General features: G+C 44.4%; 7 protein-coding genes across 13 annotated transcripts in view; 5 read left to right on the forward strand and 2 right to left on the reverse strand.

The window, feature by feature from the left end:
• Positions 1-1,507: 1,507 nt before the first annotated feature.
• rgs9b (regulator of G protein signaling 9b) lies at positions 1,508-15,225 on the reverse strand. Its single transcript, XM_084669312.1, has 19 exons — positions 14,699-15,225; positions 13,605-13,701; positions 12,744-12,794; positions 12,540-12,646; positions 12,415-12,466; positions 12,268-12,326; positions 12,078-12,154; positions 11,817-11,898; positions 10,359-10,421; positions 9,395-9,424; positions 8,541-8,602; positions 6,861-6,974; positions 6,497-6,612; positions 6,305-6,392; positions 3,575-3,713; positions 3,293-3,375; positions 2,835-2,958; positions 1,754-2,136; positions 1,508-1,667 (listed from the first exon to the last, which is right to left on the reverse strand). Exons 1-19 carry the CDS (start codon positions 14,762-14,764, stop codon positions 1,508-1,510), a joined length of 1,953 nt encoding a protein of 650 aa, XP_084525438.1. The 5' UTR covers positions 14,765-15,225.
• Positions 15,226-24,900: 9,675 nt separating this feature from the next.
• LOC146260504 (guanine nucleotide-binding protein subunit alpha-13-like) lies at positions 24,901-30,729 on the forward strand. Its single transcript, XM_084669313.1, has 5 exons — positions 24,901-25,235; positions 25,743-25,969; positions 27,807-27,857; positions 27,986-28,186; positions 28,393-30,729. The coding sequence occupies exons 1-5, from the start codon at positions 24,953-24,955 to the stop codon at positions 28,762-28,764; spliced, it is 1,134 nt and encodes a 377-aa protein (XP_084525439.1). The 5' UTR covers positions 24,901-24,952; the 3' UTR covers positions 28,765-30,729.
• Positions 30,730-33,453: 2,724 nt separating this feature from the next.
• LOC146260505 (uncharacterized) lies at positions 33,454-37,167 on the forward strand. Of its 2 annotated transcripts, none has more exons than XM_084669938.1 (5): positions 33,454-33,739; positions 34,282-35,625; positions 35,737-35,850; positions 35,944-36,060; positions 36,157-37,167. In XM_084669938.1, the coding sequence occupies exons 1-5, from the start codon at positions 33,721-33,723 to the stop codon at positions 36,183-36,185; spliced, it is 1,623 nt and encodes a 540-aa protein (XP_084526064.1). In that variant the 5' UTR covers positions 33,454-33,720; the 3' UTR covers positions 36,186-37,167. The 2 variants fall into 2 exon arrangements, with proteins under 2 accessions (XP_084526064.1, XP_084526065.1); XM_084669939.1 differs by having other exon boundaries at positions 35,740-35,850.
• Positions 37,168-38,077: 910 nt separating this feature from the next.
• On the reverse strand, positions 38,078-45,449 carry bicral (BICRA like chromatin remodeling complex associated protein). Of its 3 annotated transcripts, none has more exons than XM_084669934.1 (13): positions 45,050-45,449; positions 42,728-42,776; positions 42,490-42,535; positions 42,239-42,287; positions 41,908-41,973; positions 40,626-41,807; positions 40,425-40,494; positions 40,249-40,298; positions 40,096-40,145; positions 39,791-39,933; positions 39,601-39,695; positions 39,415-39,517; positions 38,078-39,312 (listed from the first exon to the last, which is right to left on the reverse strand). In XM_084669934.1, exons 3-13 carry the CDS (start codon positions 42,528-42,530, stop codon positions 38,849-38,851), a joined length of 2,313 nt encoding a protein of 770 aa, XP_084526060.1. In that variant the 5' UTR covers positions 42,531-42,535; positions 42,728-42,776; positions 45,050-45,449; the 3' UTR covers positions 38,078-38,848. The 3 variants fall into 3 exon arrangements, with proteins under 3 accessions (XP_084526060.1, XP_084526063.1, XP_084526062.1); XM_084669937.1 differs by lacking the exon at positions 45,050-45,449 and adding an exon at positions 44,799-45,035; XM_084669936.1 differs by lacking the exon at positions 45,050-45,449 and adding an exon at positions 43,357-45,024.
• A 439-nt stretch (positions 45,450-45,888) lies between these two features.
• tbcc (tubulin folding cofactor C) lies at positions 45,889-47,232 on the forward strand. Its single transcript, XM_084669940.1, has one exon. It carries the CDS (start codon positions 46,004-46,006, stop codon positions 47,045-47,047), a length of 1,044 nt encoding a protein of 347 aa, XP_084526066.1. The 5' UTR covers positions 45,889-46,003; the 3' UTR covers positions 47,048-47,232.
• A 795-nt stretch (positions 47,233-48,027) lies between these two features.
• Positions 48,028-53,811, forward strand: prph2a (peripherin 2a (retinal degeneration, slow)). Its single transcript, XM_084670141.1, has 3 exons — positions 48,028-48,811; positions 50,636-50,882; positions 52,758-53,811. Exons 1-3 carry the CDS (start codon positions 48,231-48,233, stop codon positions 52,962-52,964), a joined length of 1,035 nt encoding a protein of 344 aa, XP_084526267.1. The 5' UTR covers positions 48,028-48,230; the 3' UTR covers positions 52,965-53,811.
• A 7,864-nt stretch (positions 53,812-61,675) lies between these two features.
• qki2 (QKI, KH domain containing, RNA binding 2) overlaps positions 61,676-65,925 on the forward strand; it is a 10,560-nt gene continuing 6,310 nt past the window's right edge. The window contains exons 1-5 of one of the 4 annotated variants that reach the window (XM_084670298.1): positions 61,677-61,915; positions 61,997-62,406; positions 63,653-63,801; positions 64,609-64,725; positions 65,034-65,177. In XM_084670298.1, coding sequence (XP_084526424.1) covers positions 62,265-62,406; positions 63,653-63,801; positions 64,609-64,725; positions 65,034-65,177 — 552 coding nt within the window. In that variant the 5' untranslated portion in view covers positions 61,677-61,915; positions 61,997-62,264. Of the gene's footprint in view, positions 62,407-62,641; positions 62,769-63,652; positions 63,802-64,608; positions 64,726-65,033; positions 65,178-65,925 lie in introns of those variants that run through there. The other 3 variants (XM_084670299.1, XR_014729532.1, XM_084670300.1) reach the window with 3 other exon arrangements.

Raw genomic sequence — 65,925 nt, forward strand, 5'->3', positions numbered from 1 at the left:
TACAGCAGAGTGTGGTCTACAGCAGAGTGTGGTATATATTTAGTGAGTGTGGTCTACAGCAGAGTGTGGTCTACAGCAGAGTGTGGTATATATGTAGTGAGTGTGGTCTACAGCAGAGTGTGGTCTACAGCAGAGTGCGGTATATATGTAGTGAGTGTACTCTGATATTCTGAACCATCAGAAGGTGATTACACAGAACTTGGCTCACCACATTCAACCTTGTAGGTTTATGATGCAGTACCACTTCATCCTGGTCCTCTGATGTGCACCAGCCTCCACCTAGTGGTCACTTTCTGACAACAACACGCAGAAACTGCTGTGTGTGTTTGCACCATGATATTACCTCTGCTGCATAAGCCATACAAATCCAATTAATAGGACAAATATGGGATGAATTATCTTTTACAGTCATTTATAGTCATTTATTGAGGCACTTGCACAAACCATTGAATGTTGAAATAAACACAAATACAGTTACCATAGTTTTCTCATTGTTGCATCTGTAAACATAGTTAAGGTTTACACCTCATTGAAAATACACTACATAATATTATACATCCCATGGGAGTCTACAAGGCAGCTGTTAAATGTACAAAACAGCAGTAAAGCCCAATACAAAATGAAATCCTCAACCCATGCTGTCAATGTCCACAGACAGCACAGCAGACTTGATCACCATATAGCTAACACTTCACCTAACCCTAACACCTCACCTAACCCTAACACCTATCCACTTCTTCTATATTTGTATAATGGCTAAGAACCATTAGAGGGAGTGTGGGTCCATCTGATTATAGTAGCAGCACAGAGACACATCTCACAGAACTCCTGACATCAGAAAACTACAATTTCACTGTCTAAATATATGTATAAATAAATATATACATTCTTTATGCTCCGTAAAAATGAAAAGAAAAGAGACCCAGAGGCATGTGGATAGTTGAACGTTTGCACTGTTCTAGAACGTGGGTGTGGATGTTGACTGGGAAATGGGACTCTGCGAAGCCGCATCACTGTGATAAAGGGTCTACAGCTAGCTAGCTGTCCTTTGGGTTTCAAGGTCATGTCACTACACTGCATCATACGCTGCGAGTGCTTGTGTGTGTGTGTGTGTGTGTGTGTGTACAGGACACAAACAAAAGCACTCTGACGTGTGGGTTCAGTTCAGTCTGTGGATATTACAACTTGGTACCGATCACCATGAGAGAGGCTTGGCAGTGGCTTCAAAATACTATAATTGGATACCCACCTCAGTCAGCTAGTTAGATAAAGTAAACCCACCTCAGTCAGCTAGTTTAAACCACATTGAGCAGCTGGTGAACAGAAACATAAGTCACTGCTGACCTGCTGACCGGTCTAAACTCTTTAGGGGGTCATGTAGGACTCATTATCAGGCTACGATAGGGGTACATTCAGGATAATGGCTTGGGGCTAGACCAGGGCTCGATCAACAGACAGCCTCCAGATGTGTCTGGGTCTCTTCTGCCCCCTGGGGCTGTTTGGGATGTTACCCAGTGCCATCCTGGGGGGTGAGGCTTTCCCACGGACAGATGATCTCTTTGACTCCTCCTCCCCGGGAGGCTGGGCCACTCTCCTCGTCCTCGTCCTCAGAGTCGATGGGATAGATACGACACTCAGGGGGGATGTCCACCTTGATCTGGAAGAAGCTGCAACAGAGGTCACATACAGATGTGTTTATGGAGGTGCTGACAGTGGAGGGGATTGTCTGGGGCGGGACATCTCCCTGACTCACTTAGCAATCCGTCGGGGTGGGGCCTGGCTCGGCCGGGCTGTGCTGATTGGCTGGACACGGCTAGTCATCCCAGCGGGGGCGGGACATTTGGGAGACAGGCTGGCAAACACAGTGGATGGAGTGCAACCCCGTCGGAGCAAGCGGCCCAATGAAAGGGCCACTCGGGTTCGAGACAAGCCCCCGACCCCCCCAGGCCTGGCCTCGCCCTCGGCCTCGCCCTCGGCCTGCCGGCGTTCCGGCCCGGGGGTGCTGTCTATGGCCACACTGATTGGAGAGGGACAGGCAGGGGTGTGGGGGAGGAGGGGAGGGGTGCTGGCCGACGGAGGGTCACTCATGCCTGAGTACACGGCCAGGTGGGGGACGGGAGCAGTGAAGCGGCACAGCTGTAGGGGTCAAAGGTCAAATATCAGGGGGCAGCAGCAAGGATTGGAAGGTCCCGTCCATGTCTGATCTGATCAAACACAACTGGTCAAAGTAATCCAAAATGACACTCAACGGAACAATCCTACTCCTTTAGGCTTCTCTCCTTTACGGCCTACCCCGTCTTCCAGTGTGTCCCTCTGATTCCCTCCCTCCCCCCAGGGTCTTCATAAACAGACTGCAGTGAGGAGAGTGGTGAGAGACTGAGTTGTGAATGAATGAAAAGAATGTTGGATGGCACAGTAAAGATGACAGGACACAGACACATGAGGTGGCCTGACGTATTTATTACAGCAAAACAAAACACGCTTTAATGGAACTTGAGCAGTCTCTAAAAGTAAACGATCAAGCAGAGAACACAGAGACAGATGGCATGGTAGGTGGATGGAAAATGAAACACATACTGTCGATGACACACACCCCGTGATACATGACATGTCTGTTCAAACAAACACAACTCCACTGCTCTGCTCCCTGACATCTCTACAGACAGTCCTTACTTTTGCAGATATATCTACTGACATTGCCTTTCACAGCTGCTGTTCTGCCATGCACAAGCCCACCTGCCAAAGCGTGTGTCCTGGTGTGCATGTACAGTGTGTGCGTGTCCTTATTTCTTGGGGGGCACCTCCTTGCCCTTGTTGCTGAGTTTACTCATGACCTGTGTGATGTCCACGGGGCCGCTGGCGGCGAGCTTGGCCCTCTGCTCCTCCTCCTGCTGCCGGAGGACGATGGGGCTGATGCTGGGCCTGCGCTTCCGGGCGTTCTGCTCCAGCTGAACATCACTGGGGGGGGGGGGAGGGAAAGAGAGAGAGGGAGAGACAGAGACAGTGGGGAGGGGGGAGTGAGAGAAATACAATGATGGCCCCAAACTTGAATGTTTGATAACATTTACATTTAGTCATTTAGCAGGCGCTCTTATCCAGAGTGACCTAAAGGAAGTACAGGGACATTCCCCCTGAGGCAAGTAGGGTGAAGTGCCTTGCCCAAGGACACGTCATTTTGCACAGCCTGGAATCGAACCAGCAACCTTCTGATTACTAGCCCGGGCCCCTAAGCGCTCAGCCACCTGACTCCCTAACGGGGGTGGAGAGATCAGCCCTGTTGATGGAGACTCACCTGAACCTGTGTTGATCAGGGTTGATGGCTCTCTTCTGGGTGTCCTTAAACACTGGAGACTTCAGGTACCGGCCGTACGAGTCCTAGCAGGCCGACACACACACACCCCCACACACACACACACACACACCCACACAAACACACACACACACACACAGACACACCCCCACACAAACAGACATACATACAAGTTAATCCACTGAAAGCAAACAAACATTTCAGGGAAAGTAAACTGCTCCATAAAATCTTGAGTTATGTTGAATGGTTGACGGTGTGGCCCACCTTCTTCATCAGCATGAATATGTGTGTCTGAGCCGCGTCCAGAACGTATCTGTGGGGGTGCTTCAGACCTTTCACTGTGATATCCATCGTCTTCCCGTCAATGTTAATCCAGCGGGGGGCGCCACGAGCCAGGAAGGTCCTGAGGAGACAGAAGGTCCCACAAACACTCGATACTACACCACCGACCACGGGACACTTCGTCAATGTCACAAAATCGTTTTTAGAACAATGAAACACTTTATTCATGTAATAAAAACATTTAGATTTTGGGCCAGTTCATAAGAGACACATTTTGTGGTTAATGCATCTTTTGGAAAATGCGAAAACTCTACATGTTGACCATTCCCAGGAATATTTAAACTTACCAATTTCACAAGAGAGAAAGGGCCAGAGAGAAAATCATTTGAACAAACTAGCCGGCTTAACTTGTTTTCATCACCGTTGATGGGTGGACAAGTTGAACAGTTTGTCAATTGACATGTGAGCAGGAACTGTGTCCCAGCAGAGGAGCTCTGGACTCTTTCAGCTTCAGACACTGGAGGATATCTGCCTTTACATTACTGTCTGAGTCACCTTACTTTCTGCCTTTACATTACTGTCTGAGTCACCTTACATTCTGCCTTTACATTACTGTCTGAGTCACCTTACTTTCTGCCTTTACATTACTGTCTGAGTCACCTTACTTTCTGCCTTTACATTACTGTCTGAGTCACCTTACATTCTGCCTTTACATTACTGTCTGAGTCACCTTACTTTCTGCCTTTACATTACTGTTTGAGTCACCTTACATTCTGCCTTTACATTACTGTCTGAGTCACCTTACATTCTGCCTTTACATTACTGTCTGAGTCACCTTACTTTCTGCCTTTACATTACTGTCTGAGTCACCTTACATTCTGCCTTTACATTACTGTCTGAGTCACCTTACTTTCTGCCTTTACATTACTGTCTGAGTCACCTTACATTCTGCCTTTACATTACTGTCTGAGTCACCTTACATTCTGCCTTTACATTACTGTCTGAGTCACCTTACATTCTGCCTTTACATTACTGTCTGAGTCACCTTACATTCTGCCTTTACATTACTGTCTGAGTCACCTTACATTCTGCCTTTACATTACTGTCTGAGTCACCTTACATTCTGCCTTTACATTACTGTCTGAGTCACCTTACTTTCTGCCTTTACATTACTGTCTGAGTCACCTTACTTTCTGCCTTTACATTACTGTCTGAGTCACCTTACATTCTGCCTTTACATTACTGTCTGAGTCACCTTACATTCTGCCTTTACATTACTGTCTGAGTCACCTTACATTCTGCCTTTACATTACTGTCTGAGTCACCTTACTTTCTGCCTTTACATTACTGTTTGAGTCACCTTACATTCTGCCTTTACATTACTGTCTGAGTCACCTTACTTTCTGCCTTTACATTACTGTTTGAGTCACCTTACATTCTGCCATTACATTACTGTCTGAGTTACCTTACTTTCTGCCTTTACATTACTGTCTAAGTCACCTTACATTCTGCCTTTACATTACTGTCTGAGTCACCTTACATTCTGCCTTTACATTACTGTCTGAGTCACCTTACATTCTGCCTTTACATTACTGTCTGAGTCACCTTACATTCTGCCTTTACATTACTGTCTGAGTCACCTTACATTCTGCCTTTACATTACTGTCTGAGTCACCTTACATTCTGCCTTTACATTACTGTCTGAGTCACCTTACATTCTGCCTTTACATTACTGTCTGAGTCACCTTACTTTCTGCCTTTACATTACTGTTTGAGTCACCTTACATTCTGCCTTTACATTACTGTCTGAGTCACCTTACTTTCTGCCTTTACATTACTGTCTGAGTCACCTTACATTCTGCCTTTACATTACTGTCTGAGTCACCTTACTTTCTGCCTTTACATTACTGTCTAAGTCACCTTACATTCTGCCTTTAAATTACTGTCTGAGTCACCTTACTTTCTGCCTTTACATTACTGTCTGAGTCACCTTACATTCTGCCTTTACATTACTGTCTGAGTCACCTTACATTCTGCCTTTACATTACTGTCTGAGTCACCTAACCTGACATTCTGCCTTTACATTACTGTCTGAGTCACCTAACCTTACATTCTGCTTTTACATTACTGTCTGAGTCACCTAACCTTACATTCTGCTTTTACATTACTGTCTGAGTCACCTTACATTCTGCCTTTACATTACTGTCTGAGTCACCTTACATTCTGCCTTTACATTACTGTCTGAGTCACCTTACTTTCTGCCTTTACATTACTGTTTGAATCACCTTGCATTCTGCCTTTACATTACTGTCTGAGTCACCTTACTTTCTGCCTTTACATTACTGTCTGAGTCACCTTACATTCTGCCTTTACATTACTGTCTGAGTCACCTTACATTCTGCCTTTACATTACTGTCTGAGTCACCTTACATTCTGCCTTTACATTACTGTCTGAGTCACATTACATTCTGCCTTTACATTACTGTCTGAGTCACCTTACATTCTGCCTTTACATTACTGTCTGAGTCACCTTACATTCTGCCTTTACATTACTGTCTGAGTCACCTTACATTCTCCCTTTACATTACTGTCTGAGTCACCTTACTTTTTGCCAGTGACAATGACAATAATTTCAGTCTGTCAGTGGACTACACGTCCCACTAACAGACAAGGCATCACCAGACAGGTCCTGGACCTCCAAGGTCTTCTTACTTGTAGATGTGCTGGGCTTTCTCCTGCATGGTGTCAGCCGTGCCCCACTTCAGGTCCTCACAGGCTTCCCAGAAGGCCAGGTTCTCACCTGGACACAGGGATGGGTTACCCCTGATAGCCAATTACTCCTGGCCAGACCGGAGGAGAACCTCCCCGTAGTGGCCTGGTGTTGGGTTAGCCTAGCTGGCTTACCGCTGAACTCCTTCTTGAGGAACAGTCTGAAGTCAGCACGGCCCCGAGGGTCAGAGAGCAGCTCCCCAAAACTGAAGGTCCACCTCTCCACTCGCATCTTAGTGGGAATCTCCACACTGAGACACACAAACACAGAGGCACACAAACAGACGCACAGACACACACACACAGATGCATACAGACATACATACAGACATACACAGGCACACACAGGCCATGCACACACACACAGCAAATATAGACACACACAAACACACAGACGCACATTCACATTAATACACACTCTTTGCTTTTTCTCCTCAGATCTCAAACCTGTAGCAGATACAACAACAGTGTGATGAGTGTTTGCTAGTGTCTCATGTACTTAGCCATGTTCAACGCCCAGAGGGTGACATCATCAGTGATCCAGGGGCTGCTCGGGAGACAGCTGCTAAGAAACGGGTCGTGGTGCTTGTATGTGACGGAGTACTTCACCAGCCTAGAGGGAGATCCAAAGTCATCGTCATACATGCTCACAGATGAACACACTCCATCCACAAGACACAACAGTGTGAAGGAGCAGACCCACACATAGACGCACACTGTCCCAAACACTCAAACCTGTCACACACACACAGCTTGTAGTTGTCCATCGAGGCCGATGATGACGTCCACCTCTCATTTCACCGGTGGATTCACTGGTGACTGTACAGTCGTTTTCTGGATCCACAGATTTTGTCACATGTGGGACATGTGTATGTGCTAGTAATGGTACTGGCAACCTTGGCTGTGTTTCCTCTACGCCTTCTTTCCCGCCTGTCCTGTCTCCTGGCTGTCCTGTCCTCCTCCAGTGCTTCTGTCCCGTCCCGGCACACCTGGCGCCAGGTGTTACGGTCAGCAGCCAAGCCCTCCAGGTCCCCAGGTCTGACTTTACACCTCTTCAGTGCTGTTTTTATCTGATCTTTATAGCGCTTCTTCTGCCCCCCCAGCAGAGCGTTGGCCTTGGGCGAGCTGGCCATACAGCACTTTGTGAGGCAGCCGATTGAGGGGCATCCTTATAACGTGCCCCAGCCATCGTAGCTGATGGTGGGTGATGGTGGACTCAATGCTCTTACAGCCTGCTCTCCTGAGGATCTCAGTGTGTGGCACTCGGTCACGCCAAGTGATTCCTAGCATGCGCTGGAGACAGCGGATGTGAAAATGCTCCAGGAACTTCACATGACGGCTGTAAGTGACCCAGGCTTCGCAACTGTAGAGGAGGGTGGTGATGCAAACGGCTTGATACACAGAGATTTTTGTCTGGAGATATAAGTTCTTGTTTTGAAAGACCCGGCGCCTGAGTCTCCCAAAGGCAGCTGATGCTTGTTGGATTCTGTTCTGGACCTCATCGTCGATGTTATTGTCCTCAGAGAGAATGCTCCCCAGATATTTAAATGATGGTGCGACAGACAGATGCTTATCAGTGATGCTGAAGATGGGTGAAGTGGAAGGGATGTTGTTGCTCCACTGACAGACTACCTCTGTTTTGGTGATGTTGATAGTCAGCCCCATCCTGCTGTAAGCCTTCACAGCTGCATCCAGGACAGCCTGGAGGTCTTGTGGACTGTGAGCCACAAGAGCGCAGTCATCTGCATACTGCAGCTCAAGGACCCTCAGTCTGTGCAGCTTGGTGGTTGCTTGTAGCCTTCTGATGTTAAAAAGATTACCATGTAGTCTGTAAACTACTGTCACCCCGCTGTTGTCCTCAACTTCTTTATGGAAAAGTTGGGTGACGCAAAGGAGGAAGATGTTGAAGAGCACTGGTGCTAGTACACACCCCTGCCGGACCCCTGTGCACACAGGGAAGGAGGCAGACTCTTGTCCTGCTATTGTCACCCTAGCATTCATACCATCATGAAACTGACGGAGGATGTTAACAAACTTGCTAGGGCATCCAAACCGGAGCAAGATGTCCCACAGTAGGTCTCTCTGCACAGTGTCGAAGGCTTTGGCCTTCACACAGACACACACACACACAAGCACTCCATCCACAAGACACTCCAGTGTGAAGGAGCAGTGGACGTACGCTCCGATGGACACAGAGGACTTCACCCTGGGCCTCATGATTGACTGCTGGGTGAAGATCATCTGAAGGACACAGGGAGACGTCATCAGACACTCACCAGGAAGAAGACAACAAAAGGTTTGAAATTACAGTTTTTTCGTATGGTTAAGGCACTATCTTTGAAACTCGGTTATTTTTGCTAACCTCTACACGTTCACCACAAAACCTTACAACAAACCAGAAAAACATTACACAAAACCAAATATTGGAAAAATCTCTCTGTAAAAACATAATGCTTTGGCTTCAATACAGCGTAAATTCCCGACATAACACACTATCCAAATGAGGGAAACCCCAATTTTTCGTACATTAAAATATTCAAACACTCCTCAAACAACAACATGGTCTGGCAACTGAGATTCTTTTTTAACCATTTCCCCTTATTTGTATCAGGGGAAATATAAATATAAATAGTGTGTGGAAAAACGCATTCATACTTTACACATTTGAATCACTGTGTGTATACAGTACTACATGTATGACAAAATCTTATGATAAACTGCTGTGGTGCCATTCTGTTGGTGCTTTGTGCGCCTATTCAAATGATGGTTTGTGTGGACTGTACCGATGCAAAGACGCTTTGCAAGAATTGCTTGCTTTTCCAAGAGATATATTGTCAAATGTTTTGCGGATTTGGTGTAAGTTGATGTGGTAATTGTGTTGAGTTTAGCAAAAATAGTGTATGGTTCCAAAGATAGTGGCTGAGCAATAAAAATAAAAGATTTAAATGTAAAAGGAAGTGAATTCATTGAATGATGTGCCCTCAATTCAGAGGGATTTGAACAATAATAGTATTTTATTGGATCTTGACTTACAATTCTTCTGTAGACATCAGATGTTTTTTTCTGGAAAACAAAACAATGTTGTTTTTAGAAAGCTTCATAGCAGAGACCAAGGTTGATTATTTAAGGTTTAAGATTACTTGGCATTTTGTGTTCCTTTCTGTGTGCTTGTGTGCCTGTGTTTGTGCAGGCACATACGTGTGTTGGTTTATGCGTGTGTGAGTGTGTTGGTTATGATGTGTAATATATGTCACCGGTTCATATTCAAAGCACACAGTAGCACCTGCACGATGATATCAAACCTCTGAACGCACGGGAGAACTTTCCAAAGACTTACAACGGACACAGGCGTTCACACACGTCATGCAGGCGTCTCGCTGGTGATGTGCACACGTATTTTAACGACATGTGCACAACATGTTTATACGCACACCAAATTTTCTATCAAACTGTAAGATGTAGTTGGCTATTCATTCTGCGCTTTCTACAACTCGCCAGAGTAGCCCATGCGTAATTCACCCGTATCAGGTACAAGGTGAACGCACTGTGTGCAGCTACGCAGACTCTCATTACACCCCATAGTTGGTTTGTGTGCGTGTGTTTGTGGGTGTGTGTGCGTGTGTTTGTTGGTTTGTGTGTGTGTATGTTGGTTTGTATCCAATCTTTAAAGCTGAGTCTGTAAGCACATGAAGATCCTTGTAGAAAACCTGCAGAGATAAAAATATGAACAAATATACAATGAATACTCATTCACACCTGCAGATAGCAGTGAACCAATGATTGATCAGGCTTGAAAGACAGGGCTTATACATGAGGATGCTTGGTGGTTGGCTGATTACGAGGACAGGCAGGAGGACAGAGAGGGCTGTGTCAGTAGACAAAAACAAGCCTCTTATCAAATCTAATCTGACTGACGACAGCCCTTGTGCATGTCCTTGGTACAGCTGCAGACACAGAAGGCCACTCTGACAGCCTCAGCCCCTGGCTCACCTGTTACCTCCTCTGTGTTGGGATCTATCAGACGGTCCAGTCCATACTCCATGGCACTGACTGTACCTGGCTGGAAACACGCACACACAGAGAGACAGAGAGAGAGAGACAGAGACAGAGAGAGACAGAGAGAGAGAGAGAGAGAGAGAGAGAGAGAGGGAGAGGGAGAGGGAGAGGGAGAGGGAGAGAAAGAGAGAGACAGAGAGAGAGAGAGAGAGAGAGAGAGAGAGAGAGAGAGAGAGAGAGAGAGAGAGAGAGGGGGGAGAGAGAGGGAGAGAAAGAGAGAGAGAGACAGAGAGAGAGAGAGAGAGAGAGAGACAGAGAGAGAGAGAGAGAGAGAGAGAGAGAGAGAGAGAGAGAGAGAGAGAGAGAGAGAGAGAGAGAGAGAGAGAGACAGAGAGAGGGAGAGAGAGAGAGAGAGAGAGACAGAGAGACAGAGAGAGACAGAGAGAGATAGAGAGAGAGAGATAGAGAGAGAGTGAGAGAGAGAGAGAGAGAGAGAGAGAGAGAGAGAGAGAGAGAGAGAGAGAGAGAGAGAGAGAGAGAGGATCTCTGTGTCAGTTGACTGTCACTTTCTCCCAGTGAACATCCTACCCCTTCCCATACATTTCCTTTCTACAGTATATGCAGGCTACCACATGTACTATCGTAGATCAGAAAGATTCCAGACTGCTGTTTGTGCATGGTGTTTGAGGCATCCAGGTGTGTTCTCAGACACTACTGAAATATTAACCAGCTCTGCCCTTTCCTCGTCACTGGCCAGAGGGCTAATGAGGCCCCATGGGGGGCAGTAATGGGGTGTGGTGGGGGAGTGAGGAGGCCCCATGGGGGGCAGTAATGAGGTGTGGTGGGGGAGTGAGGAGGCACCATGGGGGGCAGTAATGAGGTGTGGTGGGGGAGTGAGGAGGCCCCATGGGGGGCAGTAATGGGGTGTGGTGGGGGAGTGAGGAGGCCCCATGGGGGGCAGTAATGAGGTGTGGTGGGGGAGTGAGGAGGCACCATGGGGGGCAGTAATGGGGTGTGGTGGGGGAGTGAGGAGGCCCCATGGGGGGCAGTAATGAGGTGTGGTGGGGGAGTGAGGAGGCACCATGGGGGGCAGTAATGAGGTGTGGTGGGGGAGTGAGGAGGCACCATGGGGGGCAGTAATGAGGTGTGGTGGGGGAGTGAGGAGGCCCGATGGGGGGCAGTAATGGGGTGTGGTGGGGGAGTGAGGAGGCCCCATGGGAGGCAGTAATGAGGTGTGGTGGGGGAGTGAGGAGGCCCGATGGGGGGCAGTAATGAGGCGTAGAAGGGGAGTTCATGGGGTGCTGTAGGACAGGAGACTCTCACCAGTTTCCTCTATCCAATAGGATCGGGATAAGGATTGCCTATCCGTTCCATTTTAGCATGTGCTGTTATCATCCAACTGTTTTTGTTGACTGCTACTCTGAATGTGGGGGACTGTGGCTCTACATGTGTTCCTTACCGGAGGCCTGTGGACCACCCAGTACGCTCTCTCCTGACAGTCAAACACCACACGGTCCGGCTTCTTCCTCTCCTTTCCAGCTCTGGACAAACACACACAAACATACACAGACAGACACACAAACATACACACACACATACACAAATGCATACATTCACACACAAATACATACACAAAAACACAGATACATCATACAGAATATGGCATCGTTCTATTAGTGACATAGGAGCAAGATTGTTGTCAAGGAGGAGACAGACTGACCTGTACTGTTCTTTTGCCTGCATCACAATGAAGTCCCATTTATGGTTCATCCACTTGTGAAGGGTGTTGTACTTCTCCTGAAGGTAAAAAGCAACAGGAAAATTGTTATGTTCAATCTTGAAACAGGATTTCAGTGTACTGCAGCCAGCCATGCGCGTGTTCAGGGGTGTAAACATCTCTCATCTCTCACCTGCTCATGCAACTCCAGGATACCCTTCTTGCGTATGTTTCTCTTTGCCAGATAGATTGCTTGAAAACAACAGCATTTGCTTTATGTAACATGGTGACTCAACATGTGAACATTAGCCAGCAGCAAAGCGTTGTCTGAACCACCCACCATAATCTGTGTCTTCAACAGACCACTGCTGGGCAGGCCAGAAGTATGGGGTCTGAGAAAAGACAACATTTTGTTTACTGACATGTTACGTAAAGGAATGTGCGTGTGTGTGAGCGTGTGTGTACCTGAAACCGGTAGAGAGAGGTGTCTGGTTTGAGAATCAGGCGTTTATGATCCTGGAGTGGATATATGAATCCATATGAAACCATCATAGTTCCCAAGGTGCAAGCCTCTAAGTTGATGGAAAGACAAGCAGAGCGATAAGGGAAAGTGCCCTGAGATTTCACAACAGTTATGGGGCATTTGAAAGAGACAGGTGATGGTCTTACCTTGGGTTTCCACAGTGAAGCGGTTAGCTAGCCATGCCACTATATCCTCACCTGGTAGAAGGAAATACTTGAAGATCATTTAGATTTGATATAGCAATGCATGTGTGTGTGATGTGCATGTATTCATAAGAAATGTTCTGTCAACATGTACCTGTACCTGCCAGGTTCCTTAGAGTGGGGAGGGACGGGGAGGGGAGGGGAGGGGAGGGGAGGGGAGGGGAGGGGAGGGGAGGGGAGGGGAGGGGAGGGGAGGGGAGGGGAGGGGAGGGGAGGGGAGGGGAGGGGAGGGGAGGGGAGGGGAGGGATTACAGCCTCATCCAGATGAGGCTTTATTTATAGAGTGATCAGAGATTAGCATGATTAGCAGGAGTCTGTCCAGAACACTCCATGATCCCCAAGCATCTACCTTGCTGCCTCCTGAATAAAGTACCACCATAGTGAGTCAGATTCCAGACCCAGACCCAGACTCCAGACGGGAGTGTTTGATTTGAATCATGTCATGTCTGTAGGCAGATCAGGACCAGATCAGCGCTTTCCTTTGGAAGGAATATACTTTTTTCTTTACTGTGGCTCTCTTTTCATCCCTCCACTTTCCCTATCACCCTTTCCCGCTCGTTCTCCACTTCTTAATCTCTCTCTCTTACTTTGTTCTCTGACACTGAGACCATCAAGGTTGTCATGGAGAATCTTAAACCGTTGGGGTGAAAAAATATGTTGGAGAGCTCTGAAATTCTTAAGTGCGGCTAGTAACCAAGCCCAGATACTGTATATGTACAATCCTGTAAGACTGTGTGTCTGTGTGTGTGTGTGTGTGTGTGTGTGTGTGTGTGTGTGTGTGTGTGTGCGTGTGTCCTTCCTTACCAGTCATAGCGTGGGGTATAGTAGTGATGACCAGTCTCTGAGGCTGAGACTTCACTCCTGCCTGTGGATCCTGCATCTCCAGCATCACCGCCTCCAGCTAATATGAGCAGACCACCATAACAACCAGTCACCAGAACAACAGGTCACCGTTTCAGCGGTAAAAAGTGATACTTATTACGCAAGGATAGGATTAAGATGAAAACCGTCAGGAGTTAGGTCAACACCTACACTTCACCCCATACTTTGACCCTGCCTTCACGGTGATGGAGGAGGAACGTTCAGGAATGCTGAACTGCTCGTCTATCTTCTTCATCACCAATCTCAGTTGTGTGTCTTAGCTCTGTTACTCTGTGGCTGTTTGAAGTGGCTTTGTGTCATGTGAACATCTAGCGCTTTGAAGCTGGTCTAGGGAGGACCTCAGAGCAGCAGCTTCAACTGGACCAAAGGGAATTTCATGAACCCTCCTGAAATGATTGAGGGTGGTTCAATAATTTCTTGAACCACAGTTGTACCAACTCCTGGCAACACAACATTGCACCTTCAAAGCAAAGCTGCAGGAGGCTTTGTCTATATGCTTGTGGTGCAGCTATATCCTCTGGTGTGAGGGTTAGCATTGAAGGTAATTATGAATGTGCCACACTTATCCAAGCTAATGATTATTGCACTAAAACTATGACTGAGTAATCCAAGTAACAGAGCCCCACTCAATCATGCAGGAAGGCATTCCCTGCCATTTACATGACTGGCATTTCCAGTGTTGTTTTGTTTTCTTACAGTGAGCCAATGAACTTTGCACTTGCATTTGAGGTAACACAGCAAAGATATCTTTGTGTCTTGCCAACTTTCATGTTTTGATAAAATACACTTTACTTTCAGAAAGATTTATCAATACATTTAGGCTATAGATCTGGATTCGAGATAAAATCATTATGAATGAGTACAGATTAATATCATAACGTGGTTTATATGGCATGTTATAAAACATGAGTCGACAAAGAAACGTGTGTTTGAAACGTTTAGAAAATAAATCGATGTCCTCAGATGAATAAGCAGTAGGATGTGACAGCCTCAACATTTTTATATGGATAACCTACCTTCTTTAGACATGCCATCCGCGGACGAAATCTCTGTCCATGATCCCGTACATTTCTGATTGTCATTGTGGTGGCTTTCCACCCCACTTACAGAATACAAGAGGTATAGTCGGTAATTTATCGTGGATGCTGATGAAATTACAACAAACAGGTCCTATTCTAATCGATGCCAAACCGCGCTCCTCAATAAGGATAGAGAGGAGGACAACCCTCCAACCACAGCAGTTATATTCTGGCAGATTAACCTCTACTGTTACGCATTTACGCAACCTGGCAGCAAGATGGCGACATTTTGATCATTGGGGTGTGCTTGCCTTCGGCGAGCACAAACCATTGTTATCTCACATATATATTATTTATTATTTATTGTTTCTTTTCGCCCCCCTTAGGATGCCTCAATATTTGGACTACATAGACAACGGCGATGTCAAAAGGTTCGTCTCGGTAGCGATTGCGTTGGTTGTATTGGGATTTATGTTCCATTGCACGGTTTAAGTAGAAATTACGTTTTTGTGGCAAAAAGTGAAGCTAACGGTGGCTAACTTGCTAGCCACAGTCACTGACGCCACTAACGTCACCAACGTCACGAAAACTCGCGTGACTATCTCTAGCAGAACATTAGTTTCCCATCTGTTAACTTGGGGGATACTAATCTGCAAGGCAGCTGCAGAAACGCCACAAGCAAAGAGGCCAGGGTGATATTTAATCATTTTACTTTGTGGTGTGAAACATAATTGTGAAATGTAATGTACAATATTAGCTGATATTATTAAGTAAGTAGGCCCACATCTACTTTCGGAAACGGTAGTCTACTATTTCACTGAAGCATTAGCATCATGACATTAGCCTCTGTTGCTTGGGCAACACATACTACAGTGGTCATGATGCATCTGTTTTCAATCGTTAAAATAAACATTCCTCACAAACACGTTTTTGTTATAGGATTTATTTTGACATTAATAAACGATTTGTTGGTGAAATGACCATTACCTGTGGTTTCAAATCAGTGTGGCGGCTCACTGCAACGCTGTAGCCTACCCGAGACACTAATGAGTAGCTAACAAAAACATCTCTTTAGAGATGTTTAGAAAGTCAAACGGCGACGGAACATGTTTGGCTTTCCCCTTACTCAAAAGTTTTTCAATAGGTGAAAGTATCTGACTACTAACCTGAACTTCATTGCCACAGCCTAAACTTTGTCAATGTCAAAACTTTGTCTGTTCATGAAAATAATTAATGTCAGCCTGCTTCAGCCTTGCTTAGCTGTAGGATGTACATTTTACTGGGTCTTGCTGCGCTGCTTGATTTATTGAAATTATTATGAAATGTTATGTTTTACTAGCCATTTGCCTTCTTAAGCAAATCACAGTATTTCCCACCCCTCATGGTGTAACTGAGACGACCGTAAATAGCCTAATTCATCTTTCAAGTAATAAGCCCCCGTTGAAGTGTTGAGCAGGAAATTAGCTGGTCTGTAGAGATCTTGGGTTGGTGGTTTTACTGATGCAGAATTCGCTCAAATAAAATCGATAGACGTAACAAGTGGCACATAACGTGAAGTAGGCCTAACATTGCATTTTATTTTGTTTGAGTTTTAATAACTTGTCCAGTGCATCGGGGCAAGTAGCACTAGCCTAAATTGATCTTCCAGACTTGCCGTAAAAAAAAAATGTACTCTTCCCGGACAAGCCTTAGCTACATGGCTAGACTGTTGATCCAGATCAGAATCCATCATATGTTGGACACTCAAAATCAGCGAATCTTGCAGCCAAATCAAGTAGCCTATATTTATAGGCCTTTATATGGCTACAAACTTCTGCTCGGTTTCTAGCTGGCTACTTGTTACCAAGTTACAACTTTGTTGCAGGGGCATTCTTTGTCTACATTGCGAGCTAACAGTGTCCGGTAATTATGTCGCTATAAATAATGATGTTAAACCGAGACCACTAAGCCCTCAAAGAAAATGTAAGGTCAAAGAAACAAAAGAAAGGTTTGAGGTTACTCTGAAAATTATTAATAAAATAGGCTTCTAATATTAAACTGCTAAATCCTTCTCTAACTAGGCTCCTCTATGATGCATAATGAAACTTAACGTTTTTTAAGTAATCAATAAGCCTACGCTTGCCCTCATTACTCAAATGATGCCGTTCAGGGCGTTCAAATTACATAATAGGGCGATGATAGGAGGATAATAGGACATAATAGGGCAACCAACAAGTTGTTTATATCTGATTACAATTTAATAAGTTATCTAGCGCTGCATCTTCATGAGCTACATTTGGCCTCCTTCTCTTCCAACCAACCAGTATCACCTCTCCTCCATCTGAGTGATGCATGTCATTTTTACAAACTTATTATCAAGGGAACACAATGGTCAGAACTGTAGTCATACACTTAAATGCTTTTTGAAATATGTAAACACCAGGAGTGTATGGAAAGCTGGGGCAGCCACAAGCACACCCTCACAATTTCCCCAGAAATTGTATGCTCTCTAGTTGTTTTTGTCATGACGAGTTGAAGCGTTATCTGGGCCTATCATTTGTAAATTGTGTCTATGGCTGCAACTGTGTCTCTGAGTCTCAATGACAGTAGTGTTTTTTTTTAGGTAATACGCGTTTACATTTGAGTAAGCTTACTCTTACCAGGAACGCTATTGTTAATAAATGTGCTTATTATATGGCAACGACAGTACGAGCGTTCGGATTGGCTAATGGGTAGTCATGCCAGCCGCGTATTGACCTCATCGCCGGTCCGCGGTCTGATACGGATTAATATTGCCGGCCTCTGACGTCATATTCAAAATGAGCGATATGAGGAGTCAGCTGAGTTTTACTATCCAGACGATACTGAAGACATCAACAGCGACGAAGAAATTGAACTGCGATTAGACACAGTGATATTATAATAGTATATACATTTAAGGACATAAAAAAAATATAACATACAACTGTATGCCATATTCTATTAATAATCGAGATCTCTAACGTCACGTCTAATCTCTGACGTCACGAGAATGGTTGGGCTCAATTTCAACCCGCCAAACTGCATTAAAAATTGAAGAAAACCGATCCATCATACCTATCCCTGTTCATCCTATGGCATATGCGTTTGAACCCATACGTAATTATCTACCCACAGGACCGCAGTTGTTCCATATGATGCAGAATATGTGGTTTGGTCGGAAGATATAAATATAGTTGATTATAGTCTGATCCCAGACTCTGCGCTACAGCTAGCAGGTTTCAAACTGCTGAAAGCGGATCGTGACCCTGTGCTCTCTGGCAAAACGAAAGTTGGTGGTATTTGTTTTTACATTAACAGTGGCTGGTGTGAAGATGTGACAGTGATTCTGCAGCACTGTTCTCCTGATATGGAATCATTTTTTATTAACTGTAAACCTTTTTACTCACCACGTGAGTTTGCTTCATTCATACTGGTCGGCGTCTACATGCCCCCTCAGGCTAGCGCCAACGAGGCTCAACGTGTGCTCGCCAACCAGATATTGTGCGTGGAGCATGAAAATACGGATTCCTTGGTTATTGTGCTGGGCGACTTTACAGTAACAAAGGCAATCTCACTCAAGAACTCCCCAAATACAGACAATTCATCAAATGCCCTACCAGAGAAGGGAACACTTTGGATCACTGCTACTCTACAATCAGTAAAGCATACCATGCGGTTCCCCGAGCAGCACTGGGTCACTCAGTCCACGCCATGGTTCACCTGATTCCTGCATACAGGCAGAAGCTTAAGCGCTGCAAACCTGCTGTGCGGACATCGACACAGTGGACCAGTGAGGCTATGGAGGAACTGTGGGCGTTCTTGGACTCTACTGACTGGGATATGTTCATGACTGCCTCCAATAGTCTGGATGCGCTCACGGAGGCTGTGACATCATACATCAGCTTCTGTGAGGACTGCTATATACCAACACGCACCAGGGTGAGCTACAACAACGACAAACCTTGGTTTACAGCTAAACTCAGAAGGCTGAGGCTGGACAAAGAGGCCGCGTTTAGGAGTGGGGACAAGGACAGATTCAAGGAGTCGAAGAACAGGTTTAGCAAGGCGGTGAGAGAGGCTAAACGACTGTACTCAGAGAGGCTGAAGCGCCAGTTCTCTGCTAACAACTCTGCTTCTGTCTGGAGAAGGCTCAGGCAGATCACCAACTACATCCCAGAACCCCCCACTCCACTAACGACTCTCGTCTGGCCAACGACCTGAACGAGTTCTACAGTCGTTTTGAAAGACAATTGGACTGCCCATAACTATCCCGTCCCTCCCCCCTGCTCCCCACCAACTCAGTGACAACACTTTCCATTCAGGAGAGTGAAGTTAACAGACTTTTCAAGAGGCAGAACCCACGCAAAGCAATTGGGCCAGACGCTGTCTCCCCTTCCACCCTCAAGAACTGTGCTGACCAGCTGTCTCCGGTGTTCACCTACATCTTTAACACCTCCCTGGAGACATGCCATGTGCCAGCCTGTCTCAAGTCCTCCACCATCATCCCTGTGCCCAAAAAGCCCAGGCCAACTGGACATAATGACTACAGACCCGTCGCCTTGACCTCTGTGGTAATGAAGTCTTTTGAGCGCCTGGTGCTGGCACACCTTAAATCCATCACAGACCCTCTACTGGACCCTCTGCAGTTTGCCTACAAAGCCAACAGGTCTGTGGACTACGCAGTTAACATGGCCCTCCACTAGGAATGGGCGATACGATATGCAATATAAACAATAAAAATTGGCCTACGATAGAGATTTAAATCGCGATAATGCATGTAGGACGCAATCTACCCGCGAAATTTAGAGAGACGAGCTGCAACGCATCATCGTATTAATCATCTTGAGTAGCTATGGCTGAAAGCGAAAGCTGGTGAAAAAGACCGGTGCAACATCCATTATTCAGACTTGATTTGGATTTAAGCCGTCCGACGAGCAGCAGCAAACTACTGAGGAGGGTTGTTACACAGAACGTTACACATAAGCTTTTTTTAAATTAAGTATTATATCCTCTCCTACTCTTTCTCAAAAGCCTAACAAATCTATCTCTTTCTCTCCCTGACCCTGTCTTTCTGCTTGAGCAGCACTGTTTGAAACCCCAAAATATTGTAAACAATTTCTGTATATATCATATGTAGGTAGCAACGCTAGTGCTAAATAAGTATTTAGTCGGCTACATGACGCCGGCTAAGTAGGGCTCGTGAGACAGCTCACCAAAAGAACAATGGGGAACCCACTTGTTTAGCATATGAAGACATGTTCGTAGTTACCTAGCGAAAAGTCACCTCAACTTTCCTAGACTTGTAGCTACGGCAGCCTACTAATGCTGAAGGCTCGCTGACATTGCATAGCGTCGTTGCTAGCGTGTTCTGACGTTATGACTGTGTGTGCGTGTGTATGTGAGTGACAGAGGGAGAGCAGGGAAAGGAAATGCAGCTGAACTAATACGCTGCTTGTAAAAAATAAAAAACGAAAAGCACTGTGGCGGCCGGTGTTGATTCTGTGGCGCACCGCCACAAATTAGTCTATGTGTGGGGAAACACTGGGGTCTGTGTAACCTGAAATGGCTATATTATAATTTATACATCGTGATATATATCGTTATCGCAAGAGGCTGCAATGTATATCGCAATATGGATTTTAGGCCATATCGCCCATCCCTACCCTCCACTTCACCCTACAGCACCTGGACTCTCCAAGACCCTACACCAGGATCCTGTTTGTGGACTTCAGCTCTGCCTTCAATACCATCATCCTGGCCCTGCTTCAGGACAAGCTCTCCCAGCTGAACGTGCCTGATTCCACCTGCAGGTGGATCACAGACTTTCTGTCAGACAGGGAGCAGTGCGTTAAACTGGGAACACGCGTCTCTGACTCCTGGTCCATCAGCACCAGATCTCCTCAGGGCTGCGTCCTTTCTCCTCTGCTCTTCTCCCTGTACACCAACAGCTGCACCTCCAGTCATCAATCTGTCACTGTTGCTGAGGTGAGTGCTGAAAGGTGACAGGTAGTTGAAGATGTCCCTTTGCTTATTGTGAAGTTTAGTTTTCAAAATATTTTGATGTCCAGCCCCTCGGTATATGTATAACAACTATGGTAATAGTTGTGGTAAATGCACCAGAATGCGGGAAATTGCATCTACATCTTTAAATGTCGTCCCCCTGACCCCCTGGCAAAATGTTTCCCCCCCACTCTCAAAATGCTGCTGACGCCCATGGTTAACACTGGCAGGTTGAACAACACGGGTGGTGTGCTTGTAACTAGCTACTTGTCGTAACTGCACGACAAAGCCAACAGACAGAATCGATCGGATCAATGAGGCAGACCTGCATGACCTGGGTGTTGGTGGTCCACCAAAATGACAGTTCATCAATGAGCACAGGCTCTTTCCCATGCTGTGTGACCTATGAATCATAGTATGTTCTGAGTAGGCTACTTATATGTCATGCTATGCCAGGTTGCCTTGCGTTGTCCTGTCTGTCCTAAGAATATCAGTGCTCGGTCTGACCCTGTGTTGTTCTGTGCATCTGACAATAAAAGACTTGAACTTTAAAGTTTGGAGCGCCCTATACATAGCTAGCTTTGGCTACATGCAGATTTGAATTGAGGAGCTAGAACTAGCTAGCCTAGCTATGTCAAAAACGCCAGTGTGTGTATGTAACGTTAGCGTATTTAAAAGGTTTACAAATATAATCCACTTCTACTTCATACTCCTGGGCAGCGGTTCACCCCTACATCACCCCTACATCACCACAAGTCAGCGCCAGCCGCCAGAAGTGTTTCTAGCATGAGAATGGAGGGTGATTCCTGTATCACATCTCCCCTGAGGGTAGGATCTCCATAGACAGAAGTGCTCCATAGTGATGCACAATCACAAGTGACAATGCATACATAGGTTGCATGCTAATTTATGTGGACATTTAGACTTGAAGCCACCTAGGACTTTGGTTAGAGGGATATAGGAATTAGGTGAGAGGAGCAGGACCACAAATTCAAATGTACCTGTAGTGTAGCCTTCCTTGTTACAAATGAACCCCTTGTAAGTAGATGATGGGCATCCAGTTATTGTATGCTAGACATGCCACAGTAAAGCTAGCTCTCTGATGGTGCAGGTGGGTGGTATTTAAACTGGTAAGCTAACCAATTCAACTCAATATTATTATCATGTTCTTCTTCATTGGTCAGGTTCAGTAAACAGTAGACCTGATCCACGTAGAAGCCCTAACTAAGTCTCCTCAAGGTCTTCTACAGGCTGACTGTGATCCAGGATGTGATGCTGCAGACTTACGCAGACCTACTCTAAAGCATTAAGGATTTTAAGTAGTGCCAAAGAAGAGGACATTCCACATGTAAATAGGCAGTTCTTCCTGTTTGAGTTTTCTCTAGTGGCTGTTTGTCAGAAATCCGACCTGGCAGAACATTCTGGACTGTCCCATTGCTTTCAGAAGTGTACAGTCATCTGAGATGCTGCTTGAAGAATGGAGAGGAAGGCAAGGTCATTATTCGTTCATATTCAGTTTTATTCATTAACTGGAGATGAGCATTTTCATAATAGTTTTCCCCTTTCCTCTTTTTCTATTGCTTACTTTCGTCTTGTCATCTCTCACCCTTTCAGTGCCCCCTCCTTTACATCTCATTCAAATGTTCTCTTTCCATATCTGCCACTGATTATCAAGGTTGTCATGGCAATGGAGACTTTAGCTCTTGTTACAGTGTGAACAGTAATGGCATGGAGCAGAGCCTGTCCTATCTTCATGTCTCTTTAGATATTCTGCTGTCACTTCAGGTTAAGAAGGTCAATTTTTGAGTGCGAAAGGATACGTAAAACCAATCAGAGTACAGACGTTTCACAACTCCAACACAGACGCCATGCACACTTGACATAAAGTACTGCACAACACAAGCAACCTAGCAACCATAAGTGGAAGGAACGCTGTCTGGAATATTTGTTGGTTTGGGGCGTCAGAATGTGGTACAGAATAGTAACGGACTGGTACTGGCATTTGAAAGACTTTATTAAGTCACTTTATCAGTTCCTTTTCAATTTCACGTACGTAGGAGGTTTTACTTTTGGCCAAACAACCAAAACTATTCCCCTAGGTTTAAAGGAAAAGGGGTCAACTGAACAGTGTATGAATACTAACCACACTTTTTGGAATGGCAGTTATTTGACTCTATGGGTTGAACCAGAGCAAGAATGGTCAAAGTAAGGTTCAACAAAATGTATAATTAATAACATTGCAAATTAATTAGATAAATGTACAAGACAAACATGTTACAAATTGAAGGCTTAAAGCTTACCTACTCTACCATGATTATTGTAAATCGGAGAAAGAGTGAGAGGTGAGGAAGTGTGGAGAAGCCATTGTAAATCAGAGAGAGAAAGAGTGAGAGGTGAGGAAGTGTGGAGAAGCCATTGTAAATCAGAGAGAGAAAGAGTGAGAGGTGAGGAAGTGTGGAGAAGCCATTGTAAATCAGAGAGAGAAAGAGTGAGAGGTGAGGAAGTGTGGAGAAGCCATTGTAAATCAGAGAGAGAAAGAGTGAGAGGTGAGGAAGGAGGAAGTGTGGAGATGCCAGAGCTGAGGAGAAACCCTCAGGAGATTAAGAATCTAAAGAACATTGCATCACAATCCCCTGTATACCCAATTATTATCTGTAGAACAACAGACCACATCTTGATCCTTACTAATCATGCAACAGTAAGTAACACAATGACGTATGAGACCCATCAAGCATCTCTTAACTCTTTTGGTGTACTGGTGGGTGGTGTCCCACCAATTGTGGTGGGCCGGTCCGAGCTAAAATGCCAGGGCCATTTGGACCAGTCCAGCCCTGGGGCAAAATCAATGATTTAGAAGTTTAGTAATTAAGTTATTAAACCACTTACTCTATGACAATGTTTTTGAATTATTTCTACCCTAGTTTGAAAAGGTTATATAGGCCTATTCATTTTAGATTCAACCTATTACCGTTCTTGTAAAATAATTATTACTAGCTCATTATTTGGCCGTTTTTCTCTTTCGGTTGAAAAACGAAAATGCAATTTTCTGGCAAAATCTTTGGCGGCTAAAATGTATGTACATCCCTAGTTATTACGATTGTGACGACCCGCAAGGCCTTCTATTTGGTTCTTTAATGTTGTCCCCCATGTCTCCATACCGGTGCAGGTGGAGGCCTGGCTGCGTCATTATGGCTAATGTGCTACACCGGCGTGCAGGTGTGCTCCTGAAGTTATGAGCACAGCTTCCGTGTCTTTCCAGAGCAGAGCAGATTTCCAGTCATTACTTAACAGCACATAACGCACACTACTGACAACATTCTGACACTAGCCTACTGATTACTAACCAAGACTCCCTTTGATTCTTGACTTTGTTCATTTAAGTGTGTGTGTGTGTGTGTGTGTGAGGGGGGGGGGGGACTATCAAATAAAAATGTGGGTTTCATATTCGGCATATATAGCAATATGAGTCTGACATAGGCCTAATGTTAAAGCCTACTTAAAGGTCAAAAATCAATTTTGTGCTCAAATTAACGCAAAAACATGTTTTTGTTACATTTTGAAGTACATATCTAAGCTCACATCAAAACCTATAGGCCTAGTAGCTACTAGGTTTGGGCTAAGCCCCGCCACACAAGCTTCCTTGTACTGCTGCTGCCAGTGCCACCCTAGCGTCCTAAACCCTGTCAACTACTTCCTCTATGATATAAACTCTACAGGGTAACTCTACAACAGTTTTACATGGGTGGCGTGAAGGCCTCATCGATAGAGAAGGAAAATCCAACATAAATTGTATTCCCTTAGGCTATTAAATAGGCTATAAGCCACTACCATGTTGCGTATCTACGCAATTTGACCAAAAGATGGCGACATTTGATAGCTTTTGTAATTATAAACTACAGCCTAGTTACACAAAAACACAATTATTTATAATAACCTATCTCTGTATGTGCTTTAGCGCGTTAGGCTGTTTGCAAGTAGGCCTGTCATCTATAGGCTGTACGAAAATTCTGTACCACATCATTATGAAAACATCTTAATTTATTCTAACTGAAATCTGATTTCGCATGAAGAAAGATTATAGAGCTTGCCTTAGCGCAACATTTGTATCTTATTAATTTTTTTGGTATAGTGGCTCCCGTGAAGAAGTGGGGCTTGGTCCCGAATAGACAGACAGAGAGCAGCGTTTCCACGCTTCACACGAGCGCGCACGGTCTCTGCCGCCTGCTCTGCATCGATGAAGTTTGTTCGAACATGGCGGATTTCCTGCCGTCCAGGTCCGTGTTAAATGTGTGTTTCCCTGCCTGCCTCCTCAACAGTACCGAGGTGGAGCAGCTAAGAAAATCTAAAGAAATCGACAAATGTCTCTCCCGGGACAAAACATACGTAAAGCGGCTTGTAAAAATCTTATTGTTGGGCGCTGGCGAAAGCGGCAAGTCTACTTTCCTAAAGCAAATGCGGATAATACACGGACAGGACTTCGACCAACAAGCCAGAGAGGAGTTCCGAGCTACTATTTACAGCAATGTTATCAAAGGTAAATATAACAACAATAATAATACTACAATAAATGACGGAAAATCGTTTAGTCTAATCTACTGAAGTGACTTTTTTCAAGTTTAAAGTTTTATCTAAACTCAGACGTAAAATGCATCTGTAACATTTTTCTAACAGGCCCAGTTTGAGTGATGTTCGAAAAGTTACGTTTCATAAAGAGCTTAGACTACACATTGATGGCTTGACTGTCTTTAAAGAAGACTACAACCAAACAGCTCGTCTCTGGCAGAACCATCAAACAGCCACTTTCTTGAAAAAATTGGTCAATACAGTAATGGGACTAAAACCCAGTTTGAGTGAACTGTTAGGCAACCCTTTTCAGGTCTGGGTTTCAATCGCCATATCTATAATTCTTTGGGTTTAGAGTTCAGACATTGTGTCCATCCCATTTAAAAATGTCCTAGTGTAGGAGGGTTGGAGTGGATTGTCAAGAGAGGATTTTGTGTGTGTGCGTGTAGTTCAAGTCTAACACCTGTGACTCCTCCAGGAGTGCGTGTGTTGGTGGATGCGAGGGAGAAGCTACACATTCCCTGGGGATGCCCTGACAATCACACTCATGGGGCCAGTTTGATGGCGTTCGACACCAGGTCAGCGATGATGGCCCAGGGCCAGGTGGAGACGAGACTGTTCCTGCAGTACCTGCCCTCCATCCAGGCTCTGTGGGCTGATACAGGGATACAGAACGCTTATGACCGGCGCAGGGAGTTCCAGCTGGTCAGTACACACACTATCTTATTCTTTCTGTCCTTTTAGAAACACGTCCTCTTTGAAGAATGCAGGAATATTTTATTTTTCGAGGACGTCCACACACTGTTATTGAAGGGACAGTTCAACTGAGTTTTCACTGACTTTTGGTCGTTCCTGGCCTCTCACTTGCTTGTCTTTCGCTTTCTTTCTCTCCCTCTCACCCACAGACTGTCTGTGTCTCAGTGTGTGTGTGTGCGTGTGTGTTGTGTGCTCAGGCACGTGATTCAGCCTGTTTCCTGTTTATACCTCACTCTCACCTCCTTGTGTTTTGGCTTCCGACAGCTTCGCTACAGGGATTATGGGGAAAGAATATATGTGAATTGCAATGATACACCATACTAAAACACTCCGTTACTTAAATGTTTAAAATTGTTCACTCAATTGAACAAACAGGTTACTAATCAACATCAAGACACTTAAACACCATAAACACGCTCGCACACAGCTTGCTGCTAGTTGGGAATAGAGCAGTGTGATCTGAGTTGGAATGTTGATCTGGAGTTAAACTGCTTTCTGCTTACAAACAGAACTTCACACACACACACACACACACACACACACACATCATACAGATACATTCAGATTCATAGCCAAATACACATCAGGTGATGTATGAATATAGCCACACTGACACATCTCATAGACTAACTACACAGTGACTCCTTCCTCGACAACAAGAGCAAATATTTATGGTTTTGGTTGGTATGTAAAACAAAGTCCTTCTGAAATGTGTGTGAGTGATATCACAACCCATAAGAGCACTATACCCTTAATGCCTGTGAAGAATCCAGAGGACAATATCTGATCATGTCACAGGCTAGATCAGTCTTCAGGAAATCTAATTTATATTTGCTGTGGTCAGGCTCATAAAGCGATTGGAGAAGTTATGAAACCAGCCTAAGTTTCAGTTTTGCTTTGTCAGGCAATAGCTGTTGGTGCAATCCAGCAAAGTGTGCTCCTAGCTGTAACCCCTGAGTAGGAGGGGGGAGGGTCCAGAACAGCCAGGTTGAGGCCCTGCTGCCTCGTAGCCCCTCCTCTGTGCAACCCTAGCCTCTTCCACAGACTCACACAGGTTTTTCAGGTATGGTGAGTAGAGTCCTGAAAGTACGGCCAGAGAAGGGAACACAGTGGTAGGATCATGAGAAGACAGGAAATAGTCAGACTTGCACTTTAACAGCTGTGATACCAGAATGAATATTCTGCATTTTTCTGTGAACCTCCCATGGTGATATTGAGTAAGACAGCCCGAAGCTGCCCCACACCGACAGAACACCGTTTTCTGTGTTCTGTTTACACCGTTTTTCAGTCTTTTTGATTGTTAACTAGTTGTGTACGAGGTGTTATACTAGCAGTGTGAGAGTGCAGCCTGATAGATAAACAGGCATAGGGTGGAATGTAACCCAGTCCTGGCAGTGTTGAGTCTCGTGTCTGGGCATGCAGTCCTCTTTCAGAAACACCAACAGAACAGCATGGAAATACATCTTCTATGGCCTACGGTTCTATGTTAAGGAAACACCAATCACACACTCCTGTTATGCGTAATCACAGTGATGAGGAGGGTTGCCTAAAAGGTCAACTTCCCTTTTTGAAATAAGCAGATCAGGTTTATTTGCCATTTAAATCTGTGCTAAACTGCCTTTTGCCTTTTTTACGGTGTTGAAGAATCTGACGCATCATTTAGAAGCTGGTTCCCCATTGTCTACAATCCAAACTGAATATTTTTAGGTTCTAAACGATATTTTGTAATGCAGTGTTAGGCCTGTTTATGTGCTGTAAAGAATGCTGTTTTCTCCATTTGTCACAGGGGGAGTCTGTTAAATATTTCTTGGACAATGTAGAAAAACTTGGTGAGCCGGTAAGTCTTTTCTGTGTGTTTTGTAGCAAAGATAATGAGTGATAATGGAAATGTATGTCCATATGTTTTCTTTTGGGGCATTCTGTAGAAATGTTCTTACAAACCCTTTACATTCCCTCCCCCACCAGAACTACATTCCCAGCCAGCAGGATGTTCTTCTGGCCCGGAAGCCCACCAAGGGCATCCACGAGTACGACTTTGAGATCAAGAATGTGCCCTTCAAGATGGTGGACGTGGGGGGCCAGCGCTCGGAGAGGAGACGCTGGTTCGAGTGCTTCGACTGCGTCACGTCCATCCTCTTCCTTGTATCTTCCTCTGAGTACGACCAGGTAAACACCTTCTCACACCCTGCACCCTCACATCACACGTCTCTCCGCATGAAAAGGTGATCATCCAGACAGTCATCTAGAACTTAACAATCATTTATGTAGCTGAGGTGGATCTTACCTTTTGTGCATGTCATCATTGTATTTTTGTTCTCCTTTGGATTCAGTAAGTCAGTTCCCTCATGAGGATGTGACTTTATTATGTTTAGGTGCTGATGGAGGACCGGGAAACCAACCGCCTTCAAGAGTCTCTTAACATCTTCGAGACCATCGTCAACAACCGTGTGTTCAGCAACGTGTCCATCATCCTCTTCCTCAACAAGACGGACCTGCTGGAGGAGAAGGTGCAGAGCGTTCCTCTCAGGGACTACTTCCCAGAGTACACTGGGCCGGAAGGCAGCCTGCCAGAAGTGCAGAAGTTCCTGGTGGACTGTTTCCGGGGGAAACGGCGTGACACGACACAAAAGCCCCTCTACCACCACTTCACCACCGCCATCAACACGGAGAACATACGCCTGGTGTTTCGGGATGTCAAGGACACCATTCTCCATGACAACCTGAAACAGCTCATGCTCCAGTGACCTGAGAGACCTGAAGCAGACCTGAGTGAGGTTGACCTCTGAGAGAGGGTCATAGAGCGACCAGGAGGATCTGCAAGATTCCCCTTCTGTGGTCTCAATGTTTTTATTTGGTTTTTACTCCTTGTTGACGAATGATTGACTGAGAGTTTTTTCTGAGGCCAGTATAGGCTACCTATAGGAGGGACTGAATCATGATGCTGGTTACAAGGACAGGAGCAAATAAATGCTGGATAGGCACTGATGTCAGATCAGAGTGAGCCCTGCCTGCTTTCTGTCTTCCTCTCTGAAAGCACCTACACTCCTATAACCTGAGAACAGCTCTGCTGTGGAGTAAAATAGATTCCCACAGCCCCTTTTCTATCGGTCTCAAGAGACTTATTCACTGCTGAAATGTGGCATTGGGAGGTGTGTGTGTGTCTTTATGTTAGTGTGTGTGTGTGTGTGTGTGTGTGTGTGTGTGTGTGTGTGTGTGTGTGTGTGTGTGTGTGTGTGTGTGTGTGTGTGTGTGTGTGAACAAATGTTTGTGTTTGGTTAATCCAAAGTCTTGTTTCCCAATCAATTGATCTGCATGCTTTATGAAACCTGTGTAACAAGAAAATTCAATTCAAAAATTCAATTTCTTCATGGTCTGGAGCATACACACACACACATACACCAATACGCAGGGCTATTATGGCTGTTGGCCAACAGACATAATATTTTCTCAGGGTTGAATGGAGACCACTGTCAATTGTCATTATTATTATTATTGAACTAAAACTTTCTAATATAAGTGCCTCAGAGTTGTTCTCTGCCTTGTCTATCCAGTAACTGTTTGTGTAGGTGCCTGGTAGTAGTGTTGGTGCCTGGTAGTACATACTGTATCCTCATGGCTTGTGTTCTCTGGAGCACACACAGAGCTGTACTCCTGGATGCTGTTGTTAATAGATGTACAGAGATCCACTGTAGTTCGTTCTGTAGATTTGGAATATGACATGTTTTAGTTCCGTTTCCTGAATGTAATACTATAGCCAGTTTGTATAGTCACATGCAGGCCTTATGTTTAGTTCTGTTTCTATTTCTGCTCTTTCCACCTTCCCTCTCTGACCTGTCTCACACTAGCTTCATCAATGGGTCTGTCTTACTGTAGACCAAAGGGGTTAATCAGCTTGGTTGCTTGATGAGTCCTAGCTGATCCTCAATCAGACCATGCATGCTAAGGTGGAGTGGATGTGGGCATGTGTGTGATTAGTGTGACTGCCAAATTACAGTTTCTTCTTTACTGGCATCAACAGTCAAAGACCCCATTGAATACATCTATTTCCTTCCCTTCTCCTCATGTCTGATCAGCCATGAGACCTGAGTTGCTGGTACTTCTTACCTGGCCGCCTTCTACATATCTGTCTGTACAATACCCCAAGGTTTATTGTCATATGGTTCTTATAAATGAATTGCAGATATTTGTTGTACTTTACTGAACGTTTCAGATTTTGCCTTACTTATGATTAGTGTTTTTTCTGTATGCCTTTGTCATTTCTTCTCCTAAAATCTATTAATTCCTCTCAGAGATGAGTCTAATGCCTAACTGTTCCAATAAATTACATTTTCTAATGGAGTGTGTGACACCTATAGTTCCATTCGGCTGTCTCTTAGCATGTAACGTGTAGCATGCACAGTTGTGTATATTACCACAGCCGTTAATTAGGACTTAGTGGAACTCTGTGTGGATCAGTGTGCTGTGATTCATTTATGATTTTAGGACCCACTTTAAAAGGAGTTTAAAGTCCCCCACTTAGACATAAGGTGACATAACTGTACATCTGTCTGTGCCACCAATATAATAAATATCCCACTATCATAATACCCCCATTTCTTAAATCTGGGCCATGTTGAATCTTGCTTGTTTTTTTGCACAATTAAACTACAACCCGAATTTCGAAGTTGGGACGTTTTTTAAATTTGAATAAAATGAAAACTAAAAGACTTTCTAATCACATGAGACAATATTTTATTCACAATATAACATAGATAGCATAACAAATGTTTAAACTGAAATTTTACACTTTTATCCACTAAATGAGCTCATTTCAAATTTGAAATTTGCCTGCTATAGGTAAATTGGCTGAAAAAGCAAGAAGTTTGGAAAAGATTCAGCTTTGAGAACATCTAGCAGCTAATTAATTTAATGATATCAGGTCTGGAACATGATTAGCTATAAAAGGGATGTCTTAGAGAGGCAGATTCTCTCAGAAAAAAAGATAGGCAGAGGCTCTCCAATCTGTGAAATATTGCGTAAAAAGATTGTGGAATACTTTAAAAACAATGTTCATCAATGTCAAATTTCAAAGGCTTTGCAAATCTCATCATCTACAGTGCATATCATCATCAAAAGATTCAGAGAAACTGGAGAAATCACCGTGCGTAAGGGACAAGGCCGAAGACCTTTATTGGATGCCCGTGGTCTTCGGGCCCTCACATTGAATCACTCATCGGCATGATTGTGTCAATGACATTACTAAATGGACCCAGGAATACTTCCAGACACCACTGTCGGTAAACACAATCCGCCATGCCATCTGCAGGTGCCAACTAAAGCTCTATCATGCAAAAAGGAAGCCATATGTGAACCTGGTCCAGAAGCACCGTCATGTCCAGTGGGCCAGGGCTCATTTAAAATGGACTATTTCAAAGTGCAACAGTGTTCTATGGTCCGACGAGTCCAAATTTGACATTCTTGGACAGACATTCTCGTGTCCTCCAGGCAAAAGAGGAGGGAGACCTTCCATCGTGTTATCAGCGTTCAGTTCAAAAGCCAGCATCTCTGATCATAGCAGCTTGCATGTTTTGGAAGTCACTATGAATGCTGAAAGGTATATACAAGTTTTAGAGCAACATATGCCCCCCTCCAGATGACGTCTATTTCAGGGAAGGCCTCATGTATTTCAGCAGGACAATGCAAATACTGCAGCCATTACAACAGTCGTAGAAGAGTCCGGGTGCTGAATTGGCCTGCCTGCAGTCCAGATCTTTCACCTATAGAGAACATTTGGCGCATCATTAAACGAAAAATACATCAAAGACGACCACGAACACTTCAGCAGCTGGAAACCTATATAAGGCAAGAATGGGACCAAATTCCAACACCAAAACTCCAGACACTTATAGCCTCAATGCCCAGACGTCTTCAAACTGTTTTGAAAAGAAGAGATACACCATGGTAAACATGCCCCCGTCTCAACTATTTTGAGACCTGTAGCAGGAATCAAATTGAGTGCATTTTGTGCATAAAATTGTAAACTTTCTCTGTTTAAACATTTGTTATGGTATCTATGTTCTATTGTCAATAAAATATTGTCTCAAATGACTTGAAAGTCATTTTGTTTTCATTTTATTCAAATTAAAAAAACGTCCCAACTTTTCTGGAAGTCGGGTTGTAGATTTTTATCATTGTTTCGTTAACACTCATAAATAACCGTATGGCTGAGAGCTGCACACCTATTCACTGCTGGAACACCGTGATCATGTTAACGGGTGACACCAGCCAGTGGCCTGATGGTAGACAACCATGAGATGGCCTCAAGGAAAGAGAAGCACCTGGCGATGCGGTGTTCTGACACCCACCTTGCCCTCACCTCCCAGAAAATCAAGGAGATCCCCTTGGACTACCGGCGGACGAGGAAGAACCCCTCAACCACATGGATGGGGCCAAGGTGGATTGTGTGCCTAGCTTCAAGTTCCTGGTCCACAGGTCTGAGAACCTCTCCTGGGACCACTGTAACGTACAGAGCATTCTGACACACAACATCTCAGTGTGGATGGCTCAGTGTCTGACTGGAAGGGCCTGGAGAGGGTGGCAGAGGCCGACACTTCCTTGTACCCGTCACAGTACCCAGCTACGCTCCAGCGAGGACATCCAGCGACAGCGCTGCCTGTGGAGGGAGACAGCCATCTCACCCCAACCGCAGCTCCAGAAGCTTCTGCTATTGCTCCAGTAGGCTCAGGAACAGCTTCTTCACCTCAGCTGTCCACTTGCTGAACTTTGGACTCTAATGCCGCCCCCACCCCTCCCCACCCCCCAGGATAACACTTTCAGACTCTTACACAACCTAACACTTACATTCATTGCACTACACTGTTCTTGCACTTTATTTAATCTGTACTTCAGTACATCTGTTTTTTTTCCTACATTACACTGTTGCCTTGTTAAGCTATTCCTATTTGCACTAAGCTGTTACCATTAGCACTTTTGGTTAGATGCTAACTACATTGCATTGGCTCTGTAGCTACTTGTCCTGTAAACAGTGACAATAAAGTTGAGTCTAATCTAATCTGTGTTTGAACACTCCAAATGACTAATATTGTCACTGATATATATATATATATATATATATATATATATATATTGTTTATAATACATGTTCAAAATGTATAATCTCCCTCTAGTTTGCCTTTTAGTAGACAAATGGCAACAAATTATATTTTAGTGGAAGGTACCACAGTTTGAATAATACACTTCATCCTCTCCCATTAAGAACCAATACATGTGATGTTGTGAGTTAATGGTGACAACTTTATGTAAGGGTAACTTTGGTGACCTATGTAATGTAATGCACTATTCCCCATTTAGAGAATATGGAGTCACCCATATGGAGTTTTCAGCAGGACTCTTACTTTGAAAACCCCCAAATACTTATTTGTGCAGTGGCTTTACGTCACTATGTAAGCCGCTCTCAGAGAAACACGTTTCGCCCGTTTTTAAATGTACAGTAGCTAATGTAAACATGGGAGAAGCCTGATTTACCAAACTTGCCACTTTTTCTTCAGTCGGTGTTTTTGCCGGTCATTCAGTAAATATTGTATTTACATTCAGGCGTTTCATCCTGCTACCTAGAGGGTCTTTACAGAAAAAAGAAAAGATTACGGAAAGAACAGGGGGCGTTTAAGCCTACTGTGTTAAGATGTAGTTCATACTGGGGCATGTCATTTTATATCTCAGGTATGTTCACTCTAATGTCGTCCTCGTCGTGTCGTTTAACATTACAAACGTTGTCTGCAAGGTCAAGAGCAAGCTGTTGTTGGCACGTGTTCCTCCAATTGCATGCAGGCCAGCACGCCCAGTGCACAACGTGCATTTAAGCAGTGCCGAAGTTAAAGACGGAATAAAGAGTAAATAGTTCTAAATAGTTCATAGGAATGTATTAACGCAAAAGTTTAAATGACTACCTAAAAAGCACGAATTACTAATGATAGGTCGTGACCTCCACTGCCCTGTTAACATTGTCCAACGTCAAATTTGAACCGATTCTATATTCTAATTCCGATTCTAACTACTCTCATGTGTGATGTTATTGCCAGCTGAACTTTTTGGCTATGTGCACAATTCTCACATTGACCCCCGACATTTTAAAGCAGTTGCTGCCTAAATTAGTAAATGCTTAATCAATTCAGTTCCTGGTGCCTTTCCACCTGGACTACAGAGATAACGTCATGTGTCTTCTGATTACATATCATACAATGATCCCAGATCTTCTCTTCCAGACATGTTGGAGACATGCCCATTTTGTGGGAAAAGCTTTAAGAGGCTGAAGACCCACCTGCCTCACTGCAAATATGCCCCAGTCTCCCAGGCAACACAAGCCTCCAAGAACCCCATCACAGCTTCCCACTTGCAGAACCATCCATCACCAGTAAACACATCTTCACTACCATCGTTGGCATTGCTAGAAACAGCAAAGCGTGGCAAGAAATCAGCTAAGAAGACTGAGAAACCATCATCGCCACCATCGTCAGCATCATCCTCACCAACTAAGAAGAGTAAGAAAACACTAGAATCTTCATCCCCGGCAGCTTTGCCATCATTACCAACAACCCAGAAGAAGAAACACAGGCTTGACGATGACATCAAGCCTGTCCCCTTGCCTCCTCTCTCCATCAACCCCCCCATCACTAAACCCAAGAAGAAGGGTCTTCGTGCTCCTAAGGAGTACTCGGACTCAGAGACAGGATCTAAAACACTGAGGGGAACAGAAGCTGCTTCCACAGGTCTATGTCTCTCCCCAGAGCCCAGTGTGGCTCCAGATCTCCTGTCATGTACGTCCCCAGTCTCTCACGGGGACAGGGGACGTCCAGTCACATCCTCTAAACTCCAAATGACTGAACACACAGGTAGCACCAAACCTGCCCTTGACCCTGGCCCAGTTAGACTCCAACCCAAAGATGCTTCCAAGAAGAAACCACAAAGACAGAAGGCTGGACTGGCAGTGGAGGCAACGCCTCCTGTCTCCCAGGGTCCTGGGCAGCAGGGGCTGATGGATGGGGGGCTGCAGGGTCCAAGCTGTGGAGGCGGTGCCTGGGCTGAAGGTGCAGAGGTGGAGAGGAACAGAGGATCTTCAGGCAGGGAGGTGGAGAGGATGGAAAGGTTGCATTGGTCAGGTGTTGATCAGATCAGGCCAGTTCTCCAGGACCACACCATCTTAAGCAACTTAAATACTGAAAGTCAGACATCAATACTAGACCAGATTAAATGTACCACTGCAGTCCAGAGTGCGGACCATCTGTTCAACATGATAGACTCTAGGAGACCTGTCATAGACCTCAGTGAAAGCAGCGCTTTACGTCCGCTGGATGTAAAAGTTCTCCCAGCATCCACCCCTGGACGAACCAGGACAGGAAACAAACCCATACTGACCAGCCTGCCGTCCAGCCTGACGCATTCCCCAGGCCTCCTGAACACGTCTCACACACGAGACACACTTCCTGTTGTCTGGAGCTCCACGTTGCCCCCCCGCTCAGCCCCTGTCGTCATGGAGACAGCCCAGAGTTTGAGACAGGGGATGGAGCTCAAGACCAAGGCACAGCAACTTGCAGAGCGGGAGGCTCTAGGTCAGTCATTCAGCCTGCTAATGAGTCAAATACTGCAATTGTATCATTGTGAATGTTTAAATAGGAGTGTTTTCTGTGTGTGTGTGTGTGTGCGCGTGCGGGGGGGGGCAGCAGGTGCTGTGACACAGCAGGCTCTAGGGGAAGTGACACTGAGGCAGCTCCCTGGCTGGCTGGCAGACCAACTCCCCAACCACCCCCGAGAGGCAGCCCACATGCTTCACAGAGGTCAGAGTTCACGCCCTCATCTCAGACACATGGAACACTCCTGTGGAGTCACTGTATTTATGAGCTTAACCATTAGTTGTGCGTGTGTGATAGGCTGGCAGTGGTATTACAGGAGATACATCGATGTCAAGAAAGGAGGTGTTGGAGGAGTGGCTATGCTGTTAGCAGGGTATTGTGTTCTCAGCTACACATGGAATTACCCACACATCAGTAAGTATATGAACTCACATGGAGGTGCTGCCATACCACACAAATACATGGATCAGGTTGCTCTTCTTGCATGATGGGATCCACCCTATCTTGCAGAGCGAGACCGCTGGAGGAGATACCATTGAGGGGGAGGAGCAGTGTGGATATCAGAAGCACCCCTCACCGCGGTCAGACAGGCTGGCCTCAGAAGAAGATAACACTGACATGATACACACCAGTACACGTACAGTACTAGTGTCTGAAGGATGTCTGCACTGCCTTCTGGTTTTCTTCTTAGAAGGATGTCATTTCAGAAGAGAAGCCATAGGTCCAGAACCTACACATTGGTTCACCAAGTCATTCACAATGTACATGAATTCATGTTTATATACAGGAATTACTTTGATATCTGCATGAATTGGTGGTTACATTTGATCAGATTTTTTACTAAATCACAGAAATTGAAAGTCTTCTTCAACGAATGATACACCGAAAATGAAAAGTTTTCTCCTCTTTAGTTACAGGTATGGTTTACATCAGGTATTTGTTGTGACACTTGACGTTGTGTCAAGTGTCACTGGGCAGTATAGCTCCTCCAACACCCCCCATCTCTCCTCATTGATCTGGCTCGAGGTTATATGTCTCCTGGTCCCTAAATGGTTGAAGCAGACTGTTTTATTGTTGTTAATTAAAGATCAAATTCAATGTATTGACCACTTTACAGAAATCATGATGATTAGGTAACTTTTTTTATGGCAACTGGACAGTTCCACAGTTCCAACAAACTACCTGTAGTCCAGTAGGGGTCAGTATTGGAGCATTTTCATTCATTAAAGCCACAGTGGGCTGTCCATAGACTACTTCAACGTCTAATGTCAAAGGTACAGAACATGTTTGTAGTGTGAATGTTAAAACCGTAGTCCAAGTATGAGATAAGGGACAGGTGGGGGGCATGTAGTCTACTCAGGCTGTGAAATGTATGACTGCAGTAGATAGCTTCTGTGATTGTATTCATAAAGAGTTTATTATGGACTTAACTCTGAAGTGAACACACACTAGAACTGACAGTCATTTGTAACAATATTGTTTGGAAATTTTAATTGCCAACAGAATAAAAAATAACTTTTGCTTCCTGTTTTACATTCTTTTTTTCTCCTTACAAAAACTATAAATATTTTGTTTGACTTTTAGGTTTTTTTATTAAAAAAAAAAAACTATAGAAATAAAGTTGAAAGTGAGACATACAAAAAGAATTTGACAGTGAAAATGGGTGCAAATAGATACAAAATAATGGTTCTCCATTGAGAAATGGGCATATGCACAGTAAATTGTCAGTCTTTAGTCAAATATATGGACACAGGCCATACATAGTTACTCTATGGACACAGGCCATACATAGTTACACAACTCATGGTAGCAATCCCACTAGGTAAGACCTATGCTGCTGTAGCATTGCTGCACAGCCCTGTACCAAACTCAGGTCTATTCAATGTCTGTGTTCAAGAGAGGGTTGACATCAACTTCTGTGATGAGCATGGCACAGCCTAAATTTCAACACTAGGCTCTATAATATGTACTATCATATGCAGCCTGGCGCCCTCAGCAAGAGCAGGCTGAACCCCTCTTCCACAGTGTACACAGGGGTGTCTCTCAGGGAGGACCTGCAGACGAGGGGCTCAAACAAGTGGGGTTCAGATGCAGAGAGCTGGAGGTACCGGTCACACAACAAGGCCTAGAGGATGACCTCCCCCAGTGGACTACAGAGATTTGTAGACACGCTGGGCCCTCACAGGGAAGGACAACATGAGTGAAGGTTGATGACTGGGAGGTCATGGACTCACATGACCAAACACGCACCATCACACACGTGAAGAGACGCGGACAACAGAACACGTACTAGCATAGAGCAATATGCAAAGGCTGGACATAAGCAGCCAGGGTCAATCACATGAATCATTCACACATCAACTTACCGTGATCACAAAGCTAGGTCGTCACTTATATCACAAGTGACGTTTAAAAATGACAAGGAGAACGATTCCATCAACACAAAAAAAGATAAAACATGTTGTAACATATCTCCCTCAATCTGAGGGTTTACCCCCCCAAACACGAGCACGCCGTGTGTGTACAGGTGTGTAGGGGGTTCACATACCTTTAAGGTACAAAAGAAAAATGCCAAAATGGATCAAATGACAGAAAACTGGCAGACAAATGCTTTTAGACACATTGTGTGTATGTGTGTGGGGTTAACTTAATTCATTTATGGGAGAAAAAAACCATTGTCATCATAGACGGTTCTAGTCAGCTGACAGGCAGAGAGATGAGATAGTGATGTCATTCCACACTTGTTTTATGCAAATGATCCAATCCTTGTGTGAATGGGGAGTCATCTAAATGGCATGCCTGAACCAATTCATCTCTGCAGAATGTGTTGTACTGTATCATTTCCATATTCCTCTGAGGAACAATCCAAACTTCCCTTCCCAACTCATATCTGACTCCTGTGTCAGTTGCAAGACAATGCTTCTTGTAAACGTGTCAAGGACAACACAGAATTTCTCAGGCACAGAATCATTCAAATTCTCCTCATCCCCGGTCTTCTGCACAGTTATCGAGCACAGCGCTGCGCAGCACAGGGTGCAGGGGTGTGGATAGGACCACAAAGCCAACCTCCAACCCTAAGACACCCAGACAGAGAGGGAGGGAATGTTGAAAGACAAAAAGTGACCAAATAAGAGTCCCACCCAGGAGAGTATGTGGTGAGTGGGTGGAGGTTGGGAGCAGTCGGAAGCAGCAGGTGGCAGGTCTAACATTCCAGAATGCTGTTGACCGCAGCCTCCAGGACCGAGTCTGTGTCTGTGGCTGGGGGCGAGGACAGCTCTGGGGGGAGGTGGGGCTGGAGGGATGGGGAGGACAGCTGAGACACCTGGTAGTGAGGGGGTCCTGCTGCCAGGGCTGTGGGTGGAGAGAGGCTGGCATGCTGATGGTTGCTGGCAGCTACGAGGCTGTTGTTGGAGCCGTAGGTGTGCCGTGTCCTTTTAAGGTCCAGGATGCTTTTGGCAGATGTGTCTATGTGCTGTGACAGACCCCCCCTTTCCTTCCCTCCTCCACCCCCCCCCGGGTCCCCATACCCGGCCTGGGGGTCTGTCCTTCCTGGCCCCTGGGGGCCCATGCCTGTCTGTCTGCAGCTGGTGGAGGGGGGAGGGAGGTAGGGCTCTGACAGGGCAGGGGACGGCTTCACTCCACAGCAGAACTCCTCCAGGAAGCCATCTGCACAGAGAGCACACTATCAACAGCTGTTCTGACACAAACACCTTTCTTTTTCTGGCTAGTCCCTCTCAGCCTCTTAGCCCAAACTGCAGCAGTCTTTACCCGGGTCAACTAGTACCATCCTCTTGTCCTGGGTCAGGTTACTACGTTCCTCCTGGTTGAAGGTCCTGTCGATCATCACCATCTCTGAAGAAGGACTAGAGCGCTGGACAGGACAGGAAGGACCTTCAGTTAGTAGCAGAACATGTGTGTGGGTGTGTGTGAGTGTGTGTGTGTGTGTGTCCTCACCTCAGCCTCCACCATGAGTAGACGTCTGTATTTGTTAACCATTGCCTGGGTTCTCTTCAGTACTTGCGTAGCCACAGACTCAAACTCTTCATCCACTGTGAACAACAGAACTGTCAGTTCACACACACACACACCTCTCTTTTCAGAGCCTTGCCCATTTCTATTATTTCAATCACAAGGTTGAGTTTACCAAGATAGAACTCATGATTTGGAGCAGCGCCCTGGAACACATGATAGGGCATGAGTCTGTGAAACGTATCTTCCAACGAAGTGAAACGCCTGTAGTCTGTTGACAACACTCCAGAATGATCCTTTCTCAGCTGCTGCAGAATCCTGAAGGAAAGAGAAGGTACACAATCAAAACACTACAGGACACTTGAGGCCTACGCACAGCTGTAACGCAGTAAGAATATGTGGTCAAATGATTTAGACATAAAGGGCCCTTTTCCTCCGGACACAGATGCAGGCTGCCACACAGCCAGTGTGAGCACTCACATGCCTCCTCTGGTGAGCTGGTGGGCTGCTGGACGCTTCTGGGTGCAGCCCTGAGGGAGATCACAGCCTCGTCATCACACTGACCAGCACATGTCACACCATCTCTTCTAACACCCCCACCCCATCACAAACACACAGCAACATCTCTGCTACCTGTGCAATCAGCAGGGAGTCCGGACAGATGGACGTGGTCGTTTTCATTGCTATAACAGCAAACAATGGGATGGATAGTCATTAATACCAGCACACTGAAAACACATCTATTTGATAGGTCACAGTGTGTGTGAGCACACACACACACACACACACCAACTGACAGGGGTCCTGACCTTTGGTGCCAAGGAGGTTGACAAGCTGTGCCTGTGAACCATCCTGGGAAAGGCCAGGTGATGAAGCATCCTGAGGAAGACAAGGACATATATTATGAAGAGACAAACACATATTCCTTAAGTAGGAAAGGCAGGAGGAAAGTAGTGGGAAGGCCAGAGAGAGGAGAGGCAGATGCAGGTGTCTGGAGGTGGCTGCTGTACCTGGGTGTAGTCTTGCTGCTCCTGAGGAGCCGGGCCGGGGGATAGGGAGGAGCTGTTGTGGGTCACCACCAGGCGCTGCACTGGGCTCTCAGAAACCTGCCCCCTGCCCACTCCTCCTGCGGCTGGGCCCACCAGCGTCAGACGCTGGTTACATGCTGCCTGGCCAGGGACAGGACTGCTCCCAGGGAATGTTGACCAACCCCCCACCGGCACACCTGCTGCCACGCCTTGGTTAACAATGAGTTGACCTCCAGCCGTGGCTGTGAAGTTCTGCCCGGCAACAAGCTGCACTGCATTCTGATTGGTGAGAAGGGTGTTGTTGGGGTCTGTGGGGCCATTGTGGACCGTGGTGGCTGGTGTAAGAGACACAGAGTACTGCCCCTGTGCCTGTCCCTGGCCCAGAGGAGAGTGCACCAGGATAGAGCCGTTGGCTGTGTATTGTCCCCCTACTGGGCTTGCTGTGTTAGCCACATTAGCAGTGGTGGTGGCAGGCTGGATGCCCAAGCTGTACAAAGTCTGAGACCCAGACTGGGGGGGTTTAGGCTGGATGGGTCTGACCAGTGTCTGTGTACCTCCTGGACCTCTCTGGATGATTATGTTCTGGAGAGGAATGTTCTTGAATGGCAAGCCCACCTGGCCCAGCTGAGCTGGGGGCGGGGTGAACACCTGCGCTGTGGCGGCCGGGGCGCCGGGCCTCAGCAGGATCTGAGGAGACCTGTCCAGGCTGCTCAACGTCATAACCCCACCGCCACCCCCAAACGGACCCAGTACCTGGATATGCCCGGCCGAGCCATTAGGCAGCTGGGATATCCCCTGGAGGAACTGACCCCCAGAGAAGGTTGCCGTCGCTGTGGTAACGACCCCAGTCCCCCCTCCATACCCCCCAGAGACCAGCTGGGAGGGGAAGGGGGTGGTGGCCTGGACCGAGGGCGGCTGAGAGTCCAGTAAGGCCTCCTGGGCCAGAGTCTGCTCAGTAATGTCTGCCTCAAGAAGGGACTTCTGGAGTATGTCAAAGGGCTGGTCCTCTCCACCCAGCTCCACCCCTCCAGGGGATGCAGCCTCCCCCAGCTCATCCTCGATGAACGACAGGCTGCTGGAGAGCTGAAGGCCTGTCCCCGTCGAATCTTCAGCAAACTCCCCCAGGGAAGAGGGGCCATGCTTGAGGTCAGAGTTGGCTCCAGCCTGAGACAGGAGAGATGGGAAAGGGTGGGATTTAGAGGACAAACCCCAAGAAAAGGGATGTAAATAAGCATACTATACATGTGAAAATATGTCAACTCACAGCGCTTCCAGCAAAGAAGCTCCCCGCAGGCCCATACGCTGCATTACTCACATCGTCCTCCTCGATCTGCAGAGACCAGGCTGTCAAGCATGACACAGAAAACATACATCTCCCTACACTTCTAGAATCATCAATGCTAACACCTCGCAAATCTCACAGAGAATGCAGACATTGAAATGTTGTCATTGTTCAGTGCTCAATTGTGTTGCTGGTAGCAAAATGTTTGTTATTGTGTTGATTTGTGGTGATTGTGGTGTGGCGTCTTATGAAAATACAACCCAGAGGTCTCAAATTGTTGACACTGTGGGGACAGTCAGTGGAGCACACTTACAGACTTGTTGTTGGAGCCATGGAGATAGTCATTTAACGCCTGCACATCTCTATGAGGAACACATTGAAGACAAAGGGGGGAAAACCAGATGAAAAAGGACAAAGACACAATGGGGAAGCACACATCAGCATGAGCACTTTTTAAACATGAAATGAGCTTGTAAATGGCCTGTAAATGATGCTTGTGTCTGATCGAAGCATGCAGAGCAGATGGTTTGACTTTCTAGAACTTATTTATTTGGAGTTGTTTACCCAATAATATCCAGAAGACGACGATCTTCCTCATCATCCATGACACCTGACAGAGCGGTGCAGGAGGAAGCCGTACAGGGAGGGAAATGTGAATGTTTATCATTGCCTCAACTAGCAGACACAAGGTTTCATGGTACCAAACTACCCTTTGTTAGGGGAACGTGAATACATCAGCATTGTAGTATGGTAACGGGAAGACAACTGTGGTGTGTTGAAAATATCTTAAGCATTCACTCACAGCTTTCTGGCAGAGAGCATGGAATCAGTCATTGAACACCCTTTATATCCTGTAGGGTGGGAGTGTGTGTGAAAAGACAGCAAGAGAGAAGGGGGGGGGGGGGGTACATTAAGAATAGCAGTACTATAGCCATTAAAAGCCTGTCCATAGGATCCTGCTAGTTATGAGACAGTGCAGCACTTTCTCCATCATCTTCCACACAGCCTGCTCATCCTGTCAACTCAGCTGCCACAGCTGATTGAATATGAAGGAGTGGAGTAATACCAAGGATGTCTTTGTACTTTTGGCATGTACTAAAATATGACCGTTCCTCCATTTGATGCAATTGTTACAACACTATTGAGTGTTGACAGGCATTCAAAGTGTGGTCGTCTGTGTTAGGACTATCCAGCAGACTAGCATGTTTTTTCAAATGTCTAAAGCATTGTTGAATGGAAATTAGAATTGTATTTTAGCAGGAAAGAATGTGGAGTATTTTTTGCACTTTGTAAAGTATAAATACATATTCGGATGACATGTTCGTATCAAATATTTCGTGTAGCGTGCATGTGCTTTCTGCAAAAGCATGGCGTACATGTTGCTTTCAAAATGGCAGCTGCTGCACTAACTCATCCACCATCTTTACTTACGAAAATGTTGTGCCAGCTCACTACATGGCCAAAAACAAAATGGATGTTGCAAGTAAACATGGAATTAAAATGATTTCATTGAAAATGCATTTCCTTTAAGATTGTTTATACATGTAGCTACCTACTGCTGTCTTTACCCAGAAGTGACGAAAGAACAATGAAAATAGAGACAGTAGTAGCTCTTGCTAACACGGCTATCATTTCGATACCTATGCTAACCATCTAACTTCAAATAATGAACCAAGCAGTTAATACAGTGGTTGTTTTATTTCACATTTTCAGCCAGAGCAAATTGGTATCTCTTTGGACAGTGTTGGTATATCTAGCTAGAGATAAATAGCTACCTAGCCAGAACAGTCGACACGGACTACGCATTTTTTGTTGGTTCCATTTTGTTGAGCTAGTGCTAGCTACGTCGTAGTGCTAGCTCAACATTTTTATAAATTAGCAGACTTGTTCGGTAAGTGCAGCCCTAGCAGGAGGTATATGTAACACGTGGATTGGGATAAATTGGTTGAAATTAAATTAAGCATATAAATGTGAATACATTTAGAGGCCGCGGTTTGCAAATATGTTAAATAAATTCTGCCAACCAATCTAATTTTAACACAGATAGCTAAACTTGCTACAGAAGCTCGAGCCTTTAAGTGAAATGGCGACAAAATTACTGAAACAGTTCGTCAATAGCCAGAACCTAGCTCGCTCTACCTAATTAAATAATGGAAGCACATACGCAACTACCCAGCCACACGGGGTTGCAGTAATTTAGTTAGTAGTTCAGTACATACGAATTTGTCGAAATGTTTTACCCAATTAGCTAGCTAACTAGCCTAACTTTCGATATCGAAATAACACCCACCAAAACTGTCCCCCTTAGCATTGTGCTACCCCCAGTTAAACAATCCAACACGGTCGTTTAGCGGGTCAATTGAACTGTATAGAAACGTCGCTAGAGTCACCTAATGTAGCTACAGCTAGCGATTTTTATGTCCAAAAATAGACTGAATCGACAATGATAATCTCATCCGAGCACAAAAGCTTGTCCTCGTCCTCTCCAGTCTCTCTAGCTAGTCGTCGTCGCTGACGCGCAATTTCTCTGCTGGGGTTAGACGAGGGAGGCTTCCATTTCTTCTTTTTAGTTCATCTGCCAGCATGCAAAACGTCACATTTCTCTCGATTTGCTGAACAGACGATTTCAATAGGGGAATTTACGCGAGCATCAAGTCTTCAAACAAGCAGTTGTTCGGGATAGCCACTCCGTAACATTTTACTGGTAACCACCGGCCTGTCAAGGTTGGCTAGCTGGCTACGCTGCCATAGTCTATTTTAGAAACGACGGGTAGAATTCGTTGTTACGGCTAACGGACTAAACAGTGCTGAGCTATAAATATTTATTTCGATTAGCATAACACGAAGACGACCGAAAAGAAGCAAACCCTTACTACTGTCTCACTCCTCTTGAAACCCAATATCTCCATTTGGCAACTTTTAATTTGCTCCCCCCTCCTTCTCCTCCTCCTCCTTCTCCCTCTCCCACATATATTTTTCTCACTGTCTCTCTTCTGTCTCAGATAGATTTTTCTCTGCACTCTCACTCTCTTCCCTCCCTGAAGGAAGAGAGGAAGGAGGTTGTGTGTGTTTTTTCCTTGAAAATTTTATCACAAAATTATAATACACTCAAAGGGAAACTCACCGTCATGAAAAAGCAGTGCCTTGTCAACGGGGTTTCCTCGCCATCACCGCACGGGTCGTCGGGGTAGTGCACAGAAGGCAGCATCACAGAAACCTACAGTACAATAAGTACTCATACAGGACTTACCAGTAAAAGATATCATATCGACACAAAGCTATCTGTTATCATAGATTAATTACCCTCTACATTCTAACCCAAATAATATATATATTTCCGTCCCTATAAAAATGTAAAATTGCAATTGTGGTCTTGACCATAACAAACGGTAGGGGGCGGGCCAGAAATCGATGCCACACCTTAATTTGACAGCAGCTCATAGCCACACACTGGCTACGTTATGGTTCAGTGTGAAATCAGTGGATTCACTAGTTTACCCCAAACATGTATTTGTATTATTCTGTCCCCCTTTACACAGACATAACTTAAACAAAATGTTGTTTGTGTACATAACTGAGTTGTGTCATTGACGATACTTGGATTGCATTCGAACATTTCACTGAAGTAATTTTTTATATCCGTAGTCTAATAATTTGCGTTAATTATGCCTTTATTCCTTTCAAATAAATAGTCACACGTCTTATTGCACGCATGGATATAGACTGGGTTTGCCTCAAATTGTAATACCTTTGTAATAATATTTCTTCACAAAAAAGAGGACGTGGAAATTTGCTATTATGATAGCTGAAATTATTTTATTTCGGCCCAATGTCCCCCCTCTCATTCTTTCATAATGTCAACGCACTGCAAGCCAAACCCAGACCCTACGCACGCGCTTCTGCATTCACCAATCACATTCCAGCACACTTCAGAATATATCCTCTATCCAATGAGAGAGGAGTTTGTTTGTAAGTGGGATCACCACTTCCGTGTTGTTCTTCGGTCCTACCTAGGGTGAAAATCATATTTTGATTCTAGGTTTCTACAGTAGGCCACTACAAGAATTTGTCAGTGGAAATGGATGTTGTGACCAGCGATAGTCAGGGAAATGGTGACTCAGGTCCCAGCGACACTGTTAAAATTCCAGAGAGGCTACTGAAACGTGATCAGTTGAGGATAGAGGATGTAGAAAGGCGGAAGGAAGAAAAAGAGAGCCTATCCGTAACCGAGGAGAGGAGCGAGTTCTTTTCAAGCACGTTTAAAAGCGAGCGGTTGGCAATTGAGAGACTCATGTCGGCCTGCTCTGAGGATGACTGTGCGTTTGCGACGCAAACATTGGAAGAGGTGACACTGAAGACACAACAACTCCAAAAGTTTTTAAACGATAGCATGACATTTCTGACGCAGTACGAGCTGAGACAGGCACAAGCGTCTCTTCAAAAACTGCAAACCTCTCTGGCTGAGAAAAGAGAGGTGGTTTTGCCCAAGAAAAAATTCGCCTTTCGTTCTCGTAATGCTGGTGCAAGTAACCCAAAAGTAACCGCAGTAGTCGCAGATTCCCCTGCATCTGCCACGACTGTCGATTCTGGGGGTGTTAAATTGCCCGGAACTTCCCATCCGGATCAGTGTGGGTTCTCCCGCATCAGTTCTCAGACGCTGATCAAGTCAGCTGAGGAGATCCTAAAACAAGATGTGCTGCTGACACACCTGACTAATTGCAAAGTTCGTCTTTTTGGTGCCCCAAGTACTTTGCATGTTAAACATGTCCGTGACTGTGAGATCTTGTGTGGACCGGTGTCTAGTTCAATATTTGTTGACCACTGTACAAACTGCGTTCTGGTCTTCCCCTGCCAGCAACTAAGAACTCACAACACCACTGACACTGAGGTGTATCTGCATGTCACAAGCCGAGCCATCATAGAAGACTGCCAAAGGGTCCGCTTTGCCCCCTTCTCCTGGTCATACCCCGGTCTGGACAGTGACTTCCTTGTGTCTGGTCTGGACCAGAATAGAAACAACTGGACCCAAGTGGATGACTTTAATTGGCTCGCCACAAGCACCCCCTCCCCAAACTGGACTGTCATCCCAGAACCTGACAGAAGAAATGACTGGGATGTCTAGAAGTACACACCCATCACGAGTGGATTTTAAACAGTCAGTAGATCAATAAAATACTGTTCCTTCAGTCCCAACCTGACACTGTTAAAATATCAAAACTGTTAACTGATGTACTTAACTTCACATAAATTTGCTCTGTGTCTATAATCAAACAATATGAATAAAAATGGCTGATGGCTTGATTTAAATACCTCTTATTTCTTTCTGTTTCGTATTGTATTGTGTGCATGTCTCAAAGTTGAAGCTGATCTATAGAAATCTTCTAGAGTAACATCTAACTTTAATGACAAACTGATGTTAAGTCTCCCTACTTCCTGCTCTGTAGTGTGGAGTGACAGACAGGTCAGAGAGGCTATATGGAGTGCAGGTGAGGCAAACTGGGTCATGGGCAGGTATAGGCATTGGCGTGGTGTGCAGCTTCACTTACTATGAGGGAATTAGAGAGGCATTAGTTGAACAGCACCTTTTTCCTTTGTGTAGAATAACATCCTGTCTGCTGAACTCAGAGACCCCTGTGAATATAGTATTCATGCAGTTGGCTCCACCTTCACCTTCCAGGTGTGGTTAACTGTTAACTGTCCTTATTACTGTGCCCTCATGCTACCATTGGGGCGACCTTAACCACGTGAACATTCAAACCAATTATGGTCCCCTGCAACAGCTTACGATCAGGCTCATCTTCTGCAAATGGGATCAGGCTACTTACAGGGGCTTAGCATGACGTACAGCAACTTTGAGTTTAATCATGAGGATCCTCAGCAATCGTCTGCTCGTAGGGAAAGGAACATCACGATTAGCTTCACCTGTGAGATCAGCCACGTTAGGAGGGAAAGTTTTGGACCAGAACAAATTAAACCGAGAGAACATTACTCAGTGTCCCATTGAGAGTTTTTGGAGATTGATGCGTTATGGGAGACTAGACTTGAGGAATAAACACAATCCCTCTGTTCGTGTCTTCTCAATTTCTTCACTTTGGGATGGATTATAGATCTGGGCTGACTCTCCTGTCCTGCTGGACCAGCCAGAGGAGACCCTGATCACAGACACCAGTCCACAGGACCTGAGGTTGAACTGAGGCAACAGAAGTGAAGACTAAGGGTCCAAGGCTGGATAAGTCCCCTACAGCTTGTGAGATATCTGTGTAGTATCTGTTTAGAACTGTTAAGAACTCATCAAAGGTTAAAAAATGGCGCTCATGAAGGTGAAGTTTGACTTGAAAAAGCGTGTCAAACTGGCCCAGTTTGTCTGGTTTATGTACTGGTTCTCAGTAATGGCCGGGGTGCTGGTGTTCAGCATGGGCCTGTTCTTTAAGATTGAGCTGCGGAAACGCTCAGAGCTCATGGACAACAACGAAAGTCACTTTGTTCCCAACTTGCTCATTGCAGTGGGTCTGCTTGCCTGTGGCATCAATGCCTTTGGAGGCAAGATCTGCTATGACTCCCTGGATCCTACCAAGTTTGCCAAGTGGAAGCCCATGCTGAAGCCCTTCCTGGTGTCGTGCGTGATGTTTAACGCCCTTCTGGTGTTGACGGCTCTGCTCTGCTTTCTTATGAGAATTCCCTTGCAGTTCACGCTGGCAGAGGGGCTGAAGAATGGCATGAAGTTCTACAAAGACACAGACACCCCTGGTCGCTGTTACATGAAGAGGACCCTGGACATGATGCAAATGGAGTTCCGTTGCTGTGGCAACAACAACTACAAAGACTGGTTTGAAATCCAGTGGGTTAGTAACCGCTACCTGAACTTTGGGGCAAAAGAAGTAAAAGAGTAAGTGACCCATCTATGTTGAGCTACACATTCCTAAACCTACCTATGCATTTAGAGCTACCTAGCATCTGGTAGAATGCAGGTCCAACCCAGCACTATATCAGCATGTGTTTCAACAGGAGCAGGAAGTCAGATGGCTGAGTGGTTAGGGAATCGGGCTATTAATCAGAAGGTTGCTGGATTGATTCCTGGCCATGAAAAATTAAATAGTTTCCTTGGGCAAGGCACTTCTCCCCACTTGCCTCGGGGGAATGTCCCTGTACTTACTGTAAGTTGCTCTGGATAAGAGTGTCTGCTAAATGACTAAATGTTAACACTAAAGACTGTTGTCTTGAATGAAGAAAAACACACAGGTGTCTCAGGCTACTTTTGTACATAGATATGACGATGTGTTGACCACATACCCTGTGAATAAGAGTTAAGCTCTGATTTCCAGTTGTGGTAAGAGTTTAGAGTACATGGATGAGAAATTAGGAAAATAGGTCAGCAATATGAGGCCAAATTTCTGTGTAAGGTAACAGAAGGAGTACAGGGTTAGTGGAATCTAGGTGTTAGTGAGGATGTTGGATTGCTGTAACAGGATGGATGGTTTCTATGGATTTTATGGGGGGGGCAGGGGTATCCGGTCAGTATACGTTTTAATTGTTGTGGTTTTACATAGAATGAGGTATCAGGTGGTGTTCTCAGACTCAAATCCTCTTGGATTGCATTTCTTCATCCTCCAGGGTTTACTGTCTTGTCCAATCAGCACTGAACCTGGCAACATGATATGAATAGACATTGCCAGGTAGTTCCTTGCACACACAGATTCACCAATGGACCATGACGCAATTTAACAAATGAGCATCATTGACAAACTGAGAGACACATTTAGACACATTATAGATTGACTGACCTAGAGCTTCTCATAAGAGTGTGTTACTATTGAGAACATAAATAACCACTGTGCCAGACATCGTTTAAAACATTTAAATGACACCCTCCTTACAAAACCTTTATTTCATCTTATTCAGCATTGCTACTTGACGGTGCATTTCTCCAAGGACTTTGAATGACTTAATGCTCTTTCACATACAAAGACACACACAGTCAATGATTGTTTCTCTGTAAGGAGATTGTAATCAGCTCTGTGACCTGTAATGAGGCACATACTGCCTCTTGAGTTAATTGCCTTTGTCAGGGTTAAAGGGGTTAATCCTGTCACATACAGGCCAAGCAGATATGTTGCAGTTTATTTCACTTTCAAATGTAGTCAGATCTCCATTAGCTGTTGAATTAGCCACAGTTACTTTTTACAGTTACATTACATAAAAAAAACCTTAACAGGCAGAGACTTGAATGAAGACACTTATGCTGAATACATTATCTTAGATCAAATACATGTAGATGAAATGGACCTTTGTGCTGACCAATTTATATGTTGATATATCTTGATACACTTTCTATTACAGTAAAAATGTTACAGTTGAATTATTAATCAGCATCCAAGCCATCTGCAATGGCACTGCTTAATCAAATATGCCTTTAATGTAGTGGTGAACACTGCCTCTAATGTAGAGGTGTTTAACACAAGGCCTTGACATTCAGCAGATTAAAGGTAGGGATTGTCATAGTAAGTTGTGGTAGCTTTGTCCTGATAGTGTTTTGTTATTTTGATGAAGTGAATCCTTCAGGTGTCTTTTGTAAGCTCGGAAACCATTTAGGGAAAGGTTTATTATTTGTTGTAGCTCAAAGATATCAAATATTACATACGATACATTACTGATCTCTGAAAAATTGAATGTATAGGATGCTGACCTTTGTCTTCTGCCCTTCCCTCTGCAGTCGTATTGGCAGCAATGTGGATGGTCAGTATCTGATGGATGGGGTTCCCTTCAGCTGCTGTAACCCCAGCTCCCCCAGACCCTGCATCCAGTACCAGGTCACCAACAACACAGCCCACTACAGCTATGACCACTACACCGAGGACCTGAACATCTGGAAGAGGGGCTGCCGCGATGCCCTGCTCTCCTACTACGGAGGCCTGATGAACACCATAGGAGCCCTGGTGTTGCTGGTGACCATGCTGGAGGTAAAGGAACCCACACACAAACACAATGACACAGCCTCTCAACAACTGGGAGGTGCATGCCTTGTTCCCTGATCCCTCTGTGGCCCAGGCTGCTGTGGGTGGGTTGTGGCCCCTGCTACATGTTAGCTCACAAGTGTCCTTAAAGAAGAGCATGACTGCATCTACCCAGCTATCCTTCTGTGTCCATATTCAGCTGTCGCATATCATCACATCCACTTCAAACAGTCACCATAACACCCGTGTGCTTGTCATAATTTCTTCCTTTCTCAGTCCTGTACTTAACAGAATGTGTGCCAAACCTTTATTTTGATACGTTTTGTTTTCAGAATGATTAACTCAGCTCATACAATAGGGATTTGTCCGATCTAGAAATCATAAAATCAAGTAGTAGACTCTTTGTCTCTTTGTTTAATGACTTAGACTAAGACACCTGAAGCTCATCAAAGACAAAAACAACCAAAGAGATCCTACACCTGGAATAGCCATGGTTACGTAAGTGTCCCCAGGGTGGCACAGATAGCTGTCCTGTAGATCCATCAGGGGCGGAGCCAGACACTAACCCACTTTCTGGAATTAATTAAGTACTTGTGTACTATGTGTACTATGTCCACATTATCTGTCATGTTTTGGAATCTGTATTCTTTGTGGTGGTGTTTGTCAATCTTTGATGTTTGTGTGTAAGTGGTCCCAGTAGTTGTAGTTACATTTGCTGTGTGAGTAGAGATTCACATTCTCACCCACAGGTCATTTATAACGATTTTTGTCCTTCTTGGATGATAAATTGTGAGTTACGTGGGCTGTCCAATTAAAACCCATGATTAGATACGGTCTAACCACCAGAGCTCTCTAACCCTAACCCTGGGGGTCAGATGGCTGAGCGGTTAGGACGTTGGGCTATCAATCAGAAGGTTGTTGGTTTGATTCCCGGCCGTGCCGAATGATAGTGTGTGTCCTTGGGCAAGGCACTTCACCCTACTGTCCTCGGGGAGAATGTCACTGTACTTACTGTAAGTCGCTCAGGATAATAGTGTCTGCTAAATGTACATGTAACCCTACGTGTCCCCTACAGTGTTTTTTAACACTCTGCACCGCTTGCCTTCCCACAGTACACCACGCTCGGAGGCGTGTCCGACAGGAAAATACAGGTTCTCTAAGGTCGCTGTTGTAGTCATGGCCAAGCGTGCAGACTTGGGTTCATGTACTCACAATATCGATCAACATACCACTTTTACACAACATTTGTGTAAAAATACACAATGTTTCACTCATGCAAGATTACAGTAGATTACATGTTACGCCACCGTTCACTCAACCAGTCGTGTGTCGGCTGGGCTAGTGAGCTAGCAGTGGCACAGACGTGGCACTTTGAAGTATAAAAACACACCAGGGACACTAACAACATCGGCAATCCTGCACCATACATTATTATTTTTATGTAATCTTTAAATTCAAGCTTGTCACATTATGTAACTTGGTTCTGAACAGGACTGGTTGTGCAGCTGGTTGTAGAGCAATCCTATTGGCCAACGCTAGCGTTTAACGTTCCTCATTTACATAAAGTTGAGAAATTACAGCTTGCAACGCTTCGCTCCGCTTGCCTTTCCACAATGACCTAGGCGAGCGTCAAAGCCCAGTTTCATTGAAAAAGAATTGGAAGCCAACGCCCTGCTCCGCTGTAGTGGACACGCACTCTAACCCAAGCATTTTCACAGGCTTGATGCTTGCTTAGTGAGGAAGCCTGTGTAGAGGCTCAGATTAGAGCTGTCCTGAGGATCAGGTGGCCATGAGGGTGAAGGCTAAGGGGATGCTGGGGGTCTGGGTCAAGGTAGAGTGTGCCACCAGGCCCAGGATGACGACTCTCCCTCTACCCTGCAGGTGGGTGTGATGGTGGGTCTGCAATACGTGAACACCTCCCTCTCCACCCTGGCCAACCCAGAAGACCCAGAGAGTGAGAGTGAGGGCTGGATCCTGGAGAAGACTGTGAAGGAGACCTTCACTGACATCATGGCTAAGATGAAGAACATGGGCAAAGGCAACCAGGTGGACGAGGGAGCGGAGGCTCCTATCGCCACGGTGAGCTGAACAAGCTCCACCCATATAAACTGAAACCACTCTCACTGAACAGGGGAGAGAGAGAGAGAGAGAGAGAGAGACAGAGAGAGAGAGAGAAAGAGAGAGAGAGTGAGATTGGTGTTGCTACTATTTTACCCACATAAAACATACTAAACAATACTATAAACACATTTGGCTTGCTTTTTGATACATACAAACAAATGGACTTCAGTATTGTGTAAAGGGAAGTACATCATAGGTCCCTGAGTACATATAGAAAAATGATAGCAGAATTTATGAAAAGTGTGACCCTTCACACCGAAGACAGAAACACACGCACAGTCTCAGACAACAGCTCTGCTTTGAAGCAAATTCTCATTGTGGGATTCTCTCTTTTTGTTTGATAGGTAAAGAATTGTATTGCTTATTTCATGTTTTTATTTTATTTTTAATTTCCATCCTGTCTATACTCAAATGTGGGAACACAACAAACCAACAAGCTAAAGGTCTAACACCAAAAAATGCATACTATCAAATTATTTGCATTTTACCACAATGGGAAAGTATATTATTCCTTTTAATGTGAAATTTAAGGTCAGTACTACAAGGTCAGGTGAGCAGGTGTGTCGTTTTCAGAGAGGTGTGGGGATGGTGGTTGCTATGCAGCCCCCCCTCCCAAGGTTTAACGGTTAAGGAGTCAAGTTGGTATTGGTAGCTCAATGAGCAGTTTTTTTAATAGTGATTTCACTTGTAGGTAAATAATAGGCTACATGCAAAGAAAATAAATGACATGTCACACAAAACACAGCTCAACTTCCACTGCATTCATCTTAAAAGGCTGGGTTGTGCTACTGAGATGGGGTAGGAGTGGGAAGGAGAGGGGAGCGGTCATTCTGGGGTCTCTCAGGGCTGGGGAGAGGGGGAACTCTGGAGTGTAGGGCTGGAGCCAAAGTGAGGGGGAAGGGGCAGGCACCGGAGGGAACCATGGTAACCACAAAGCTGGGGAGGACATTTGAGATTGGCAGCTAAATCCCTCCCACAGAACCCTGAAATCTGACCCCTCACCTTCACCACTCAGTGTTCCTGTGTCCTATTATATGTGTCTATTTTAGGTATGGACCTGCTGTAAATACCATTCTCACACACTCAAACACCAATAACTGGGCTACTGTCTTTGTAAATAGTGTAGAATTGATACAATACTTTTTTTAAACAATGTAATCAATCAAATTATTTTATTTTATTGACTGTAAAGATTTTTGTCATGAAAAATATTTTTGTCTCTCACTGTACCCGTAGAAAAATAATGATGATTATTGTACATCAGAATAAAGGAACATAGTCATGTGTTAGAAAGGATCATATTAGTGGTGTGTTGTTTCAATGTAAGGTTGTAGAGATCAGAGAGCATGGCATTCTGGGAGCGCTGTGGGAGTCCTGATTAAGTGAATAGGATCAGGATCATTATGTGATTACTGCTTTCACATGGCCATAGGACAAGCTTTCACATGTGTGCTGAAGGACAAGTGTGGCAGGACCACACGCTATGGAAGACAAAGAAGGGGATGCAGTTGTTAAATTCCTTTATCAGATTATTTGGACAATTATGGACTAGTATGCGGTCTAAAGCTTACAACCAATGTCCTTCAATTTTCTCCTTTGTCACAAACAAATTCCTTTGTTTCTCCAATTGTTGAAATGTCTAATTCTGTGGCAAAAACATCCCAAAACAATTCGCATACCAAGGTCAAAAGTTTGTCATGACCATCACCCGTTATGTGTTTGTCACCAGATCAGTGCAGGTAACCCCCGTACTCTGCCTGACAACAGCAGGGAGGCTGTCCTGACCGCTCCAGACTTAGTGGAGGCCCTCTGACAGCTAGCCGCAGCGCTAACCAGGCCAACTATGAGTGAGGTATTTTTGGTTGGCCTAAAGTATCTAACTAGCACTGAGCAGATAAGAGCCATAAGAGGCTTTAGATTAGATTTAGCCCTCAGTCAGATGAACAGATAATGTGCTGGGCAGGAACACACGTCATGTAGAAAGCATGGACGGAAAGAAATCATGTTGGGTATTGAGAAAGGGAAAAAGGTCGATGTTGAATGCTAAAAGTGGGAGTAAAAATGAAAGGAAAGATTGTGTAGAGATACAGTGAGACAAATGATACAAGAAATACAAAATCTAAGAGATAATCGGATAAGATTATCTGATAAGAAAGATAAGATAAGAAGTGTGGTTGCTGACTGTGACTGTATTTGTGTGTGTGTGTGTGTGGGGGGGGCAACAACCATGCCACGTTCAAAGCCGGGAGCTTCTTAACGAATCTGGGAAACGCGGCCAAAGTCACTTAAATCCCCTCCCCCATTCTGATGCTCGGTTTGAACTTCAGCAAGTTGTCTTGACCATGTCTACATGCCTAAATGCACTGAGTTGCTGCCATGTGATTGGCTGATTAGCTATCTGTGTTAACAAGCAATTGAACATGTGTACCTATTAATTGGCCGGTGATTGCGTATATATATGCTATATTTGACTTAAATATAATTTAAATGTGAATTTCCACTATCATTGGACATGGACCTCATAGACCTCAAGTACAATGAGTGGCAGCTTCAATGCTTGCTTCAGGACAGGAAGGTATACAGGTGGATTGCTTAGGTGTTCTCATTTGCTTACTGTACATACTAGAGGAGAATATAACAGAATATGTTTCATTGGTGTGATACTGATATTTGAGATTGCAAATCTCACCAGATGTCACTATTGGTTGTCACCAAATTGGCAATACTGTTGAGATCATGTCACCTCAAATCCTGTCTTAAAAGTCAAAGCAATTACTTAATGTCCCTGTAAAGTGGATTTCTAGTATTTTGTCTAAACACATGTTTTTGATGTTGAAATGTATTGCTTAAACGCATTACAATGTTACATTGTTAACAGGATTTTTTGGGCGGGGATGAAACCATGCCTCTATGATGCAATGGAGGCATTGAGCATAGCCCCTCCCCTAACACTTTAGTAACTAGAGAGCAACTAAGATGTTATTAAAACTAATAAACTTTTATTCATTGATAGCCTGACGTTATTTGGTTAAGTCATGCTAGTTACATATCAATGACATGCTACTCTATCTTGTTAACTTGCATAAAAGGGAGATACAAAATGTCCATTCGGTTGCAGACCGAGAAGGACAAGATTGAGTATAACCCTTTTGTTGTAGTGGTATTCGACAGTTGAGACCGAAGTAATTTTTCCGTGAGTGGACGTGGTTTCAGCGCCCACAGCATTTGAGATATGAAAAAACTGCTAATTTTTTCATGAGTTTGCCAACTTATTTTAGTTACTTGAATATTTTTTTAATCATTCAAATTTGGCTAGGTGGTCAGCAACACATTTTTCTGTGGTGTGACCAACTCAGAACACATATTTTATTGTCACTTTACAGGGACTTTAAAGTACTTTACTTACAGTAAAGTGTCAGACAAATCTTGAAAAAACTGTAAAACTATTATCTTGTGCAAAATTCAATTCAAGTTGTATTTCTGTATTTCTGGTTCACAAGAGGGTTCATAGCAAGAAAAACAAGACAAACAAGTCAAAATATAGTTCCGGCCAAGTAATTTGATTGAACAAGAGGCATTCCATGAGTGCTGACGTAGAGTATTGAAGCACTGGGACTTATAACTTATCATGTTTCCCTCCACCTTGTGAAAAAAAGAGCTCTGTGATAGTTCAATTACTAGTAAGGAGGTCTTTAACACTATCACTCTTATTAAGGTTAACAAATCTCCTGGGGTTGATGGCCCACTTTTATAACCTTGTATTACCTTTTCTGATCTTATTGCCCCCTTGCTTAAAGAGGTTTATACAGACAGTATAGACATCTATTTATATCACCTACTTTAACTCAAGGATTGATAACATTGATACAGAAAAAATACCCATTACTTTTAGATAACTGGAGACCAATTTCTCTGTAAAACAGTGATTATAAGATATTTGCCTTAACTTCAGTTATGGACCTCCTCATAGATTAGGCTCAATCTAGCTTCTTAAATAAAATACAAATAGTATAATATTAGTCGTAGACTTGTTGGACTACTCACATGTAAGTACTTTCTTAGATTCTATAGATAGTGCTCGATACAATGGTTACTTTTTTACTTTTAGGTCATGACAAAAATTTTGATTTTGAGACTTTTTCTGAAAAGCTAACAATGTATAGGAAAGCAAACTGTTGTATTAAACATAAAGGTGGTGCATCTTCTAGATTTGATTTTAAACATGGTATTAGACAAGGTTGTCCAATCTCCCATTACCTTTTTGTGTTCTGTACTCAGCTTATTAATATTTATGTTAAATAAAGCCACTTAAAAGCTATATCTATTGCTGGCAGGGATATTATCATATTCCAGTTAGCAGACGATATTGCACTGTTCCTGAAAGATCATCATCAGGTCTCAGCTGCTCTTATAGATGCCCTTCCTAAAGCTTCTGGCCTTAGTTTAAACATCAGCAAATGTGAACTGCTGTCTATTAAAGACTGTCAGTTACAACATATTGCTAATATACCAGTCAAGGAATCAGTGACATATTTGCGAATTGTTATCTCGAAAGAAAAAAATCTACATGTAAGATACATTTTGATCCCATCCTTCAGAAACCTAAACCAAAGTTGGCTTCTAAAGGGATTCATCCCTAAAAGGTAGAGTTTTGTTGCGTAAAGCTGAGGGACTGTCAAGATTAGTAAATGCTGCCACTTCACTCAATGTTTCTAAAAAGATGTGTAATACTGCGCTATTTACTTTTCTATGGAGAAACAAAACACATTATATTAGGAACTCTATAATAATGAATACTTATGAATCAGGTGGATTGAACTTCCTTGATCTGTACTCTAAACAATGTGTTAAATAAATTGGATGAGACATTTCATTATAAATTCAAATTGTCTTTGGAATTTTATATCCAATTTAGATTCTTTAAATCAACATTTTTTAAGAGGTGTTTTTTAGCACTCATAACACAAATCAATCAGTTATTAAATCAAGAAGATATGTTGCTAACTTATTCTGAGTTTCTTGATGTCCATAAAATCCCAGTGACACCAAGGCAGTTTTCTGTTGTGATGGATGCGATTCCTTGGCATTATTCAGAGCTAATACTCAAAACAGTATTGCGCCCCCTTCTGCTTTTGTTTTATTTGATACTGCAATTGGGAAACTTAGTTTTGCCCCTGAAAATAAAAATATTTATACAACTATTCGTTCTTTACTTAAAAAATACATTGTCACCAGGCCAAACTGTATTTTTTGTTGAAATAGACAGAAATGGTAAGTTTATTATAGAAAGACATCTGGACTTTACCAAACAAATATTTATTGGTAAATTAAGTTAAGTAACTTTCAAAATCTTTAAGATGTTGACTTGAACTGTCCTTTTTACAATCCTTTGGCTGAAACCTAGTTTCACTTGTTTTCTCATTGTGCTCATGTAAGGACATTTTGGACAGATTTGAATAGATTTATAATTGATAACATCGACCCCACTTTGTCTTTGTGTTTAGAAAATGTTTTATTTGGCTCTCTAATAAAGCCAGGAATCTGTGTGTGTGAGAGCAAATTAGAATGGGTTTAGTTTCCCTCAATCAGATCAAGAACTGGGCCCTCTGAAATGTTCATATTCTGCATGTCATCTTTATAATCCAACTGAGTGCAGTGCCATGATGGAAGTTGATTCGAGATAAAATAATGTTTTTTTGCCTCCAGTTTGGTTTGCTCTCTTTGCCTCCCAGCTCCTTCACTCTGATTGGTCCTCTGGTCTGCAGCGAATATTTATATATGTATGTTCAATTGCAGTTCTGACTGTAAATTGACTTTGTTGAAGGTCAAGCAAAAAACCCTATCTTAGATTGTAACAAACTGAGCACACATTTCCACAAATTAGTAATTTGTAGTCTATCAAACAAGTTTCTGACTAATAAATTATGCTTGCAGATCTGTTGTGTAAAATCAATTTCACTCAAAAACTTTGTAGGGTCCTGAATGATTATGCATCTCGCCCACAGATGTCCTCTGCTTCCCTCTCCTGGTGGCTAAAGGGAAGCCTGATCTCAGTAGAACACAGAAATAACGTAGGCTGCTTGGAATGCCTGGAAAATCCACAAATATTTCTGAACTCTCCATGTTGATCAGCTCCCTCCATTTATTAATTTACACATATAACTGTAACTACATAATTCTGTTACCTATAGTTGGCATTATTCGATTAATAAATCGAATAAATTACCTCTGATAACGAATACATACTACAGTAAATAGTTAATGAAACCTTCATTGCACATCTAAGTATTGTAAGCAATGTTTTATCTATACTTTACTAAAGCCATTCACAATCTGACCTCAAACTGCTCTGAGGTCAAACAGCCATGATCAGATCAGGACTGACTAGATCACACAAACCACTGTGTCTTTCATGGCTTACAGCAGCTAGACAGAGACACTGAGGAAAAGGTCACTCCTAATTATTTAAAAATCTGTATTATTACTAGTGTTGTGTATGTGTGCCTGTCTGTCTGTGCGCATGTGTGTGTTTGTGTGGCTTGTGACTGGTTGATTTATACTGCTCAGTGGGACATTGTTTGAGCCAGGCCATGAGTGGACAATGCACTGCCCTTACCCAGAATGCCCACCATGCCAGCTGGCTATTACCAACACTGTTGCCTCTTTACAATTCCTCCCTCCCCCCGATACCTTACCACCCACCCACAGGCACGCACACGTGCACGTGTACGTGCACACACACAAACACCCCGCCACTTGGCTGCCCACAACCCCAACCCTACATTGCATTAGCTAAACACACACATTGTGTGATTGTTTCGTGGAATGCGTCGTGTGGGTGGGGGCTGTGCAGCAGAGCAGGGACAAGGTGAAGAGGGGGGAAGAAAGAAGGAAGAGAGAGGGAAGAGAGAGGGAAGAGAGAGGGAAGAGAGAGGGAAGAGAGAGGGAAGAGAGAGGGAAGAGAGAAGGAAGAGAGAGGGAAGAGAGAGGGAAGAGAGAGGGAAGAGAGAGGGAAGAGAGAAGGAAGAGAGAGGGAAGAGAGAGGGAAGAGAGAGGGAAGAGAGAGGGAAGAGAGAAGGAAGAGAGAGGGAAGAGAGAGGGAAGAGAGAGGGAAGAGAGAGGGAAGAGAGAGGGAAGAGAGAAGGAAGAGAGAGGGAAGAGAGAGGGAAGAGAGAAGGAAGAGAGAGGGAAGAGAGAAGGAAGAGAGAGGGAAGAGAGAGGGAAGAGAGAAGGAAGAGAGAGGGAAGAGAGAGGGAAGAGAGAAGGAAGAGAGAGGGAAGAGAGAAGGAAGAGAGAGGGAAGAGAGAAGGAAGAGAGAGGGAAGAGAGAGGGAAGAGAGAGGGAAGAGAGAGGGAAGAGAGAAGGAAGAGAGAGGGAAGAGAGAGGGAAGAGAGAGGGAAGAGAGAGGGAAGAGAGAAGGAAGAGAGAGGGAAGAGAGAGGGAAGAGAGAGGGAAGAGAGAGGGAAGAGAGAGGGAAGAGAGAAGGAAGAGAGAGGGAAGAGAGAGGGAAGAGAGAAGGAAGAGAGAGGGAAGAGAGAAGGAAGAGAGAGGGAAGAGAGAGGGAAGAGAGAAGGAAGAGAGAGGGAAGAGAGAGGGAAGAGAGAAGGAAGAGAGAGGGAAGAGAGAAGGAAGAGAGAGGGAAGAGAGAAGGAAGAGAGAGGGAAGAGAGAGGGAAGAGAGAGGGAGGCCAACATGAACATTGACTCCGCTGTCTTTAGTACACAGAGGAGCTACACAGTGGGATGGTAGAGCCAGACAATGGACACATACACACATACACACATACACACATACACACATACACACATACACACATACACACATACACACATACACCCACACACACATACACACATACATACATACATTCATACATACATACATACATACATACATACATACATACATACATTCATACATACATACATACATACATACATACATACATACACACACACACACACACACACACACACACACACACACACACACACACACACACACACACACACACACACACACACATACACACAAACAGAGACACAGACACGCACACAAACATATAGACACACACATACAGAGACATACCATCACATTCAGACACATACACTCAGATATTCAAGTATAAAACACACAGATACACACACATAGAGACACACATATACAGAGACACACACACACACACATACATACAAACAAAACAAACACTTTAAAAGGATGATGCTCTGAAAATTGGTGTGTATCTCCAGTTGTTGTTTGACTTGTTTTCCATCAGTGTCATTACTGTCATAGTCTTGCTGAAGGATAACCACTGTCCAGTAAGTCAGCTTTCTGATGGCATTTGCACCGCTGACTGCACAGAAACACTTATCAAGCAAATTAAAGAGTGATTGTCTAAACCTTGGCACACAATTTCCAGATTATTGCCATAAACTCAAACGATGACAGGGGTGTAGCATAGCCCACTTTTATATGTGAGTCCATCACACATACACTTCCAGATATCTCGCAAGAGTGATGGACAGCAACAAGTGTTGGTCGAACAGGTGTGCATACCTATGCATTACAGGCCTACTTGTCTTTTGTGTTTGTGTGTGCGTTTAAGTTTGTGTTTGCGTATGTTTGTGTCTCGAGCACACGCCTTCGGCCCCAATGTAACCGACGCGCGGCGCGTTCCAGTTCCGACTCGTGCAAACTATCATATGATAGGTCTGAGCCTGCGGCGGAACACACACTCACACTTGGAAGGACAATTTAAGCAAGAGATATCTGTCACCTTTACTGTTATGTACGTGAACCAACACAGAAATACCAAAAACCGGAGATTCTAATAACTCTTGAGCGGATCAGAGTTTTTTGCTTTGAGGTTTTTTTCATCTCAGATTTGTCCGGAGAAAAACACAAAGGTGCATTTGCAAGTGAGTGTAGAGACGCATATAGTAAGAGTCGGAATAACCAACCGTTTGATAGCATTTATTGTTTGTTTGTTTGTTCTCTAGCTCTGTCCTTGAACAGTTTCCGCATGACTGCGGGACAGTCGGTCCAGAGTGGCGGCTGATCAATTCATCTCGTTAGCGGAGGCAGAGTTGTCGCGGTTGGCATCATTGTTGGAGTGGGGAGCACGGACTGTCAATAGAAACCGGGAGACTTTCATTTGATTTACTTAGACTTTATTATAACTTTTTATATATAAATACCACTTTTAAAGAAATTGGTTTACATTCAAAGCCGAAGAAGTTGACTTTTCTTTAGTGAACACTGTTTGCCATGGTGGGTGAGATGGAGTTAAGGGACCGACCCAAGGCCAGCCCGGACTACCTCATGCAGCTCATGAACGACAGGAAAGTGATGAGCTCGCTGCCCAACTTCACTGGTATCTTCACACACCTGGAGCGCCTACTGGATGAAGGTACTGAACAGTTGCACAGGAAACTAGAGGTTCAACAGTTTAAGGTTGAGAACATATTTTATTGTTTTGTAGCCTCTTATGTACCATTAGCTTGAAGGTTAAAGTGGGCCTAGTTGGAGGACAGAATAACTGTTGTGGGGCAGAGGGCTGAACACACAGTGGGCGCTGGAACAAACAAGACAGTTGTTTTTCCCGGTGACCTAATGCACAAGCTGGTGTGGACGTAACAGGCCGTCCCCGGACTGGCACGAGGACAGTAAGACTGAACATGTCGGAGCTGGAACATGTTGCGCTGTGCTGCTTTACAGTTCATTGTTTGATTCAATGTTTTTACTTTCCACAGCTCACAGGTGTCTTTAAAAGTGAGTGAGTGTGTTTGTTTTGCATATGTAATATGACCATGGTCCAGTGTATCTATGTGTGGCAGCCAGGTTGAAGTGTTTACATGGGACCTGTCATAAATTCATACCCCCTACCCCACCCCCCTTGGCCTCTGCCATTCACTCTAAAACATGTTTCTAACTGTCTGTGTGTGCGTGTGTGTCAGTAATTGTCACCTCTGGGTCTGAGGTCAGCTTGTTATTAGGAGATCATAGTTGTGGTTGTAGCTGTGGGTGTAATTATAGTCCAACTGTAGTTATTATGGTTGGAATTATCACTTGAGAGCAGAGACGTGTCTGCAATCTTACTGAGGTCAGAATATATTTTTGCTTCAGGCCAGTCACTGTGTATATGTGTGTGTGTGTGTTAGCATTCTGTTACAAAATGAATCATTGGACAAATTGGACACCAGAGTCAGCCATAAAACAAACACAAATAAGGCTTAGTGTCCATGGTGTAATGACATTAATGCTAATGGTGTTAGCATTCTGTAACTGTTTCTTTGTGTGGTCCACAGTGGTCTCTAAACCATACATCCCATGTTGTTCCTGGACTGTAGTTTGGTCATACTTGTCCCAGACTGTCGCTAGTTTTTTGTTTTGAGTAGCCTTTTTTCTGACACCCCAATGTGTCGAATATATCCTGCTTGTTCACAATACATGCACCTGTGTGTGTGTGTGTGTATGTGTGTGTGAGAGAGAGAGTCTCATGTAGGATGTAACTTTAACATGTGTCAGTCAAAAGTTATATATCTGTTATTTGGCTGTCTAGTTCGTTCCTAGCCCTCTGTAAATCTACACATATTTACCTTATTAATAGGGGTAGCACATTAATCAAGGTGTTATGCTTTCACCCCCTCCCTCAGAGATCGGAAGAGTGCGCAAGGACATGTACAATGACACCATGAATGGGGGTGTCAGTGAGGGGCGGGGCTCTGAAGAGCTGCCTGATGCTATTGGTCCAGTTGCTCAGCTGCAAGAGAAACTCTACGTGCCTGTCAAGGAGTACCCTGATGTGAGTGGATAAACCTGTCCCCTACATACGCTGGTTAGGATGCTCTGGGCACCCATGTTTCCCTGTGCTGGTAACAGGGTCACACAGAATACGTGGGTACTAGTAAGACCTCAAAGGACAGACCGTTGATAACAACAAATGTTGTTTTTGAAAAGAAGGCCCAAGTTAGACTGTTCAGGTGGTTGAGTAAGTCTTTTCATTAACATATATTAGCTATGTTTCACATGTGATACACACACACACAGTGGAACAGATTAGGTCAGGGTATTATATATAGTATCTAGTCATGGTCGCTGTATGTTAAGGGTTGCCTTCAGGAATGTAAAGAATGTGTTGCAACCTTCACAGATAGAAGAGGTTAAGAAAACAGCAACAGTTTGTCTGGAGTGACAAGTTGGGGGGTACTGGGTAGACAAATGTTGAGCAAGATTGAAAGAAAGACTAAAATAGATAGAAGTATGCAGTGATATGAAAGAGAATGAAAAGGAAAGAGAGACACAAGAAAGATAGAGAGACAGATCGATATAGAAAAACAGAGAAACAGCAAGGTACAGACAGGCTGTAGGACAGAGGAAAAGACAGAGGCAGCTGTCTAGTTAATCACTCAGCTTCAGTGACAGATAAGGTTAAGAGAGTGTAGCTGTCCTGCCATACCACCAGCCAACACATAATGAGCTATTCCTGTCCCCCTGCCCCTCCCCTGTACCCAAATACAAACACACGCACACACAAAAATACGTGCACACACACTCAATTTTACTGAACGTTCTTTTCCTGTTGACTGTTTCATTTTGTACTGTTGTCTAGTTTAACTTTGTGGGGAGAATCCTGGGTCCAAGGGGACTGACAGCCAAACAGCTGGAGGCAGAGACAGGCTGCAAGATTATGGTGCGAGGAAAAGGCTCCATGAGGGACAAGAAGAAGGTACACACACACACCACACACAAACACACACACGCACACACACGCACCACACAGAATGAGAATGTTCTGGTCCTGGATCTGTATTCAATCCTCTGTGGAGGTAACCAGACAAACGCCAGGTGGAGCAAGTCCAGCATTCCTTCCCCCTCTCTCCGGAACATTCCCAACCCACACTTTAAGCCCTGAGGGGAAATAGAGGATGGGAGGAAAAGGGCCAGGGAAAGAGAGGGGGACAGTGGAACAAATATTAAAATATTCTCACAGAAATGCACACTTACCCTAACTGTGTGTGTGTGTGTGTGCTGCAGGAGGAATTGAACAGAGGGAAGCCCAACTGGGAGCATCTAAGTGAAGACCTTCATGTGTTAATTACTGTTGAGGACACCCACAACCGAGCCCAGATTAAACTGCAGCGAGCCACAGTGGAGGTCAACAAACTGCTCATCCCTGCTGTGAGTCACAAACTACTGGATGTGTGAGAGAGATAGAGAAGAGAGAGAGACAGAAAAAGAAAGTGTTTCTGTGTTTGTGTGTGTATATGTGTGTGTGGGGGGGCTGTGTGTGTGTGTGTGTGTGTGTGTGGAGAGGGGGGGGCTGTGTGTGTGTGTGGTAGGGGGTAATCAGTAGTGACACGTATAAAAGAGTCACCATGGTAACCTATGGTGGTGTGAAAAGCTATGGGGATGAATTGAGAGTCTGTTCACTCTTTCTCCTCATTCAAGATTTCACTCTTGTGCATTTACATCTATACTACACAGGCTACAGTATTTCACTCTTGCACATTTATATCTATCCTACACTGGCTACAGTATATCACATTATCTTGTCCTCCTACTTGAACACACTTGGAAAAACACGCTTAAACACAGTTTTTGTCTGTGCACTCTTAACTCTTAACCTAACAAATTGTACCAAAAACTGTTGAATACGTTTTCACTGATTATGTTTACTCCTTTTTTATTCTCTAGTTGCCATATTTCATTTATATTTAAATGTCCTTTCATCTGTTTCTAAAGCCTGTGTGTAAGTTAATGATAGCTATTGGGTTAACTTAGATGAACCAATATGTTTTTCAAACCCACATTTCTGTTATATATAAATCTTTATTTCAGACGCCAAGTTCCATATAAAATAACAGACTTAGAGCTATAAAAAAGAGAAAAACAAAAAGATACAACATACATAATACAGTGCATTAAA

This window comes from Hypomesus nipponensis, chromosome 13, assembly GCF_054491055.1.
Source record: "Hypomesus nipponensis isolate SF chromosome 13, ASM5449105v1, whole genome shotgun sequence".
NCBI classification, from domain to species: domain Eukaryota; kingdom Metazoa; phylum Chordata; class Actinopteri; order Osmeriformes; family Osmeridae; genus Hypomesus; species Hypomesus nipponensis.

Bases quoted from the DNA above. Each gene is read 5' to 3' on its own strand.
- bicral (XM_084669934.1), bottom strand. From the start codon at position 42,530: ATGGATGATGAGGAAGATCGTCGTCTTCTGGATATTATTGG. The intron at 40,495-40,625 runs GTACAGCAGCCA...TGTCTTCCTCAG, and splicing joins AGCAGCAAGACTACACCCAG to GATGCTTCATCACCTGGCCT. The intron at 39,313-39,414 runs GTAAAGACTGCT...CTCTCTGTGCAG, and splicing joins GATGGTACTAGTTGACCCGG to ATGGCTTCCTGGAGGAGTTC.
- rgs9b (XM_084669312.1), bottom strand. From the start codon at position 14,764: ATGACAATCAGAAATGTACGGGATCATGGACAGAGATTTCGTCCGCGG. The intron at 12,647-12,743 runs GTAAGACCATCA...CCATCAACTTAG, and splicing joins CTTCACTGTGGAAACCCAAG to AGGCTTGCACCTTGGGAACT. The intron at 12,327-12,414 runs GTGGGTGGTTCA...GTTGTTTTCAAG, and splicing joins TGTTGAAGACACAGATTATG to CAATCTATCTGGCAAAGAGA.
- LOC146260505 (XM_084669938.1), top strand. The intron at 35,626-35,736 runs GTCAGTCATTCA...GGGGGGGGGCAG, and splicing joins TGCAGAGCGGGAGGCTCTAG to CAGGTGCTGTGACACAGCAG. The intron at 35,851-35,943 runs GTCAGAGTTCAC...CGTGTGTGATAG, and splicing joins AGCCCACATGCTTCACAGAG to GCTGGCAGTGGTATTACAGG.
- prph2a (XM_084670141.1), top strand. From the start codon at position 48,231: ATGGCGCTCATGAAGGTGAAGTTTGACTTGAAAAAGCGTGTCAAACTG. The intron at 48,812-50,635 runs GTAAGTGACCCA...TTCCCTCTGCAG, and splicing joins GGGGCAAAAGAAGTAAAAGA to TCGTATTGGCAGCAATGTGG. The intron at 50,883-52,757 runs GTAAAGGAACCC...TCTACCCTGCAG, and splicing joins TGCTGGTGACCATGCTGGAG to GTGGGTGTGATGGTGGGTCT.
- LOC146260504 (XM_084669313.1), top strand. From the start codon at position 24,953: ATGGCGGATTTCCTGCCGTCCAGGTCCGTGTTAAATGTGTGTTTCCCT. The intron at 25,236-25,742 runs GTAAATATAACA...TGACTCCTCCAG, and splicing joins TTACAGCAATGTTATCAAAG to GAGTGCGTGTGTTGGTGGAT. The intron at 25,970-27,806 runs GTCAGTACACAC...CATTTGTCACAG, and splicing joins GGCGCAGGGAGTTCCAGCTG to GGGGAGTCTGTTAAATATTT.
- tbcc (XM_084669940.1), top strand. From the start codon at position 46,004: ATGGATGTTGTGACCAGCGATAGTCAGGGAAATGGTGACTCAGGTCCC.